Genomic DNA, 72089 nt, shown 5'->3' on the forward strand with positions numbered 1-72089 from the left:
TAAACTTTCCCCTTAACACTGCTTTGGCTGTGTCCCATATGTTCTGGTAGCTTATGTTCTCATTCTCATTTGTTTTCAGTAATTTTATGATTCCGTTTTAGATTTCTTCTCCAACCTACTGGTTGTTAAGCATTGAGCTGTTTAATTTCCAGGTGTTTGATTTGATTCTCTGTTTCTGTGTGTGATTTATTTTATGTTTCTGTGTGTGTGACCCAGCATGTGGTCTATCTTGGAAAATGTACCATGCGCATTGGAGAAGAATGTGTACTCAGCTTTTGGGGGCTGAAAAGCCCTGTATATAACTACTAGCCCCCTCTCTTCCATTTATTCCTTCAGAGCCAGTACTCCGGTTGATTTAAAGTTTCATTAACCTACCAAGCAGTGGCAAGGATGTGTTTAAGTCTCCGACTACTATTGTGTTGCTACCTAAGTCCTCTTTGAAGTTTTTTAGCAATTATACTAGGTAATTTGCTGACTCCTCATTGGTGCGTATATTTTTAGGAGTGTAATTTCTCCCTGATGTACAGATCCCTTGATTATTAAAATAGCCTTCATTGTCCCTTCTCACTCTGAATTCTATGTTGTCAGATTCTTGTATGGCTACCTCTGCTTCTTTGAGGAAGTTGTTTGCTTGAAGTTTTGCTTTTCTTGTTTTCTTTTTTCTTTTTATTGAATCACCGTGAGATACAGTTACAAAGCTTTCATGTTTGAGTTTTAGTCATATAATAATTGAACACCCATACTTTCACCAGTGTACATTTTTCAAACCCCAATGTCCCTAGTTTTCCTCCCCACATAACCCCTCCATCTGCCTCTCAAAGGATTGTTTTTCATCTTTTGACTTTGAGTTTGTGTTTGCTCTGACTGTTCAAATGTGTTCTTGTAGGGAGTTGGAGGTTGAATTTAATTTTTTAATTCATTTTGTCACTGTGTCTCTTAATTTGTGCATTTAGACAGTTGACATTGAGAGAGATTATTGTCATGGGGTTTTGTGCTTCTTTCTATAAAAGTTTGTTGTGTTTATGGGGTTTGTCTTGTCTTACAGTAGACCCTTCAGTCCTTTTCAGGTTGTTTTTGAGTCTATGAAATTTCTGAGCTGTTATTTATACATGAAGTTGTGTATTGTACCTTTGATTCTGAATGAGAGTCTATCCAGATAAATATTCTTGGTGAGGTGTTCATTTCATTGAGTGTTTTCACTATATCCCACCACTGTCTTCGGGCCCAGATAGTTTCATTTGATAAGTCTGTTGTAAATATAAGGGATTTTCCTTTGTATGTGATTTTCTTCTTTGACCTTTCTACTTGCAATACTGATTATCTACGGTATTTAATATAATCATTCTGATTATAATATGTCTTGAAGTCTTTTTATTAAGGTCTCTTTTAGCTGGTACACTTCAGGCTTTTTGGATCTGGATGTCTGCACTCTCCAGCTCTGGGAATTTCTCAATAATGATGTCTTAATTGTTACTACCTCATTGGGGTTGTCTCCCTGTCCTTCTGTTACTCCAATGATTCTTATGTTGCTCCTCTTGAATTTATCCCATACATCTCTTGCACACCCTTGAGCTATTTTGAGATCTTTCTCCATCTTCTGTTGTTGCCTGTGTGCTTTCTGTAGCTCATCTTCAAGCTCACTAATTCTGTCTTCAGCTATTGTCGTCCTACTGTTTAGGGCACAAACTGAGATTTTTTTCTTTCATATACTGAAATTTTTATTCGTGACACTTGTGTTTGTAGCTTTCTTATTTCTGCTCTCATTGCTTCTTATACTTTATTGGCTGTCTTTTCCACTGTTTATTATCCTCCTGTATTTATTGGATGTACATTCCACTGTTTCTTTGAGCTCATTAAGCATCCTTACCGTTTCATCTCTGATAGTGCTCAGGAGATCATATGTGATGCTGGGGACAGAACCTGGATCAGTCATGTGCAAGGCAAGCACTGACACACTGTACTATCACTCTGGCTCCAAGATGACACATTTTGATGTGACATCAGCATCTCAAAGACAACTGTTGCTGGGTAGAATGTCACCATGTTGGGCTGGATCAAACTCATGGACTCACTTTCCTGGAGCTTAAAAGGCAGGTGCTTTTACCACTGAGCTCTCCTTCGGCTCTTATTTATTACTTTCAACTGTACGAATAGACAAATTGGATATTTGGTGAACTGACTTCATTTGATCACTCGATCACTTGACATCCTGTTACTCATCAATTTGCTCGAGCGGGCACCAGTAATGTCTCCATTCATCCTGGTCGCATGCTAGTGTGGCCAAATGGCATCTGCTCATTCTAGGAACACAAAGAGCCTCAAACCAAATATTCAGGGTCTTGATGAAGAAGTCTGATAATCTTGTAGGTGGGAGGCCATGTGATCTTTTGACGTCCCATGGAATCCAGTCAGTAATGGCTCTAGTCCAGCAGTCATCTCCAAATCTTATTACATGTCCAGTCCATCTGATTTTCGATTCCTTGGCAAATGAGACAGCATCCCTGATTCTTGACCAGTCTATGGAAGTCAAAAATCTGGATTCTTTTTCTCATTTGAGTGAAGTGTGATACTTCAAGCATAGCTCTTTCGATTCCTCTTTGGGAGACCTGAATAGCGTTCTCATCCTGTTTGCGTAGGGCCCAGGTCTCTGAGGAATATGTTAATGCAGAAAGAATAGTGGAATCGAAGAGATGTGCCTGGAGCTGGAGGTCCTTTATCCTTTTAGGTATTTCTTTGATGTTTTTGAAGGCATTCCAAGCCACACTCTTCCTCCTGTGCAACTCAGGTGCCAAATCATTCATCATGTTGAGTTCTCAACCTAAGCACACATAACTGTTGCATTTGGAGATGTTCATTTCATTGAGAGCGAATGAAGAGTCAGGAACAAGACTGTTTCTCATAAATATTGTCTTCGTGAGATTCAGGTGTAGTCCAACCTTTCTACACTCACAATCAAAGTCGGCCAGCATTTGTGCTGCTTGGCTAATGTTTGGTTTTATTAGAATGATGTCATCAGTGAAGCAGAGGTGGTGTAGTTGGCGACTGTCTATCTTCACTCCCATTTCTTCCCATTCTAGTTGTTGCATGACGTTCTTGAGGGTGGCACTGAAGAGTTTCAGTGAAATGGTATCAACCTGATGAGCCCCTCTTTTGACATGGATGATCACTTCTTTGTAGAATAGTGAGATCTTGGTAGTGAATCTGTAATACAGCTCATGGAGGATTCTGATGTATTGAGTTTGAATGCCCTGTTTGTCTAGGGTTTCGATGACCACTTCCATTTTAACAGAATCAAAGGCCTTCTTTATTTATTTTTAAATTTTCTTTTTTAATTTTTATTAGTGAAACACCATGAGGTGCAGTTGTAGACTTACAAATTTTTGTGCTTGGGTTTCAGTTATACAATGATCAAGTACCCATCCCTTCACCAATGCCCATTGTCCACCACCACGGGTCCCAGTATCCCTCCCATCCCCCATCCCCCCAGCCCACCCTGACTCTGTGGCAGGGCATTCCCCTCTGTTATCTCTCTCCTTTTGAGTGTTGTGGTTTGCAAAAGAGGCATTGAGTGGCAATTATGTTTGGTCTATAGTCTACTTTCAGTATGCTTCTCCCGTTCTGGGAAGATCTTCCCAACACCCTTTATTTGGTGCTCCCTTCTCTATCTGAGTTCCCTTTTACCTTAGTATATGTGGCTGGATTCTAAGCCATGGAGCAAAATTCCTGGTACTAATCTCGGCCACTCTTGGGAGTTAGTCTCCTATTTGGTACTATATGTTCTCCAGATGAATGCATGGAAAGTATCATGTTAAGCGAAATGAGTCAGAAAGAGAGGGATAGACAAAGGCTTTCTTTTTTTAATTTATTTTTTTATTAATTTTTATTAGTGAGACACCATGAGGTATAGTTGTAGACTTATAAATTTTTGTGCTTGGGTTTTGATTATACAATGAACAAATACCCATCCCTCTACCAGTGCCCATTTCCCACCACCATGGATCCTAGTATCCCTCCCACCCCCATTTCCCCCATCCCACCCTGCATCTGTGGCAGGGCATTCCCTTTTGTTTTCTCTATCTCCTTTTGGGTGTTGTGGTCTGCAAAAGAGGTATTGAGTGGCAATCATGTTCGGTTCATAGTATACTTTCAACATGCTTCTCCCATCCTGGGAGGATCCTCCAAACATCCTTTATTTGGTGCTCTCTTCTCTATCTGAGCTGCCCTTTCCCCTAGCAGCCTGGCTGGCCTCTAATCCATGAAGTAATCCCCCTGGTACTTATCTCGGCTATTCTTGGGTATTAATCTCCTATTTTGTTACTTTATATTCCCCAGATGAATGCAGTCTTTTAATGTCTATCCCTTTCTTTCTGAATCATTTTGCTTAGCATGATACTTTCCATTTAGTACCACTTGTAGTGTAAATTTCATGACTTCATCTTTTCTAACAGCTACATGGTACTCCACTGTGTAGATGTACCAAAGTTTCTTTAACCAGTTATCTGTTCTTGGGCACTCAGGTTTTTTTCCAGATTCTGGCTATTGTAAAGAGTGCTGCAAAGAAAAAACAAGTGCAGATGTCACTTCGACTATACATTTTTGCCTCTCTGGGACATATTCCCAGGAATGGTATTGCTGGGTCAAATGGGAGCTCAATTTCTAATTTTTTGAGAATCGTCCATACTGTTTTCCAGAAGGACTGAACTAGTAGGCATTCCCACCAACAGTGAAGGAGTGTCCCTTTCCCGCCACATCCACGCCAGCATCAGTTGCTTTTGTGCTTTTGGATGTGGGCCACTCTCTGAGGTGTGAGATGGTATCTCATTGTGGTTTTGATCTGCATCTCCCTGATGATTAATGATGTAGAGCATTTTCTCATGTGCCTTTTTGCCATTCGGATATCTTCTTGAGAAAGTTTCTGTTCATTTCATTGCCCCATTTGTTTTATCATTTTTTTATTAGTGAAACACCATGGAGTACACTTATAGACTTATAAATTTTTGTGCTTGGGTTTCAGTTATACAATGATCAAATACCCATCCCTCCACCAGTGCCCATCCTCCCCCACCATGGGTCCTAGCATCCCTCCCACCCCCCATCCCCCACCCCCCGTCCCACCCTGCCGCTGTGGCATGGCATTCCCTCCTGTTCTCTCTCTTCTTTTGGGTACTGTGTTTTTCCAGAGAGGCATTGAGTGGCAATCATGTTTGGTCTATAGACTACTTTTAGCATGTCTCTCCCACCCTGGGAGGGTCTTCACAACACCCTTTATTTGGTGCTCTCTTCCCTCTGTGAGCTTCCTTCTCACCTAGCACATGTGGCTGGCCTTCAAGTCATGGAGCAAAATTCCTGGTACTAATCTGAGCCCTTCCTGGGTGTTAGTCTCCCGTTTTGTTGCTTTATGTTCCCCAGATGAATGCAATCTTTCTGTGTCTATCCCGCTCTTTCTGACTCATTTCGCTTAACATGATACTTTCCATGTAGGAACATTTGTATGTAAATTTCATAACTTCATCTTTTCTAACAGCTACATAGTACTCCATTGTGTAAATGTACCAAAGTTTCTTTAACCAGTCATCTGTTCTCGGGCACTCAGGTTTTTTCCAGATTCTGGCTATTGTAAAGAGTGCTGCAATGAACAAACAATTGCAGATGTCACTTCGACTATACCTTTTTGCCTCTCTGGGATATATTCCCAGGAGTGCTATAGCTGGGTCAAATGGGAGATCGAATTCTAATTTTTTGAGAATCGTCCATACTGTTTTCCAAAAGGGTTGGACCAGACTGCATTCCCACCAGCAGTGAAGGAGGGTCCCTTTCTCGCCACATCCGCGCCAGCACCTGTTGCTTTTGTTCTTGTGGATGTGGGCCAGTCTCTGTGGTGTGAAATGATATCTCATTGTTGTTTTTTATCTGCATCTCTCTGATGATTAGTGATGTAGAGCATTTTCTCATGTGCCTTTTTGCCATTCGGATTTCTTCTTTGCGAAAGTTTCTGTTCATTTCCTCGCCCCATTTTTTGATGGGGTTATATGTTTTCTTCTTGTGGAGTTCAACCAGTACTTTATATATCCTTGATATCAACCCCTTGTCAGATGTGTATTTGGTGAATATCCTTTCCCATTCTGTAGACTGTCTTTGTATTTAGGTTACTGTATTTTTTAAGGTGCAGAAGTTTCTTAGTTTAAGATAGTCCCATTTATCTATCGCTGCTTTCACTTGCTCAGCCAGTGGCATGACATCTTTGAAGATACCATTAGCTTCAATTTCATGGAGGGGTTTGCCAGCTTTGTCTTCAATGTACCTTATGGATTCCAGTCTGATGTTGAGGTCTTTAATCCATTTTGATCTTACTTTTGTACATGGCGTTACGCAGAGTTCTGAGCCCATTTTTTTGCATGTAGCCGTCCAGTTTTACCAACACAATTCTTTAATGAGCCTTTTTTTAACTCCACTTCACATTTCTTGCTCCTTTATCAAAGATTAGATGATCATATGATTGAGGGGAGATGTCAGTATATTCAACCCTGTTCCATTGTTCTGCATCTCTGCAAAGGCCTTCTTTAAATCAATGAACGTTAGACAGAGTGGCATCTTGAACTCCAGATAAACCTCAATGGGCCTGGTTAACTTCATTTGATATAACTACATATTCCCGATAAAGAAGAAAAAGTGATAGTGGTCAATTTGATGTTTGTTCGAGATGGTGAATTTGCATTCCAGAAAAAGTGAGGTAGAAAAAGTATTATTTTCTCTCATAATAAATGATTTTATTACAAATTATTCCTCTCCTAAAACAAATGTGGGAGAACCTGCCGATAGTTCAGCAAAACAGAGTTGGACAATGTGTCCCAGATACTTTGCAACTAGGATGAGACTGTGACTGGCCAAGGGATTGAGAACATAGTGACGTATGTTTAATCTAGTCTGTTTCATAAAACCTCCTCTGCCCAGCATTCCTGCTATTTCCTTTTATGCTGCCTGGGAGTAAAGGGTACCTAGAGGTGCTTATAGGAGTCATACAGTTGGGGATTGTCAGTCCATGATAAGCCACATAAAAGGGTGCCAGTTCCCAAGGAGAACCATAGAAGCAAGAAGTTTAATTGTGTGCCTGTGCTTAGTTGGCATAGATGTTAGTCTTCCTTAACTGAGAAAAAGGGAAATTCAGCCTTTTCCACTCACCTGCTTCCAGATGATCATTTTTAGTTTACTCTTTTAAAGTTTTTATAGCTCTTCTTTATAATAGTACTAGTGACAATTCCTTCACTAATAGTACTCTTGCAATTCCCAAAATCAGACCTTTACTTCCCATTTTTAAATATTTAAGAATATTTCAAAGTCATTTCTGTGCCATACGTTTTCTTATCCTACCAGCACATTAAATATTGCTTTCATCACTTCACATTGAGGTTCCAACTCTTCAAAGACTTCCTATCATCATAGGACAAAAATCCAAATTCTTCAGTAAAGAACTTATTTCCTGGGCCAAACTACTTTTCCAAACATGTCTCTTTAATCTCTAAGAGGATCCTCCCACATAGCCATGAATGCCAAACTCTTTCTCTCTACCACTAGCTTGTTCACACATTGATGTTTAACAGGAGTATTATTTTCCCTTTCTAACTACTTCAAGTTTGAGCTGTTATTTTAGCTTTCATCTCAAACTCAGTCTTTTCCATAAATCTTTAGACTCCCCTTTGCAAAGTTGATATTTCTACCCCGAATTTTAAAAAAATTTTTATTAGTGAAACACCATGAGGTACAGTTGTAGACTTACAAATTTTGTGCTTGGGTTTCAGTTATACAATGATCAAGTACCCATCCCTCCACCAGTTCTCATTTTCCACCACCACGGGTACCAGTATCCCTCCCATCCTCCATCCCCCTCATCCCATCCTGCCTCTGTGGCAGGACATTCCCTTTTGTTCTCTCTCTCTCTCTCCCTCTCTCTCTCTCTCTCCCTCTCTCTCTCTCTCTCCCTCTGGGTGTTGTGGTTTGCAAAAGAGGCATTGAGTGGCAATCGTGTTTGGTCTATAGTCTACTTTCAGTATGCTACTTCCATTCTGGGAGGATCCTCCAAATACCCTTTATTTTCATCACCCCATTTAAAAAAAATTTTATTAGTGAAACACCATGGCAGACTTCCACTATCGACACTACTTCCACTACCCAGCCGTCGCCACACTCCAGAACACTTTCCGGACCCACTAAATACCCATCTTCCGGAATTGTCGTACCATATTTGATAGGGTTCAAATATGGTAACACCTACAAGGGGGATTAGAGGTCACCCCAAAAGCCTCTATCCCTCTCGGAAAGACTGGCAAGATACCGAGAGTATTCTGCCCGCACGAAAGAGCCTGGCAAGCTATCCATTGTGTATTCGATATGCCAAAACCAGTAACTACAACTGGTCTCATTCACCTGACCCTGAAGGCTTCACCAACATGGCAGCACTGAGAAGGATGAGAAAGGAGAGGCCGACAAAAGCTCAAGGCCGACCTAGGCTGCCACAATGAAGGAAGACAAAAATGATCGTCTGTACTTTCAATGCACGTACGCTAGCATCAGATGCATCCATCGAGGACCTGATGGTACAAGCGTGAATGATCAAGTACGACATCATTGGTCTGACCGAGACAAGAAGGCACGAATCAAACCATGCCGTTTTCGACACTGGAGAAGAATTGTTCCTCGGAACATGCGATAAAAGAGGTGTTGGAGGCGTCGGTGTCCTTGTCAACACAAACTTGGCCAAGAGCATTGATTCATTCGAATGCCTAACAACCCCAATGGGACGTTTACATTTGAATAGATGTGGCTCACTGCCTGCAGTTTCTATCTTCGTTTTCTACTCACCAACATCTCATTATGATGAAAGAGAAATCGAGAAGTTCTACATGGAACTAGAGAAGTTCTATAAAGAAGACCACACCTTCTACAAGATCATTGTGGGTGATTTTAATGCCAAGATAGGACCGAGAAGATCAGCTGAAGAACTTCACATCGGGACCCATGGCCTAGAATGGAACGAACAGGGTGAGAGACTGTCTGAGTTCATCATGTCGACCAAGACCATCCATGGTAACTCACAGTTCCAGAAGGCAGAATCTAAACGATGGACGTGGGAGTCTCCCGGTGGACAATTCCACAATGAAATAGACGACATCATATTCAATCGACGATTTTGTCTGATGGATGTCGCTGTTGTCCCAAAATTTCGAACAGGATAGGACCACTGTCTCCTTCGTGCAAAATTCCACAAGCTAACATCCGAGCTCACAAAGCAGTGCAGAGATGTGATCAAGGAAGACATCAAAGAGAGAACAGAAGTACTGGTAGATGTGGCAGAAGCCGGGAAAAGTATTCGTAACACCCGCCTGTCCTTCGCCAACTACAAGACCAAGATGACTGCCCTCCGACGTCCTGATGGATCCATCACATCCTCCAGAACGGCAATGGAGAAGATTATCCATGACTTCTACTCAAATCTCTTCGATAGCCATGTCCACTTGCTGACATACCAAATTCCACAGGATGGATATGTCATTCCCAATGTTCTCCCTTCTGAAATCTGACACGCCATTTCGTCGGTAAAGAAACAAACAGCACCCGGCCCAGACAAGGTCAGACCTGAACACCTGAAGAACCTGCCGTCAGTACTCATCAATACACTGGCTCGGCTCTTCACTCGCTACCTGTCTGAATGCAAGGTTCCGTCCCAATGGAAACCCAGCAGGACAGTACTACTGTTCAAGAAGGGAGACATCCATGACATTGGCAATTATCGCCCGATCTGCCTATTGTCTGTCATCTACAAGTTGTTCACTCGAGTCATCCTAAATAGGATTGGCAGAACACTAGATGAAGGACAACCATGCGAGCAAGCTGGGTTCCGCAAAGGATTCAGCACCATCGACCATATCCACACGATAACCAAGCTCATTGAGGTTTCTCAGGAGTTCAAGATGCCGCTCTGTTTATCATTCATTGATTTAAAGAAGGCCTTTGATTCTGTTGAGACAGAAGCGGTCATTGAAGACCTAGCCAATCAGGGCATTCAAGCCCAATACATCAGGATCCTCCGTGAGCTGTATTGCGGATTCACTACCAGGATCTCACCATACTACAAAGAAGTGATCTTTGACGTCAAGAGAGGGGTGCAGCAGGGTGATACCATTTCACCGAAACTCTTCAGTGCCACACTCGAGAACATCATGTGACGACTGGAATGGGAAGGAATGGGAGTGAAGATAGATGGTTGGCAACTACACCACCTCCGCTTTGCTGATGACATTGTTTTAATAACACCAAACATCAGCCAAGCAGCACAAATGCTGGCCGACTTTGACTGTGAGTGTGGAAAGGTAGGACTACAGCTGAATCTTACGAAGACAATGTTTATGAGAAACAGCCTCGTTCCTGATGCCCCATTCACTCTCAACGGAATGACCATCTCCGATTGCAACAGCTATGTGTACCTAGGTCGAGAAGTCAACATGACAAATGACCTGGCACCCGAGCTGCGCAGGAGGAAGAGAGCGGCTTGAAATGCCTTTAAGAACGTCAAAGAAAGAGCTAAGAGGATGAAGAACCTCCGGCTCCGGGCACATCTCTTTGATTCCATGGTTCTTCCTGCATTAACATATGTCTCAGAGACCTGGGCCCTACGCAAACAAGATGAGAACGGTAATCAGGTCTCCCAAAGAAGAATAGAAAGAGCTATGCTTGAAATATCACATTTCACTCAAATGAGAGAAAGAATCCAGAGTTCTGACATCCGTGGACGATCAAGAATCAGGGACGCTGTCTCATTTGCCAAGGTGTCGAAAATCAGATGGGCTGGTCACGTAATGAGATTTAAAGATGACCGCTGGACTAGAGCTGTTACTGACTGGATTCCACGGGATGTCAAAAGACCGCGTGGCTGCCCACCTACCAGATGGTCAGACTTCTTTGTCAAGATCATGAATGATCGGTTTGAGGCTCTTCATGTTCCCGGAGCGAACAGATGCCATTGGGCTACACTAGCACGCGACAGGGACAAATGGAGACGTTACTCGCGCCCGCTCGAGCAAATCAATGACTAACAGGAAGTTAAGTGATTAAGTGAAACACCATGAGGTACAGTTGTAGACTTACAAATTTTTTGTGCTTGGGTTTCAGTTGTACAATGATCAAGTACCCATCCCTCCACCAGTGCCCATCCTCCACCACCACGGGCCCCAGCATCCCTCCCACCCCTATCCCCCCATACCACCCTGCATCTCTGGCAGGGCATTCCCTTTTGTTCTCTCTCTCTACTTTTGGGTTTTGTGGTTTGCAAGAGAGGCATTGAGTGGCAATAATGTTTGATCTATAGTCTATTTTCAGCATGCTTCTCCCAACCTGGGAGGATCCTCCCAACACCCTTTATTTGGTGCTCCCTTCTCTATCTGAGCTTCCTTTTCCCATAGCACGTGTGGCTGGCCTCCAAGTCATGGAGCAAAATTCTTGGTACTAATCTCGGCCACTCCTGGGTGTTAGTCTCTCATTTTTTTACTTTATGTTCCCCAGATGAATGCAATCTTTCGTCACCCCATTTTTGAAGGGGTTGGATGTTTTCTTCTTTGTATATCCTTGATATCAACCGCTTATCAGATGGGTATTAGACAAATATCCTTTCCCATTCTTTAGACTGTCTTTGTATTTTGGTCACTGTTTCTTTTGCGGTTCAGAAGCTTCTTAGTTTAAGATAGTCCCATTTGTCTATCTCTGTTTTCACTTGCTTGGCCAGTGGCATGTCATCTTTGAAGATACCTTTAGCTTCAATATCGTGAAGGTTTTTGTCAACCTTGTTTTCAATGTACCTTATGAATTCCGGTCTGATGTTGAGGCCTTTAATCCATTTTGATCTTACTTTTGTACATGGTGTTAGGCACCCCAATATTAGAGAAAGCAATGTGGCTAGATTTAGACATTTGTTTGAACCATTGTAAAGCTCTGTCAGTGCTTTGTTTATTCTTTGTTTTTGTTTTGTTTATTTTACTATTACTATCTCTGTAATCAGAGGTGGCAGTGTAATGCAGTACTGACTGAAGAGACATTAGAAATCCACTAAATATTTCTGTTCAAGGTTTTAATTTAGTGGCAAAAGGGCCCATATTTATTGCCTCCCATTTCCTGTCTATTGCTATAGCTCTGCTGTGTGGATTTCCACAGCTAGAATTGCTGCCTCCAACAAACAATGTGAGGCATGAACAGTTCTCATCAGTCTCATCGGTGGCAGATGGTTGGCCCATAATTAATAAGAGAAACACGACTTTAGCAATTGGAGTTTTTTGACTTCCATAAATGCCTTCCTAATTTTGCTTCAGAGCCTGAGTTATGTTGTTCTAGATATTAGTGCCAAACACAGTGGCTAAAATGTGAGTTTTGGCTTCAGAGTTTCCATTTTTTTTAATTGAAGAACTTGTTTTAACTTGAAGCAATTTAAAAATCATTTAAGAGCCTCTGGCGCTGAACTAGAGAGAATGGTTTGCAAAGTAACAGTTTGTTTTCCCTTTCATTTCCCATGCTTCTACCTGAGATCTAGATGCTTCTGCAACCTTTTTAAGAAAAGGAAGTTCTCAAGTCTCAAACTTATTGCATTGCTGCTGGCACCTGACACTGCTGCCCTCACAAGCCTGGTTAATGTCAGCAGCCATTGAACTGTCAGGGAAATAACGCAGGGGATACTATTGGACTCTAAGTAGACACATACAAGATATTCCTCCTTTCGGCTTATCCCCTCACTGGTTCAGACATCGCTGACTCCCTGCTATGTGGCTCCCCGAGAACCACCATATTCAGGAGAGGTTGAAAGCAAGTGACCGGTTACAAAGGAGGCTTCCAAGCCCATGGAACTCCTCTGAGGGGCTGTAATAGACTGGGTCAGGAGGTCTTTGATTCTCTCCCTGTATACTGTATAAGAGCTTTCTCCTCTGTCATTTCCTCTGCACTTTGGTAACACAGCAGGAAGCCTGCTATTAGAAACAAGGTTTACTACTGCCCTGCAAACATTTATTGAGTAGTATCTAAAAATGTGGTGTCAGGTTAGAGTAATGTGCTGTTCCAGGAAACTTTTGGGGGAAATTTTAGTGTTTCAGAAAATGGTCCTCTGAGAATTCTTCTGTTTCGGAAATGAGAAGTAATGGATTGAGTACACACACACACACACACACACACACGCACGCACGCACGCACGCACGCACGCACGCATGCACATTGTATGTATACCACCATTTCTTTCTTTCAAGAGAAATAGCTATTCCTAAGATAGATCATTCTTGGACTTCTCAAGTAAAGTGCCTCTGAGAGTAGACTTGCTTTGCTATTTGCCTGGAGACGTTTTCCTATATTTATGTTCAGTCAATGACAAGACACTCATTTAAATGTCCGAGAATTTGTTAGATGTTATTACCTACTCATTCTAACCTTAGCTTCTCTAATTCACATGGAAAAAATAGCCCAAGATGACTTCCTGTGTCCATCTCTTTTTTGTTGTTGTTTTGGGAGCCACAAATAGCAATGCTCAAGGCTTACTTCTGACTCTGCACTCAATGATCATTCCTAGAGGACTCAGGGGACCATATTGGGTGCTGGGGATCAAACCCAGTTTGGCCATGTGCAAGGTAAATAAATGATCTGTCAGCTGTACTATGGCTTTAATTCCTAAATTTCTTCTTAATGTGACCAACAGAGAAGATAATTCTTTCATCATTCTTACTGGCATGTTTAATGTGGGTTTTGATTATAGTTGGGCAATCCTTAGTTTCCTCTCCTGCAAGAGAGTGCTGCTTAGAGGGAGATGCTATTAATATGTGATCAGATGACATGATGATTACAGAGGAAGAAAAGACCAAGATTTAGTTATTGATGTTATTTGTTTCCTGTGTGATGTTAAGACTTTACCAATTGACATCTAGTTATTTCCTCAGTTTATTTTCAATACAATTTTTTTATTTGTAAGCCACTGTACTGGAAGAAATGTTGAACAGGGTGTGGAGGATGTATTTCTTTTTTTTTTCCCTTTATTTTATTTTATTTTTTTTAAGTTGTAGATTTACAATTTTTTGTGCTTTGGTTTCAATTATACAATGATCAGATACCCATCCCTCCACCAGTGCCCATTTTCCACCACCATGGATAATATCCCTCCCACCCCCATCCCCCCATCCCCCCTGTCTCTGTGGCAGGGCAATCCCCTGTGTTCTCTCTCTCCTTTTGGGTGTTGTGGTCTGCAAAAGAGGCATTGAGTGGCAAACATGTTCAGTCCATAGTCTACTTTCGACATGCATCTCCCCTCCTGGGAGGATCCTCCAAACATCCTTTATTTGGTGCTCCCTTCTCTATCTGAACTGCCCTTTCCTCTAGGATACCCGGCTGGCCTCTAAGTTATGGAGTAATCCTCCTGGTGCTGATCTCAGCTATTCTTGGGTATTAATCTCATACTTTGTTACTTTATATCCCCCAGATGAATGCAATCTTTCTATGTCTATCCCTCTCTTTCTGACTCATTTCGCTTAGCATGATACTTTCCATATTGTACCACTTGTATGTAAATTTCATGACTTCATCTTTTCTAAGAGCTACATAGTACTCCATTGTGTAGATGTACCAAAGATTCTTTAACCAGTCATCTGTTCTTGGGTATTCAGGTTTCTTCCAGTTTCTGGCTATTGCAAAGAGTCCTGCAATGAACAAACAAGTGCAGATGTCACTTCGACTATACATTTTTGCCTCTCTGGGATATATTCCCAGGAGTGGTATTGCTGGGTCAAATGGGAGCTCAATTTCTAATTTTTTGAGAATCGTCCATACTGTTTTCCAGAAGGGCTGAACCAGTGGACATTCCCACCAACAGTGAAGGAGTGTCCCTTTCTCACCACATCCACGCCAGCATCGGTTGTTTTTGTTCTTTTGAATGTGGGCCAGTCTCTGAGGTGTGAGATGGTATCTCATTGTGGTTTTGATCTGCATCTCCCTGATGATTAATGATGTAGAGCATTTTCTCATGTGCTTTTTTGCCATTCGCATTTCTTCTTTGAGAAAGTTTCTGTTCATTTCATTGCCCCATTTTTGGATGGGGTTGGATGTTTTCTTCTTGTGGAGTTTAACCAGTATTTTGTATATCCTGGATATCAACCCCTTGTCAGATGTGTATTCGGTGAATATCCTTTCCCATTCTGTAGACTGTCTTTGTATTTTGGTCACTGTTTCTTTGGAGGTGCAGAAGCTTCTTAGTTTAAGATAGTCCCATTTATCTATCTCTGTTTTCACTTGCTCGGCCAGTGGCGTGGCATCTTTGAAGATACCAGTAGCTTCAATGTCATGGAGGATTTTGCCAACTTTATCTTCAATGTACCTTATGGTTTCTGGTCTGATGTTGAGGTCTTTAGTCCATTTTGATCTTACTTTTGTACATGGTGTTAGGCAGAGTTCTGAGCCTATTTTTTTGCAGGTAGCCGTCCAGTGATACCAACACAATTTATTAAAGAGGCTTTCCTTACTCCACTTCACATTACTTGCACCTTTATCAAAGATTAGATGAGCATATGATTGAGGAGAGATGTCAGTGTATTCAACCCTGTTCCATTGGTCTGCAGTTCTGCCTTTGTTCCAGTACCATGCTGTTTTAATTATTACTGCTTTGTAGTACAGTTTGAAGTTCGGGAGGTTGATTCCTCCCATTTTCTTTTTCCCAAGAATTGCTTTAGCTATTCGTGGGGGCTTATTGTTCCATATAAATTTCAAGAGTGTCTGCTCCATTTCTTTGAAGAATGTCATGGGTATCCTTATAGGGATTGCATTGAATTTATACAATGCTTTCGGTAGTATTGCCATTTTGACAATGTTAAGTCTCCCGACCCATGAGCAGGGGATATCTTTCCATTTCCTCATGTCCTCTTTTATTTCCTGAAGTAGCGTTTTGTAGTTTTCTTTGTACAGGTCCTTTACTTCCTTAGTTAAGCTGATTCCTAGGTACTTGATTTTCTGGGGCACAATTGTGAATGGGATTGTTTTTTTCATGTTGCTTTCTTCTCTCTCACTGTTTGCGTATAGGAAAGCCATGGACTTTTGGGTATTGATTTTATAACCTGCAACTTTACTATACGAGTCTATTGTTTCTAGGAGTTTTTTGGTGGAGGTTATTGGGTTCTCTAAGTAGAGTATCATATCATCTGCGAATAGTGAGAGCTTGATTTTTCCTTTCCTACCTGAATGCCCTTAATATCTTTTTCCTGCCTAATCGCTATTGCAAGTACTTCCAGTACTATATTGAACAGCAGTGGAGAGAGTGGGCATCCCTGTCTCGTCCCTGATCTTAGAGGGAAGGCTCTCAGTTTTTCCCCATTGAGGATGATGCTTGCTGTAGGCTTGTGGTAGATGGCTTTAATTATGTTGAGGAAGGTCCCCTCTATACCCATTTTGGCTAGGGTTTTCATCATAAAGGGATGCTGGATCTTATCAAATGCTTTCTCTGCATCTATTGATATGATCATATGCTTTTTATCTTTTCTTTTGTTGATATGGTGGATTATGTTGATTGATTTCGAATGTTAAACCAGGAGGATGTATTTCTTGATGTAAAGAAAGACTTATGCTACTTGGAGTAAAACGAATGCCTCCCCCAAGCTTTGAGGAGCTTCTACCACTTCCTTGCTGAGTCCATCTTGATCACTCCATTACTAGCTATCCAAAGAAGTGCTACTTAATTCTACTTAAGTGCAATTATTTCTCTGTGTACTTCCTCCTGTTTCTCCTTTGCCCTCCTATTGGTCCCACTCTAGTCCATTCTCTTCCTTTATCCCTCTTCCTGTCTAATTCCACATTGCTGGAGAATTTTACCAATGTTTCCTTCAATGTATTTTATGGATTCTGGTCTAATCTCTAGATCTCTAATTCACTTTTTTTTACTTTTATGAAGAATATGAGGTGTGGTTATCATCTCATTCTTATTTAACATTTTTCCTAAAGACATTTGTTGAAGAGATTTTCTTTGACTTAATATATTGATTTTCTTTTAAAATTTTGGTAGCATTTATTTTAAAACTATCTGGTCCTGGATTTGAGGTATTTAGAAGGGTTTTTATTATCATTTAAATCTTGAAACTTGTGATAGATTTGTTAGGATTTTCTGCTACTTTTGGTTCCAGTGTTGGAATGGAATGTTGTATATTTCTAAGAATTTAACCATTTTTTTCTCACGTAAATTGCAGGTTGCCATATATAAAGATCACAATCAAGGAAGAGTTTGTAGTAATCTAATACTTTGTAGTTCTCTAGTACTCTCTCCTGATCTCCTCTTTGCATTTATGAAATATCTGGTAACTACTTTATAAATTAAAAATTAAAATTTCATTTGTGTTTTCTCTCTTTTCTTTGTGAGTTTTGTTACTGGTTTACTTAGTTTATCTTTTCCAAAGAACCCACTCTGATTATTATCATTTGGATAGTTTTTATTTCAGTTTATTAATTTCTGCTTTGCATTTTCTGATTTTCTTCTGTGTAGTGTGTCTTGTTTTTCCTTCTCCATTTTATAGATACCATCAGTATGAGTTTAGATTATTTATTTGTAATTTTTTTTCCTGGAGTAGACCTGTATTGCTGTGTATTTTCCTCTCAGTGCAGCCTATGCTGTACCCCACAGGTTCTGAAGCCCTGCTTCATTCATCTACAGACAATTTTTACTTCACCTTTGATTTTCTTATTAACTCAGTTAATTGTTTAATAGAATATTGATTATTTTCCACACTTCCTTTCCTCTCTTTCTTCTTTTAAGTGATTTCTAGATTATACCAGGAATATGTTTGGTGTGATTTTAATATTAATAAGTTTATTCTGACTTGTTTTGTGTATCACATATGGTCTACTATTACTAATGTTTGTTCACATTTGAAAGTAGTATCTGGAGCATTGGAGGTAGAATGATCTTTAAATAGCTGTTGAATTGTTCATATCTCTGTGTGTGTGTGTGTGTGTGTGTGTGTTGCTAGAGATGAACCAAAGTTTCATGCTTACGAGGCATACATTAGACTATTGAGTCATATTCCATCTAAATCCAAGATTATTTTGAGCTGAATATTTAAAAATTATTTTTGCAGCAATGGGAATCAAACTCAGGGCTTTATGCATGCAAGGAATGAGTTTTATTATGGACGCATATCATAGTCAACATTAAGAAAAAGTATCACGGTCATGGTTGTCCCATTGTTCATCGATTTGCTCGAGCAGGCCCAGTAACGTTTCTATCATGAGACTTGTTACTGTGTTTGACATATTGACTACGTCACTGGTAGCTTGCCAGGCTCTGCCGTGCTGGCAAGATACTCTCGGTAGCTTGCCGGGCTCTCTGAGAGGGGTGGAGGAATCGAACTCGAGTCCGCCATGTTGGCTGTGTGCAAGGCAAATGCCTTTCTACTGTGCTATTGCTCCAGCCCTAAACTCATGCCTTTATACTGTGTCATTAAAGGAGAGTAGCCAGGCGTACATTTTTTCATAATGTGTTATATCCTGTTAAATTCAGATTGATTTCAAGAGTTTTACACCCCATTATATGGTAATACAATATGCTGGATAAATGAAAACGACATTTTTCTTTGGTACATGGGGAAAATAATGCTATCTAACATGACCTGAGAATGAGAGTTGTATGTTGTCAACGTAGTGATGTGTCAGGCATTGATTCTAATAAGGAGTAAATATAAGAAATTTTAGGACATTTTCACCCTTAACACCAACCATAATTTAATTTTTGGGGAACCTTAGATCCTTTGGGGTCTATAAAATTGATAAATAAACAAATGAAACTGATTAGGATAGCCATAAAGTTTAGGGATAGAGCAGGGAGTCAATGCTGATTTAATTTAATATCCACTGTGCTTAAGAAATAACCAAGAAAAGAGCTTACAACATCCAACCCCCTTTTTTTCTGCTACAATCCTACCTTCAAATTGTCAGCTCCCATTTCTGCTCCCAAGCTCTATTTAAAAAGGACGGTTACCTTGATGATAGATTTTATAATCACTTTGAGAAAAAAAGAAAAACAGAAGAGAGAAGAAGAAATTTAGGAAAAATCTAATGTTGAAAGGGTTAAAAATATATCACAGCATTATATTTCTGTTTTTCGCTTATTATTAGTCTAAAGCCTTTGACTCACTGACTCAATCTTTTCCTCTCATGCAGAGCATTCATTTTGGAAAACTCTGGAGTCTGCTTCCCTGACCCTTGAGTCATAGCTACAGAGGACTGTTTCCCTAGTGCATTCTCACTACTGCAAGTACCCCTAACTCATCACCACAGCACCATAGATAGAACACCTCAGAACAAGTGTTAAATTGTAAAACAGAATTATGTGGCTACAGGTGGAAGGAACTTGCTTGAAAAGATGATACCTGAAAACAGGTAATTTTTACTGAGTCACCGTGAGATACTCAGGTACAAAATTGTTCATGATTGGGTTTCAGTCATACAATGTTCCAACACCCACTACTCCGCAATTGTATATTTCCCACCACCAGTGATCCCAGTTTCCTTCCCGCCACCTCTCAACCCCCTCTATGGCAGGCAACTCTCTCTCTCTCTCTCTCTCTCTCTCTCTCTCTCTCTCTCTCTCTCTCTCTCCACCCCTTAACTCTCTCTTTTGGAATTTACCATACAGATACTGGGAGGTTATCTTGTTTGTTTCTCTACCTACTTTCAGCAAGCAATTCTTATCCAGAGTGATCATTTTCAACTATTTTTGTTGGAAATACAGGTCTCCTTCTCTATCCCAACTGCCTTTCTCTACAAGCACTTGAAACAGGCTCCCAACTATGGGTCAACACTCCTGGCTCTTGTCCTTGAGTTTTAAGGCTCATATTATGTTTATTTACATTCGACAAGTGAGTGCATTCATTCTATATCTGTCCCTCTTCTTCTGACTAATTTCACTCAGCATGTTACTTTCCACGTACATCTATTTATAAACAAATTTTATGACTTCATTTTTTCTTAACAGCTGCAGAGTATTTAATTATGTAGATGTACCATAGTTTCCATAGTTTCCATTCCATTGTGTAAGATATACCATCTGATAAGGGATTAATATCCAAGATATATGATGTATTGGTAGAACTTTACAAGAAAAAAATCATCTAACCCCATCAAAAAATGAGGAGGACAAATGAACAGAAACTTTCTCAAAGAAAAAATACAGATTGTTAAAAAACACATGAAAAATGCCCCACATTGCTGATCATCAGGGAGATAAGAATCAAAACAGCAATCGTCTCACACCACAGATACTGGCACACATTCAAAAGGACAAGAAAAACCAGTGCTGGTGTAGATATAGGGAGGAAGAAACTCTTCTTATTTGTTGGTGGGAAAGCAGACTGGTCCAACCTTTTTGTAAAATAGCATGTTCATTCCTCAAAAAACTGGAAATTGAGCTTCCATGACCTAGCAATACCGCTTCTGGGAACATACTCGGAGGGCCGCAAAAGCACACTGTAAAAATGCTATCTGCAGTTCTATATTTATTGCAGCACTATTCACAATAGCCACAACAGCCAGAATCTGAAAACAATTCATGTTCCCAAGAACAGACGATGGTTAAAAAAACAGGTAATTTTTGATTGATATAAAATGTTTTGACATTCACTGCCTTTCATACTTTGCTGCCAGGTGTGGAGTCATACAAAGGTACAACAGTTGAAAATATCCAAATACAATCCACTCCTCTGTCCTTCCTTAGATAAGGCTCTGGGGTTTGTAATCTAGACATAGTGACTGTTCTTAGAGTTTGAAGTTAGGTGAAAGAATAATAAATGTTACAAGTATTTTGAATGAAACGCACATTGCCTCCAAAGTTAAGGTAAAGGCCCTCCCATTGATCGTCGATTTGCTCGAGCGGGCCCAGTAACGTCTCCATTGGAGACTTTGTTGTTACTGTGTTTGGCTTATCGAATACTCTCGGTAGCTTGCCGGGCTCTCTGAGAGGGGCAGAGGAATTGAACTCCAGTCGGCCATGTTGGCCACTTGTAAGGTGAACGCCCTACCCGCTGTGCTATCGCTCCAGCCCTATAAGAATAAAAATTCTGTGTTCTTCTTTTTTGAAAGGCAGAGGGTTAACCGCATCTATGGATGAAGCAGGAGTATGAAGGGAAGCAAAATGAGAGATTGAGGAAATCATACAGTTGACTTTCAGCGATTTCTAGTGCCATTGCTATTGCTTTCTGGTTCATTCTCAGGTCCAACTACAATTCACACTTTGGGATATATGAGAAACAATGCATTGCTTTAATCAATTTCCTTCTTCTATTGCATGGTATTCGATATGCCAAAAACAGTAACAACAATTAGTGAAAAAAGTATGGAACGCTTCATGAACTTGCATGTCATTCTTGCGCAGGCGCCATGCTAATCTTCTCTGTATCGGTCCAATTTTAGTATATGTGCTGCCAAAGCGAGCACAGTAGAAACTATTTTCGCCTTGACATAGTTACTCTCTCTGTACACTGAATGAACAAAAAATCATAAACAAAGCTTGCCACATTAAATGGAACTAGAAGTATATAGATTTGGTCTTTGGGGAAGCTGGCTTTGACTTGATTAATCAGTAAATAAAATGTCTCTGTTTGATTTTAGTTTTCTTATAAACTCAAAGCAAGACTTTTTAGAGCACACCATCTGTGTAAACAGAAATTATAGGTGAGGGGAAACAGAAGGAGTCTTTGCCTAATTTCTTGCAATTATGGCTCACCTAAAGGATGCATGGGCTATTTTTTTTTTGTATCTACACTTTGTTGAATGAAGATACAGTTTTAAAATGCTAGATTAGTTAGTACAAACCATTAACTAGGTAAGTGTGGGCAGAGGGCATATAAGGCAGAAATAGCTAAGTGTAGGTCCCAAGGCAGAGACGAATGTGAAATACTGTAATATTTGGACTGAAAATCATGAGGGGAGAGTGGGAGGAGAGACTGGAGAGGTAAAGAGGGGCCAGATTGTGCAGTTTTGAGACCATAGTATACATTTAGAAACTTATTGTAAAAGCTGTCTAAAGTTTAAAGATGATAAGATCAGATGTACATTTAAGAAAATGGATTGGAATGAATATAGGGAATTTTGTTAAAGCTCTTTGCATTAGTCAGTATGACTTGAACAGAGCTAGTGATAATGGTTAAATAAAGAAAGCAGGAGTAGTTTTGAAAGAGAATAGAAAGGTAGAATTAAATGATCTGGTGATTAATATTCCTAAGTAGAGAGGGATATTCAAACTAGGATGGGTTAACATGTGTTTAGCAAAAAAAAAGTTAGCATGTTCACATTTGCTTTATTATAAGTAGTGAAGACAAAGTATTGTAGATTAAATTTACCTTTGATCATGTTGAGCTTGAAACTCTTATGAAATATTTAAATGGAGAGATCTTATAAGCAAGTCTAGAGTTCAACAAACATCTTGGTACATTTTTTAAACTAATGTGTGTTATTATATATTTTCAATTTGAGATTTTTATATTTGACATTATCTAAAATTGTATGAAATTGGAATAGATGTCATGTTCTGAGTTGCTTCAAGTTCTAAAGTTCAATGTAAGAGGAAGCTAATAAAGGAAATTAAAAAAAGAAATAACCAGAGAACAGAAAGTTACCTTCCAGGAAAAATCTGGGGGCATACACTAGTATATTTTGTGAAATGCATTTCTAAATAAGTTATGAGAACTTTTGAGGAATCTCAACTCTATCTTAAAAGTATAGGGAAATGTGAATTAGCCACCGACCATCCACATAGATTACTTTTTTTTGAAGTATACAGTTAGCTTACTCCTATGATTGCTCGAAGGCTTCTCTGCAATCATATGGTATCTTTTTTTCAAAGGCTCTACTCAAAGCTTTGTCAAAGGTACATCACATGAAAATGTATAATTATTGAAATATTGAAAGTGCCAAATGGCAATTGGAGGAGGTTCTTAGTTTATGTATGGATTGTAAAGTGTATGCAGTAGGGCTCCCATCGTTGCCTAATGAGAAGGAGAGAAGACTTCATTTCAAGAATTAAGGTTCAAGAAATTCTATTTCTGGAGTCCATCTGGTCTCTAGAGAGCTCCAAGCACACATATGATATAACCTATTATAGAGACCCCATGCCCAACAGGAGTGAACTTCAAAGATTGTCTGTAATTCTAATGTATTTTTGAATATTTCTGTCATACAATAGAGTCAGTGTTAGAAACACTAAATGAGAAAAAAGGTAGATGAAATGATTATATTTCCCCTGCTTGGAGGCCTTTTCCCAACTGCGTATAATTTACATAGGTTGGCAAACTACAAAATTCTTTGTTCACAAATCAGAGTGCAATTACTTCTTAACATTGTGCGTTTTTGTTTCTTTATCCTCTTATTCATGTGAACAATATCATCCTTATTTCATTTTTCATAAATATGAAAGGAGAAAAAACTAAACTAAAGAATATGGGAAACTCTGTTCTTTCCCACTTATCCTACTGGTCTATCAGAAACACTTTTCTAAATGCTTTCTATTCTGAACATCGAGTTCTTTGTTAAAGTCCCAAGTCATCACTCACCATATAATCACGAAATAATCCTTCTGCAAAATATCAACATACAGTTATACAAATCCCCCAAAGATAAGCCAGTCATATCAGAATATACTAAATTTGGAATTAATCTAAAACAGGCTTTAAAACAAATTTTTCAGTCACCAAAGGACACAAATGAGGGTACAGAACTGTAGGAAGCACAAAACCTTTTCACTCCATCTCTGGACCATAACTCTGAATTGATGTCATAGAATTCCTTGGTATACAAGTTGATTCTGGTGTATGGTGTTCATTGTTTAAGGAAGGTGAATTCTCTAGATGAAAGGTGAGATAAGTGTTTTTCTGCACTCTTTTTTTTAAAAACATTTTACTATCGATTGCTGTGAGATAGATCCTTACAAAGCTGTTCATGAATAGGCTTCAGTCATACAGTGTTCCAACACCCATCCCTCCACCAGTATACCTTTCCTAGTACATTTTCCACAGTATACCTCCCATCACCACCACCTTCATCTTGTCACTATTGCAGGTACTTTCTCTCTTTCTCTTTCTCTCTCTCTCTCACTATTGCTCTTTTTCTCTCTCCTTTTGGATATTGTGGTTTGTGGTTTGTAATACATATACTGAATGGTTACCTGGTATATTCCTTTACCCGCTTTTAACAGTCAGTTCTTGTCCAGTGTGATCATTTCCAGCTATCATTGTTGTTGTGGTTCCTTTTCTATCTTACTTACCCTTTGCCCCCCACACACTTGTGGTTGATTTCAATCTTATGGACAGCTACATGCAAAAAAAAAATGGACTCAGACCACTGTCTAACACCATGCACAAAAGTCAGATCAAAATGGATTAAAGACCTCAACATCAGACCAGAATTAGTAAGGTACATGGAAGAAAGTGTACACAAAATCTTCCATTATATTGAAGCTAAAGCTTATCTTCAAAGATGAAATGCCACTGACCAAGCAAGTGGAAGTTGAGACAAACAAATAGCACTACATTAAACTCAGAAGCTTCTGAACCTCAAAAGAAACAGTGACCAAGATACAAAGACAGCCTGTTATCTATATTTTTGCAATATTTTGCAAAGTTACTTTTGTTATTTTGTGTATTTTATAATTACATGCACTTTTCAATATTCTATTTAATTTTTTGGATACTTTTAACAGAGTCACCATGAGATATACAGTTACAAAGTTGTTCATGAGTGAGTTTCAGTTATATAGCGTTTTTTGACGGGGTTAGATGTTTTCTTCTTGTAGAGTTCAACCAGTGCTTTGTATACCCTTGATATCAACCCTTTGTCGGATGGGTATTTGGTAAATATCCTTTCCCATTCTGTAGATTGTCTTTTATATTCTGGTCACTGTATCTTTTGAGGTGCAGAAGCTTCTTAATTTAAGATAGTCCCATTTGTTTATCTCTGTTTCCACGTGCTTGGTCAGTGGAGTTTCGTCTTTGAAGATACCGTTAACCTCAATATCGTGGAGGGTTTTGCCGACCTTGTCTTCAATGTATCTTATGGTTTTTGGCCTGATGTTGAGATCTTTAATCTATTTGATCTGACTTTTGTGCATGGTGTTAGGTCAAAGTCTAAGTCCATTTTTTGCATGTGGTTGTCCAGTTATACCAGCGAGAACCCTAATAAACTGTATCAGAAATGAAAAAGGGGATATCACAACAGAAACCAATGAAATTCAAAAGATCATCAGAGACTACTTTGAGAGTCTGTATGCCACAGAACAAGAGAACCTAGAAGAAATGGATAAATTTCTGGATTCCTATAATCTCCCAAGATTGAACCAAGAAGACTTGAGATACCTGAATAGACCCATCCATATCAAGGAAATTGAAGCGGCAATCAAAAGTCTTCCCAAAAACAAAAGCCCAGGCCCAGACAGATTCACTAGTGATTTCTTCCAAACATTTAAAGAAAACCTTTTGCCACTTCTCCTCAAGCTATTCCAGGAAATTGAAAAAACAGGAACTCTTCCAATCAGCTTCTCTGAGGCACATATCTCCCTAATACCAAAAGCAAACAAGGACACCACCAACAAAGAAATCTATAGGCCAATATCACTGATGAACACGATGTGAAGATTCACAACAAAACATTAACAAATATAATCTAACAACTCATCAAAAAGATTATATACCACGACCAAGTGGGATTCATCCCAGGGATGCAAGGAGGATTTAACATTCAGAAATAAATCAGCATAATCCATCATATCAACAAAGATAAAGATAAAAAAATATGATCATATATATAGAAAGTTTTTGACAAAATTCAGCACCCTTTTACGATGAAAACTCTCACCAAAATGGGTTTTGAAGGAACTTTCCTCAAGATAGTCAAAGCCATCTACGACAAACCCATGCATGGCAAGCATTATCTTCAATGTGGAAAAACTAAGGGCCTTTACTCTAAGATCAGGGACAAGACAAGGATGCCCATTATCACCATTTCTGTTTAGCATAGTACTGAAGGTACTTGCAATAGCAATTAGGCAAGAAAAAGACATTAAAGGCATCCATATAGTAAAGGAACATATCAAGCTCTCACTACTCGCAGATGATATGATACTATATCTCGAGAGTCCTAAATCCTCTACCAAGAAACTCTAGAAACAATAGACGTATACAGTAGTCGCAGGTTATAAAATCATTGCCCCAAAATCCAAAGCCTTTCTATGTGCAAATAATGAGAGAGAGGAAAGTGACATGAAAAAAATAATCCCGTTCACAATTGTGCCCCAGAAAATTAAATACCTCAGAATCAGCCTAACTGAAGAGGTAAAGGACCTCTACAATGAAAACTACAAAATGCTACTCCATGAAATAAAAGAGAACTTGAGAAAGTGGAAATATATCCTCTGCTCATGGATAGGAAGAATTAACATCGTCAAAATGGCAATACTCTCAAAAGCATTATACAGATTCAAGGCATTCAGATTTCTTCTTTGAGAAAGTTTCTGTTCATTTTGTCACACCATTTTTTTGATGAGATTTAATGTTTTTGTCTTGTACACTTCAACCAGTGCTTTGTATATCCTTAATATCAACCCGTTATCAGATGGGTATTTGTTGAATATACTTTCCCATTCTGTAGACTGTCTTTGTATTTTGGTTGCTGTCTTTGTATTTTGGTTGCTGTTTCTTTTGAGGCACAGAAGATTCTCAGTTTAAAGTAGTCCCATTTGTTCATCTCTGTTTTCACTTGCTTGGCCAGTGGCATGTCATCTTTGAAGACACCGTTAGCTTCAATGTCGTGGAGGGTTTTGCCAACCTTATGATCAAAATACCTTATGGATTCAGGTTTGATGTTGAGGTCTTTAATCCATATTCATCCTACTTTCGTACATGGTCTTAGGGAGAGATCTGAGCCCATTTGTTTCATGTAACTGTCCAGTTTTGCCTGCACAATTTGTTAAAGAGGCTTTACTTGCTCCAATTCACATTTCCTGCTACTTAATCAAAGATTAGCTGAACATATATTTGGGGGGTGTCTATTCGTGGGTGCTTATTTTTCCATATGAATTTCAGGAGTGGTTGCTCCATTTCCTTGAGAATGTCATGGATATCTTATAGGGATCGCATTGAACTTATTCAATGCTTTGGGGAGTATTGTCATTTTGACAATGTTAATTCTCTCAATCCATGAGCAGGGGATATCTTTCCATTTCCTCGTGTCCTCTTTTAGTTCCATTTTGTAGCATTTTGTAGGTCTTTTTTATATAGGAAATATACGTCCTCATTTAAACTGATTCCTAGGTACTTGATTTTCTGAGACACAATTGTGAATGAGATTGCTTTTTTTCATGTCACTTTCTTCTCTCGCATTATTTGCATATAGAAAAGTCATGGACCTTTGGGTATTGATTTTATAGCCTGCAACTTTACTATACAAGCCTATTGTTTCTAGGAGTTTTTTGATATTGGTTTTAAGACTCTCTAAGTATAGTATCATATCATCTGCGAATAGTGAGAGATTGATTTCTTCCGTTCCTCCCTGAATGCACTTACTATTGTTTTCTTGCCTAACCACTACTGCAAATACTTCCAGTACTATAATGAAAAGCAGTGGAGAGAGTGGGCATCCTTGTCTCATCCCTGATCTTAGAGACACGGCTCTTAGTATTTCCCCTTTGTGTATGATGCTTGTCGTAGGCTTGTAGTAGATGGCTTTGACTATATTGAAGAAGACCCTTCTATACCGATTTTGGCGAGGGTTTTCATCATAAATGGGTGCTGGATCTTGTCAAATGATTTCTCTGCATCTATTGATATGATTATATGGTTTTTATCTTTTCTTTTGTTGATATGATGGATTATGTTGATTGATTTCTGGATGTTAAAATATTCATCCTTGCATCCGCGGGATGAATCCCAGTTGGTCATGGTGTATGATCTTTTTTGATGTGTTGTTGAATTCTATTTGCTAGTATTTTGTTGAGAATCTTTGCATCTGTGTTCATAAGAGATATCAGGCTGTAGTTTTTTTTTCTTGTGGTGTCTTTGTTTCCTATTGGTATTGGAGCCTCATAGAAACTGTTTGGGAGAGTTTCTTTTTCTTTACTCTCCTGGTAAAGCTTGAGAAGAACTCGCCATAGGTACTCCTTAATGTTTGGAAAAAATCGCTAATGAATCCATCTGGACCTTGGCTTTTGTCTTTGGGAAGACTTTTGATTACAGTTTCAATTTCCTTGATATTATTAGGACTACTCAGGTATTCTAAGTGTTCTTGATTCAGCTTTGGGAAATTATAGGAATCAGGAATTTATCCATTTCTTCTAGGTTCTCTTGTCTCATGGCATACAGACTTTCAAAGTAATCTCTGATGATCTTTTGGATTTCTTTGGTTTCTGTTGTGATATCCCCCTTTTTATTTATGCTTGGTTTTATTAGGTTTCTCTCTCTCTCTTTATTTGTGAGTACTTCTAGTTGTTTATCAGTCTTGTTTATTTTCTCAAAGAACCAGCTCTTTGTTTCATTGATTGTTCGGATTATTTTTTGGGTTTTAATGTCGTTGGTTTCTGCTCTAAGTTTTATGATCTCTTTCATTCTTCTCGGTTTGGCTCCTTTTCTTGGTACTTTTCTAAGATCTTGAGCTGTGAAGTCAAGTTGTTTATGCGGGTCCTTTCTTCTTCCTGAGAAATTCTTGCAGAGGTATAAATTTTCCTCTTAACACGGCTTTAGCTGCATCCCACAGGTTCTGGTAGCTCCTATCTTCTTTCTCATTTGTTTCCAGGTATCTTTTCATTTCTTCCTGGTTTTCTTTCCTGACCCAGGCAATGTTCAACATTGAGTTGCTTAATTTCCAGGTGTTTGAGTGGGTGTTTTGTTTCTGTACATGATTAACTTCTATCTTCAGTGCATCGTGGTCTGAAAAGATAGTTGATACAATGTTTATCTTCCTGATACTGTTGAGGTATGCTTTGTGGCCCAGCACATGGTCTATTCTGGAAAATTTTCCATTTACACTGGAAAAAATGTGTATTCTTTTTTTGGGATGTAAAGTCCTGTTTCAATCTATTAGCCCTCTCTCTTCTATTTCTTTCTTTTTTAAAAAAATTTTTTATTAGTGAGACACCATGAGGTACAGTTGTAGACTTACAAATTTTTGTGCTTGGGTTTCATTCTTGCTTCGAGCCGTTATTTACTTGCTGAGCTTTAACCTTCTTGATCTATCCCGAGGAGATATGGCAGTGTTGAAGTTTCCAACTACTATTTTGTTGCTCACAATGTCCTTCTTATGGTCTGTTAGCAGTCGTTTTAGGTATTTGGCTGGTTTCTCAGTCAGTGCATATACGTTTAGGAGTGTGATTTCTTTCTGCTGTACTTATGCCTTGATTAATAAAAATGGCCTTCACTTCCTTTCTAATCTTTTTCAACCTGAAGTCTATGTTGTCTGCTGTGAATCGAAGGGGTGCTCCTTTATATGTGATTTCCTTCTTTAACTTTGCTACCTTCAGTATTGTGTTTCTATCCGTAGCATCCATCATTCTCACTATGATATGTATTGGACTGTTTTTGTTAGGGTCTCTTTTAGCTGGCACCCTTCGGGTTCCTTGAATCTTGATGTGTGCATTCTCCAGCTCTGAGAATTTTTCTGCAATGATTTCTTTAACTGAGGCTTTTTTCATTGGTATTGCTTCCCTTTCCTTCTGGTACTCCAATGATTCTAATGTTGTTCTTCCTGAAATCATCCCCTAGGACTCTGATTCTCCCTAGAGCTATTTTGAGGTCTCTTCCCATTGTTTCTTGCTGCCTGTAGGTTTCCTGCAGCTCATCTTCAAGCTCACTGATTCTGTCTTCAGCTGTAACCATTCTACATTTTAGGGCACACACTGAGTTTTTTTATTTCACCTACTGAGTCCTTTGTTAGTGACTCTTCTGTGTGTAGCTTTCCAATTTCTGCTTTCATTTCTTCCTGTATTTTCTCAATTGTTCAATTGATTGTTTCTTTCATGTCCTCCTTTAATTTACTGGTTATCTGTCCCACCATTTTATGAGTTCATTAAACATCTGCAGCAGTTCATCTCTGAATTATTTATAAGAGAGCTCACATTTGTGAGTAATGGCTATTGAGGCTTCTGTACTCTTTTCATTGTCCTCTCCTCGTTGTGGGGATTTGCGCTGTTTCTTCATGTTGTGGTGGTAGTATGAAGGCTGAGATGTGACACCAGATTGCTGGGTATGGGTTGAATAACTGTGGTCACAGGCCCCCAAATAGGCCACGCCCACTTCTGCAGAGGCCACACCACCTTGGCGGAGGCCACCCCCTCTGCAGCGCTTTAGTTGGGGAGCTGGGATCAGAAGGCTCAATACACTCAATACACTGGGAGGTGTGCTCAAAAGACAATGTGTGCTTCTCCAGAGTAGAGCGAGGAAGGGAGGCAAGGAGGGAGAGAGAGAGAGAGAGAGTGAGAAAGGAGAGAGAGAGAGATTGACAGATAGAGAGACAGAAATGGAGACGGGGGGGGGAGAGAGAGAGAGAGAGAGAGAGAGAGAGAGAGAGAGAGAGAGAGAGAGAGAGAGAGAGCTCTGGCTCCTGTACTCATCTCTGGTTCCTCAGGGCATGTGGGTAACAGACTTCTCAGCATGATTTATTGAAAAGTTTTTACTCTCCTTGTTGACAGGTGCTGATTTTTCTTTTTTTAATTGAATCAGCAGGAGATGAAGTAACAAAGATTTCATGTTTGAGTTTCAATCATACAATGATCAAATACCCATCCCTCGACCAGTGCACATTCTTAAGCACCAATTTCCCCAGTATTTCCCCCTCCCCTGTTTTCCAACTCTCCCTTTGCCTCTATGGCAGACAAATTTCCCCATACTCTCTCTCTACTTTGGGGCATTATGGTTTGCAATATAGGTACTGAGAGGTCATCATGTTTGAACCTTTATCTACTTTCAGCACACATCTCCCATCCCAAACAATTCCTCTAACCATCATTTATTTAGTGATCCTCTCTCTATTCTAGCTGCCTTCTCCTCAAGCTCATGAGACAGGTTTCAACTCTGGGGCAATAGTTCCTAGCCCTTGTGTGTGTCTACTGTCCTTAGGTGCTGAAATTTTTTAAAATATCATTTGATCATGTACATAAGAAGCTATTTCTGGGTACTGTGTTTGATTCCATTAGAGACTATGGTAGCTATTACTAGCCTTTTTTATTACTGTAAGCTCATGACTTAATTTTAAAATTAGAAAAGAATATTTTTTCTTTTTCTAAGGTTTGTTAGGGTTATTGGAATTTTCTTGAGATTTAACATGAATTTTAGGATGGGTTTGTATATTTCTGTCCTTGGGTGGACAGACATTTATGAGACAGTATCTATTATATAAACCACTATCTTTCCCACTTGAGTGTTTTTTTATTATGTCCTTTTTGCTTTACCCTGTCCTTCTCCTTTATGAGACTAAAGACCTTTTTCTATATCTACATTGTTTTTCCTATCTATTCCCTATGTGACTCTAGGCATGTTGGCATTACTTTGGTAGGGCAGTTACTACTGCTCAGTTGGATCATTGTCATTCTTTGAAAGTTTTTACTTTCTCTTTGTGCAGAAAATTTTAGGTTTCCGGCATCCCATATTTCTCTGTACAAAAGGATGATTACGAGAAAATTCACTTATGCTCTTGTAAATATGGCCCTCTGGCTAATGATGCTTCTGTGCAGCCCGTAGGAACACAGCTGGAAAACATAAAGATTCAGCTTTTTTCTGCCAACTAGATTTTAATGACCAAACCACAGAGGTTTAGTCTATTTAAATAAAATAGGACAAATAGAAGAAAAAACTCTAATATCCCTGCAAAAAAAGTGTGTGTGTGTGTGTGTGTGTGTGTGTGTGTATGTAGGAGGAATGAACAGCAACAAAGAACAATGCAATTTGAAATCTGCAGGACTGTAAAACCAATGTTATATTTGAGAGGGGAAAAGAAGTGGAAACATTTCTTAGATATGCACAGCAGATACTATTTGGAGTCTCAGTGCTTGACCCAATAAACTGTATTATTAAAATGTTGCAGGCCAAAATTTCTTCCTTCTTCCTTTTTCCTTTCAGAGATTTGGTTTGGTTTTAATTTTTCAGCTGTCTTCCAAAAGGAATTCCAACGTTTTTTGACAATTTTATCATTTCTGACTTAAGCCAGTTGCAAATCTCTTTGAAACAACTAGACCCAAGGGTGGCTCAGGCAGCTGCCTGAATTCCACGCAAATGTAAAAGTCTCTTCCATTTTAAGTGCTATACTTTTGTCATAATAGAATCCAGATGCTTAAACCATTCAAAGATTACCTTTTACAGTGTGAACAGAAGCATGAATGTAAGTGTTACGTTAAAATGTAGTTAGAGTCCAATTGTTATTAAGCTTTGTGGGTGTAGTTTCTGAGGAGAGTTGAAGCAGAAAAGCCCAAGGAAAAAGGTACAGAAAAAAGTCAAGTCTGGGAATGTCTTATCACACAATCACTGGAGAGAGTCATAATTAGATTAAGCTGCTACATATTACACATAATTAACAACAAAACAGACAAGGATACTCCTTTGGAGATGGGTGCAGAAACTCAGGAAGCAGGAGCCAGTCTTCCTTCTGGATGGAAGAGGATTCTCCATATGAGGCAAAACCAAGCCATGACATGACCATGCTCTGACACTTCTGCATTTTTTCTTCAATCCCAGTAGAACTGTGAGGTGAGCTTTGCATTGTTCCTGATTTCTATGTGTGATGTAGGTGAGATCTCAAAACCTTAGTTCATTTTCCGATGTCCTGCTGACCCAGTTTCACACTCCCTGCTTTCAACCATGTTAAGGAATGGCTCTGCCCCCCCCCACACACACACACAGCAATGTGTATGAAGTCTCAAGTGTCAGATTAAGTGACTCCTTGCAGCCATTGAAATTGCCTGATGGTTAAATTGTAGACTGATCTATGGTCTGCAGTGTGAAGGTTTGTCTGGCACAAACTGCCCCATAATTTTTGCCTTTCGGATAATGTTGAGACACTGTTCACCAAATATTAGGGAGCTGAGTGTGAAAGTGGTTATTGCTTTTAAAATTGTATTGAAAATTCCAGAAATTTTTTTTCAGTAGAAATGACATCTACACCTGTATAGTTCTAGCAGCGTTGTTCACAATAGCTAGAATCTGTAAACAACCTGAGTGCCTGAGAACAGATGACTGGTTAAAAAACCTTTGGTACATCTACAGGGGGCCAGGTGGTGGTTGTGACCCCCGCCTACTGGAATTTGGAGGATCTGGGTGGAGGATGCTCGACTCCAATCCGAGTAGGCTGGGACATATCGGCCCCGGAACCCGCGTGGATTTGTCCCTCTGCCAGTACCTTCAGGTGTGCGGGTTCCGGGGCCGAGATCTCCCAGCCTACTCGGATTGGAGTCGAGCATCCTCCACCCAGATCCTCCAAATTCCAGTAGGCGGGGGTCACACCCACCACCTGGCCCCCTGGCGCCGTGTAATCCCATCAACGGCCAAGACTCAGAGACTATAAAATCCAGCTCCCGGAACCGTACAGCTGCATTTGCGGCCACGCGACATCTTATCAGGACATCTTTTATGACATCTTATCATCTCATTCCTACTTTGGACAAACTTACAGGTTATCGAATGTAGCCTGCCCACAGGGCAGAGTCTGGCAAACTCCCCGTGGTGTACCAAATATGCCAAATACCAGTAACAATGATGGGTCTCATTCTCCTAAAGAGCCTTGAATATAATCTCAGGGTTAGGATGAAAGAGACATTACTGGGGCCTGCTCGAGGCAATCGATGAATAACAGGATGATGAAATGAAATGAAATAACATCTACACGATGGAATACTATGCAGCTGTTAGGAAAGATGAAGTCATGAAGTTTGGTTATAAGTGGATGGTCATGCAAAGTGAAATGAGTCAGAAAGAGAGGGACAGACATAGAATGACTGCAACTGCACTCGTTTGTGGAATATAAAATAACATAATATGACACTGACACCCAAGGATAGTTGAGACAAGGACCAGGCATATTGGTTCATGATTGGAAAGCTGCCTCATGAGTTGGGGGAGAAGGCATCTGGGATAGAGAAGGGATAACTAAGTCAATCATGGTTGGAGTGAGCGATCAGGATAGGAAATGTGTGCTGAATAGATAAAGGACCAAACGTGATAGCCTCTCAATATCCATATTGCAAACCATAATGCCAAGTCTGCCATAGAGGTAGGGGGAGGGTTGGGATGTGGGGGAAGATACTGGGGACATTGGTGGTGGAAAATGTGCACTGGTGGAGGGATGGGTGTTCAATCATTATATGACTGAAACTCAAACATGAAAGCTTTGTAACTATCTCACAGTGATTCAATAAAAATATTTTTTAATTCTAGAAAATTTTATCCTAGAAAAATACAAGCAAGAATCACTTCTATCAGTTTGCATTTTAGGGCATCATTAAAGAGCATTTTTTAATTAATGCACACAGTGTGTGAAATTCTTGAGTGTCTGAGAATTCTAGACACCATGTTAGACACCAGCCAAGATCAGAAAAGTAAGAAACGTCCAAAAAAAGATGAACTTTTTGATAGCTAAGATTTCCAGTACTTTACCTGGGAATCTAGGTTTTATAAGTTTGAAAAAGAAACATTTGGGCAATCTTTCTAAGTGTTTCTCTTATTCCAACATTTTGTTTTTTTTTCAAAGTAAAAATCAGAAACCGGTTGAATATGATGTGGTCTATTTCGTTGTGGAATCGTCCACCGGGAGACTCCCATGTCCAACGTTTAGATTCAGCCTTCTGGAACTGTGAGTTACCATGGATGGTCTTGGTCGATATGGTGAACTCAGACAGTCTCTCACCCTGTTTGTTCCATTCTAGACCATGGGTCCCGACGTGAAGTTCTTCAGCTGATCTTCTCTGTCCTATCTTGGCATTAAAATCACCCACAATGATCTTGTAGAAGGTATGTTCTTCTTTATAGAACTTCTCCAGCTCCATGTAGAACTTCTCAATTTCTCCTTCATCATAATTAGATATTGGTGCGTAGACAACGAAGATAGAAACTGCAGGCAGTGAGCCACATCTATTCAAATGTAAACGTCCCATTCGGGTTGTTAGGCATTCGAATGAATCAATCCTCGTGGCCAAGTTTGTGTTGACAAGGACACCGACTCCTCCAACACCTCTTTTATCGCATGTTCTGAGGATCAATTCTTCTCCAGTGTCGAAAACAGCATGATGAGATTGGTGCCTTCTTGTCTCGGTCAGACCAATGATGTCGTACTTGATCTTTCGCGCTTGTACCATCAGGTCCTCGATGGATGCATCTGATGCTAGCATACGTGCATTGAAAGTACAACCATCTCCGAATGCAACAGCTATGTGTACGTAGGTCGAGAAGTCAACATGACAAATGACTTGGCACCCGAGCTGCGCAGGAGGAAGAGAGCAGCTTGGAACGCCTTCAAGAGCGTCGAAGAAATAGCTAAGAGGACGAAGAACCTCCGGTTCTGGGCACATCTCTTTGATTCCACTGTTCTTTCTGCATATGCCTCAAAGACCTGGGCCCTACCCAAATAGGATGAGAATGCTATTCGGGTCTCCCAAAGAGGAATTGAAAGAGCTATGCTTGGAATATCACATTTCACTCAAGTGAGAGAAAGAATCTGGAGTTCCGACATCTGTCGACGATCAAGAATCAGGAACGCTGTCTCATTTGCCAAAGTGTCAAAAATCAGATGGTCTGGTCACGTAATGAGATTTAAAGATGACCACTGGACTAGAGCTGTTACCAAGTGGATTCCACGGGATGTCAAAAGACCACGTGGCTGCCCACCTACCAGATGGTCAGACTTCTTCATCAAGATCATGAACGATCGGTTTGAGGCTTTTCATGTTCCTAGAAAGAACAGACGCCATTGGGCTACACTAGCATGCGACAGGGACAAATGGAGATGTTACTGGCGCCCGCTCTAGCAAATCGATGATTAACGGGAAGTCAAGTGATCAAGTGATCAAGAAATCAGAACAGACCCTCTACATATAAGATTTTTGTTTAATCAATACAGAGTTTCTGTGTTCCCAAACCTTTAGGTCATTATCATGCAGAACTACCTGTATTTCTCTTTTTTTAAAAATATTTTACTGATTCACCATGAGAATCAATTATAACTCAAGCTTTCATGTTTGAGTTAAAATCACACAACGAATGAACACCTACTGTTCCACCAGTGCACATTCCCCACCACCAATATTCCTAGTGTAACTCCACTTTTCCCACCCTCCCACTGCCTAATATCCCCCATACTCCCTCTCTACTTTGGGGCATTATGGTTTGCAATGGCTGTATTTCTGCTAGGCGAATAGTCATTTTTTTTAAAAAAAAAAAGGACAGGAATTATATATTCAGTATATTTAACTGAAAATGGATTTGTGCTATCTGGGTAGGGGAGCGTTTGTCATTATTGCCCACTAACATTAATTTCTCTTGGATCCTCAGAGACTAGACCAGTGGAAACAGAAGTTGGATGTTCATGAAATGTAGATTTTCAGGAAAAGATTTTCAGGGTTCAGAGGCTGGAATAGGAGGAGCCTTGGAACATGGAAACACATGGACTTCCTCCTTATTGTTATCCTCGTTCTAGTCCATCCTCTGAGTCATTCTCCTCCTCTTCCTTCTTTTCTCCTCTTTCTCCTTCTTTCTCTTCTTGACCTTTCCTTCATCTTTTCCTCCTCCTCATTATTATTCTCATCAATTTCTTTGCACTTCTCTTCCTCTTCTTCTTCCTGATTATTTTTTATGTGTTAATTTACAAAGACACCAAACATAACTGAGAGAACACTGTGTTTTATTTAATAATGATTTTTTTCTCTTCAGAAAAGCAGAGGAAATTTTATATCCCTGATGCTTCCATGAATGTAAGCATCTTTTCATAGGATCATTTATGTACTATCTATTGATTTGTTTTGCCTAAGTAATACCAGAAACAAGTTCTTGCTGTAACCCAAAACCTGAGATGGAAGTAAGTAATTAGAATTCATGAAACCTGTTTCTTTTACATGGCAGTGAATTGTTACTTTAGGTAATGTGTAGTAATGTGTATCTCCAGCTCAGTATGTAAAGAAAGTTTGGGTCCCTTAGGCTCTACTTTCATTAATAAACATTTCACTATTTGTTCTAGGTATTTGGAAGTAAAAAATTAATGCCTACAGAATGTAGGAACTATACTTATGAAGATGCAGTCATGAATTGTTAAATGCTTGAGTTTGTTTTCTATGCAGGGCTATGAAATTGAAGATTGTATTGGAATTTTATTCTATACTTCTTATTGCTAGAAGTCAATAAGAAAGATCAGGAATCTAGAGTGGGAAATTATTATAGTACAAATTCACTTATTGTTCCTTGCCTGTTGTGAGGGCATTTCCGGGAAAGAGTGAGGGCTTCCTTCCTCAGTGCTGAATTCCATACTTTGAAACAGTTATGTCCTATAAACAGCCCAGATATATGAATTTTGAGAATTTGGAAGGGTGGGGCTGGAGTGCTACTTCAGGAATCAAAGTACTTACCTTGTGACCAACGCATAATGGAGACGTTACTGGGCCCACTTGAGCAAATCAGTGAACAACAGGAGGACAGTGACAGTGACAGAGAATCACCATGGGGTACACTTACAGACTTACAAACTTTCAAACTTGTGTTTCAGTCATACAATGATCGAGTACCCATCCCTCTACCAGCGCTTATTCTCTATCACCAATGATCCCAGTATCCCTCCCACCCAAAAGGAAAGAGAGAATTATAAGACTTTTTATTTTGTACCTTTTCCTGAAAGTGTATCTTACTGAGATTTTAATAATAGTTTCCTGATAATTTATAATGTTGAATATGAAAAGAAAGAAAATTCCTTCTTCCTTGAACTCTATGCTATCACACTTCTTCTTTGAAACACACCTTTTCACTTACTCAGAGTTGTATATTTAGCTTTAGAATCAAAGATGTTTACATTCTGACACAGTTGCCAATTGTCATCTCCAACCTTTTCCACCTTTGTTCTGCTCAGTAATGGGATTCTTTATGATGCTTCACATAGAATGGAACAGAAAGGTTTAATCTGTGAGATTCTACCATCTTTCTGCAGAAGAGACTGTTATTTCCTTCTCTTGTTTGGAGAGTCTGCATTTGGGCATGTGGATTGGGAGACAGGCAATAAGCAAATGTTGTTGGAAAAAGGGGGAGTAGAGAGAAAAGGTCTAGGTCACCTGACTAATGTTCCAGGACCAGAGGAATCATATCTATTAAACAAACAAACGTCCATGGAGTATGAGGAAGATGGGAAAGAACAAATGGAAAAGCGAGAAGATGAAAAGTGAATAAGGAGGTCAGAAAACTCTGAAGGCAGAATGGGAACTCACTCCAGTTGTAGGCAGCTGGGGAATGGGACAACCTAGTGGGTTCGGCTGGGGGTCACTGCTCTTAGATCTTCTTTAGTGTTCTTTAAGAGTTACAAGTGGAGGGCTGGAGTGATAGCACAGCAGGTAGGATGTTTGCCTTGCACATGGCAGACCAATCAAATGGAATGCGTTGATTCCTATCATTCCATATGTTCCCCTGAGCACCACCAGGAGTAATTCCTGAGTGCAGACCCAGGGGTAACTCCTGAGTATCACTGGCTGTGACCCAAAAAAGAAAAAAAAATAAAGAGTTACAAGTGGAGATAAAAATTTATGCTTTGGTATACCATTTTTCTTTGAACGTGACTCACGCCAGGACTGACCAATGAACCCTGCAGTTAACTTGGTATTGCTTATGCTTTTATTTTGCAGGAAATAGCTTTTTTGTTTTGCTGGAAAATAGTTTGCTTTCACTTCAGGGCAGGTTCAAATGTTATTTTTTTAGAGTAGTTCACATTACACCCTCTACCTTCCTGCTAGCAACCAATCCTTCCTAAGCAATTCAGAAGCAGCACTTTAAAAATTATATCAGTTATAGTATTAATATAGTCTGGTGCATGCTATATAGAAACACATTTGTCATCTTCCTCTGCCTGGGCTCAATCAGATTTCCTAGCATCTCCCAAAGCACCTTGCATGGTGCATCTGACCAGGATTCTTGTCCTGAATTGAATAAATCCAGATTCTGTCTGGTCTCAATCAATCCAAATATTTAAGTTTACACCATAGACTAGTCTTGATACACTAAAACAGACAAGGTTTAAAATATTTTATGTAACTAGAATATGGAGTGTTAATAAAATTCTACTCTAAAGTTTTTTTCTTTGTTTTATATACAAAGAGGAAATGGCTGATGCAACAATTTTAAGTCTGAGTTTTTTATTGTCTCTGTTTCATATACATCTGAGTCTGTTATTTGAGAAGGCTATTTGAAAGAAATAAAAAGAATATTTTAAAAATACTGTCCCATTTTATTTGGTTTCATTGTTTAGGGGATTTGTTTGCCCACCTCTGTTCAAAGTTAAATGAACATTCTCAAATCCTTTGGGGGTTTAAGTGGAATATAAATAAAGAAAGATGAAAAACATTCTGTGAACAAGATGGGAAAAAAACTTGTTTGGTGCCAGATTTGTGATAGCATAATGCAGTGATTCACCAGGTCATGGTAGTTGTTCTACCTAGTCTGCTTTTATTTTAATGATGTAAATACTTCCAAAGTATTCCTTGAATTCAACATGATTGATTAATTTAGTAGATGCTCAGGGACTCCTTCTGACTGGGCGTTCAGGGATCACTCCTGGTGGTACTCAGGGGACTAAGTGGTTTCAGCGATTTTTAAAATAAGTTTTATGATTGAAATCCTTGTCTTTTGGGATCACAGCATTGCCTGTGGTCTCTCCCTACTCCCAATTCTATTTCCCTAGTTGACAGAACCCTCTAGCATCCTCTTGAGCTCAAGTTCACTTTGTATGGAAATCCACCCCTGGCCCACATGACTCAGGGGCATAATTATTCAGGAGCAGGAATCTTCAGGTTCAGGAGTGAATCTAAATCAGAACCACTGTTAAGATTTGGCTTCAGCACAATTCAGAGATGTTTCTTCAGGCCAGGAAGAAGAAAAAACCTTTTGGAAGCGACCTGGGGCAGGTGTTCTTTAGTCCTATATTGAAAGATTAAATTATAAATACACACTATAGCCCTGGCTTTGATGTTTGAAATTACTTTTGGAAAATGCTGACCTGTGAAGGTTGCTGGAGTGGAACAAGACTCCAGGCTCTTGTCAACGTACTTGGACTGATGGCTACATCCTATATCACCAAACCTTAGCATTAAATTCCACCCTTGTCTGCTGTAGATGGGTGAGACTTTTCAGTATCTCTTTTATGGTGAAAAAACTGTATTTAGGATTAGCCAGCTATACTGTTTAGCTGATCACAGTTCTGTGACAATATCCATGGCATCATAGTCAGAAGCCAACGCAACATACGCCTTCTTTTGCACATCAGGTTTAATGAGGATGTTCACCTTGGCCACATCAATGTCATCGAGCTTCTCCAGAGCCAGTGTAATCTGTTATTCGTTGACCTTGACATTCACAGTGAACACGGTGAACATAGGTGTGTTGTTTTCCATCTTCTTCGTGGCTGAATTAGTGCTCAGAGGAAACTTCATAATGGCATCATGGTTAAGCTTGTTTCTCCCAGGGGTGCTCCTCTGAGGACATTTGAATTCTGACTATGATCCCTTGAATATTGTCACAAAACTGGGATCAGTTAATCAGTCCAGATGGCTAATTCTAATTGCAATGTTTTCACCATAAAAGAGACAACTGTAAACAAGAGAACAAGGGATACTGGCAAAATATATATCATTTTATTAGTTTACAATTAAAGTAGAAAGAATAAATACATGCAGGGAATAACAGAAAAATTGATAAAGTAACAGCTCAAGTGGATACCAGGGAAGAGGTAGGTCACTTCCAATGGTTCTGAGGCTTACTCTAAGCTCTGTGATTTGGGGTTGCTGCATTGCTTGGGGGACTACACATTGTAGGTTGATTCCATGCAAAGCAAGCACATTAATCCTTATGCCATCTCTCTGGCCCTCTAGTTGAGAGTCTTGACTATTTATCTATCTGAAAACTTAGTCCTGTGAAGTCTATTTATTCCATTTCAGACCAATATTTTTTTAATAAAAATGCCAAAACTCCAAAAACTATTATATTTTAAAAATACCTCAGGTTAAGAATCATAGAAGGATGTATGATTTATTATGGCATTAAAACAAACATGCATTGCAAAATTAAGCACAATTCTGTACTCAAGAGCAGTAAAAATTTTATCTAATGGGTAAAATATAAACTTAAAAACAACTCAAGTTTACTTAAAGATACATAACAAAAGAGAGACAAAGGCAATAGAACTGATTTGCACAATTGAGTTGGGGGTGAGGGAGGAGTATTGGGGTCTTTGGAGAGAAGGAGGTGATGTTGGAATTATATTCATGAGAAACCATTATCAACAGTATTGTAAAACACAGAATCTTGATAAAAATTTTTGAAAAGAAGTTTGCAAATTTAATTAAGTTGCTTTCATACATACGCAGTATCAAAGTCTTCATCAGGGGATGAAACATTACTATTGTTTCCTTCTTGTCCTGGAAGTGGGTGTATGAGTAACAAAAGATGGACAGCATCTCCACTTTAACTGAAGGAGCTGTGACAGGATATGGAGTTAACCTCAGTGTATGTATGAGCTCTTCAGTGTATTCACCTTTGGCAAATGAGATCTTTCCTCCATATTCAAGAGGTTCTTCACAGATGTTCCTTTTCTGGTGCCTTCTCTATATATGAATTATCCTTCCTGGATCACTAAGTCAATGATGGTTGGAGGGATTGTTCAAGATGGGAGATGTGTGCTAAAGTAGATAAAGGACAAACTTGATGGCCTCTCAGTATCTGTATTGCAAACCATAATGCCCAAAAGTCGAAAGTAAGAGGGGAATTGTCTGCCATAGAGGCAGGGAGAGATGTAGGATGGGGGAGGGGAAGGATACTAGGGATATTGGTGGTGAAAGAGATACACTGGCGGAGGGATAGGTGTTCGATCATTGTATGACTGAAACTAAAACATGAAACCTTTGCAATTGTACCTCATGGTGATTCAATAAAAGAATTTAAGAATATTAAGCTCTCAGACCCTGGGCCTCCCACCTTTGCCGAGCACCTTCCTGTTTGTCCCCAACACTGTGGCCAGTTTTCTCCCTCTCCCAGGTCAGTGAATAATCGACCCCAGGACACCAACTTCCATGTACACAGGCCCCAGGCGTCCTCTTGGACCCTGGACCATCCAAACTCCCCGAGCAACTTCATGTTCATCCCCAATGCCAGGGGTGGCTTTCTCCCTCTCCCAGGTACCCGTAGGGGCTGTGGCCTCTGCAGAAGTGGGCATGGTCTATGCAGAAGTGAGCGTGGCTTATTTGGGGGTTTACAGCCAAACAGGCAGCCCAAGTTATTTTACCAGTACTCAGCACTCTGGTATCACATCTCAGTCTCCATAATACCACAACAACATGAAGAACCAGCGCAGATCCCCACCATGAGAAGAGGATGATGGAAAGAGTCCAGAAGCCTCAAAAGGCGTTACTTGCAAATGTCAGCTCTCTGATAAAGAATTCAGAGATGAACTATTGAAGATGTTCAATTAACTCAAAGAAACGATGGGACAGATATCCAGTAAATTAAAGGAGGACATGAAAGAAACAATATATCAGACAGTTGAGAAAATACAGGAAGAAATGAAAGCAGAAACTGGAAAGCTACACCCAGAAGAGTCACTGGTAGGTGAAATAAAAAACTCAGGGTGCACCAAATAAAGGGTGTTGTGAGGATCCTCCCAGGATGAGAGAAGCATGCTGAAAGTAGACTATAGACCAAACATGATTGCCACTCAATGCCCCTTTTGCAAACCACAACACCCAAAAGGAGAGAGAGAACAGAGGGGAATGCCCTGCCACAGAGGCAGGGTGGGATGTGGGGGATGGGAGGTGGGAGGGATACTGGGACCCGTGGTGGTGGAAAATGGGCATTAGTGGAGAGATGGGTACTTGATCATTGTGAAACTGAAACCCAAGCACAAAAATTTGTAAGTCTACAACTGTACCTTACAGTGTTTCACTAACAAAAATTTAAAAAAGAAAAAGAAAAGAAAAAAAAAACTCAGTGTATGCCCTCAAGAGTAGAATGCCTACAGCTGAAGACAGAATCAGTGAGCTTGAAGATAAGCTGCAGGAAGCCTACAGGCAACAAGAAACAATGGGGAAGAGACCTAAAAATAGCTCTAGGGAGAATCAGAATCCTAGGGGATGATTTCAGGAGGAACAACATTAGAATCATTGGAGTACCAGAAGGACAGGGAAGCAATCCCAATGAAAAAGCCACAGTTAAAGAAATCATTGCTGAAAAATTCTCAGAGCTGGAGAACGCAGACATCAAGATTCAAGGAGTCCAAAGGGTGCCAGCTAAAAGAGACCCTAACAAATACAGTCCAATACATATCATAGTGAGAATGATGGATGCCACAGATAGACACAATACTGCAGGCAACAAAGTCAAAGAAGGAAATCACATATAAAGGAACTCCCCTTAGATTCACAGCAGACCTATCAGAGGAAATCCTCCAAGCCTGAAGGCAATGGTGGGATATAGTGAAAAAACTCAATGAAATGAATGCTGCACCAAGAATACTTTATCTGGGTAAACTCTCACTCAAATTTGAAGGAGCGGTACACTAATTTGTGAATAAACAACAGCTCAGGAACTTCATAGATTCAAAACCAAACCTAATAGAAGGGCAAAAGAGGCAACTGTAAGACAAGACAAACCCATAAATGCACAACAAACCCTTACAGAAATATGACACAAAACCCCATGTCAATAATCTCTCTCAATGTCGGTGGTCTAAATTTATCAATTAAGAGACACATAGTGGCAAAATGGATACAGAGACAGAACCCAACATTCTACTGCCTAAAATAAATGCATCTGAACAGTCAGAACAAACACAGATTTAAAGTCAAAGGATGGAAAACCATGCTGTAAGCCAACAATCTTCTCAAAAAAGCTGAGGTGGCCTTAGTAGTATCAGACAACATAGATTTCAGGTTGAAAAATATTAGAATGGAACAGGTAAGGTCATTTTTTGTTAATCAAGGCTTATGTACAGCAGGAAGAAATCACACTCCTAAATGTATAAGCACTCACTTAGGGACCAGTCAAATACCTACAACTGCTAACAGACCTTAAGAAGGATATTACGAGCAACAAAATAGTAGTTGGTTATTTAAACACTGCCATATCTCCTCAGGATCGATCAAGAAGATTAAAACTCAGCAAGTAAATAATGGCTCTGAAGGAAGAAATAGAAGAGAGAGTGCTAATAGATCTATACAAGACTTTATATCCCCCCAAAAGAATACACAATTCTTTTCCAGTGCACATGGAACATTTTCTAGAACAGACCATGTGCTGGGCCACAAGGCATACTTCAAGAGAATCAGGATGATAGACATTCTATCAACTAACTTTTCAGACCGTGATGCACAGAAGCTAGAAGTTAATCATGTATAGAAATAGAAAACCAAATCAAACACCTGGAAATTAAACAACTCAATGTTGAACAATGAGTGGATCAGGAAAGAAATTCAGGAAGAAATAAAAAGATACCTGAAAACAAATGAGAATGAAGACATGAGCAACCAGTACCTGTGGGATGCAACTAAAGTAGTGTTAAGGGGAAAATTTAAAGCTCTGCAAGCATTTCTCAGGAAGGAAGAAATGGCCCACATGAACAACTTGACTTCACAGCTCATAAGTTAGAAAAGAACCAAGATAAGGAGCCCAAACCAGGAAGAAGGAAAGATATCATAAAACTTAGAGCAGAAATCAACAACATGTTACTCCCCGCCCCCCCCAAATATCCAAAAGATCAATGAAACCAAGAGCTGGTTCTTTGAGAAAATAAACAAAATTGATAAACCACTAGCGAAACTCACAAAGAAAGAGAGAGAACTCTAATAAACCAAATCAGAAATGAAGGGGGGGGCAACACAATGGAAACCAAAGAAATTCAGAAGATCATCAGAGATTAATTTGAAAATCTGTATGCCACAAAACAAGAGAACCTAGAAGAAATGGATAAATTCCTGGATTCCTATAATTTCCCAAAGTTGAACCAAGAAGATCTGTAATTTCTGAATAGACCTATTAATATCAAGGAAATTGAAAGTGTAAACAAAATCCTTCCCTAAAACAAAAGCCCAGGTCCAGGTGAATTTACTAGTAAATTTCCCCAAACATTAAAGAAGACCTATTTCCAGATGGAGCTGGAGAAGTTCTATAAAGAAGACCACACCTTCTACAAGATCATTGTGGGTGATTTTATTGCCAAGATAGGACTGAGAAGATCAGCCGAAGAACTCCACATCGGGACTCATGGCGGCCTAGAATGGAACATACAGGGTGAGAGACTGTCTGAGTTCATCATGTCAACCAAGGCGATCCATGGTAACTCACAGTTCCAGAAGGATGAATCTAAACGTTTGACATGGGAATCTCCCCGTGGATGGTTCCACAATGAAATAGACCACATCATATTCAATCAACGGTTTTGCCTGACTGATGTTGCTGTTATCCCAAAATTCCAAATGGGATCGGACCACCATCTCCTTTGTGCAAAATTCTACTTCGCAGAGCGGGGAGAAAGGGCTGCAAAGTTTAAGAAGAGAACTCCCAGAACAACCACCAACTGGGAGCTCTTCGGAACTATTGCCACAACATGGGAAGATACCATTGTCAACAACATTGACGAGGAATACAATCGACTGGTTCAGCACCTCCATGATTGTGCAAGGAACGCCAAGAGAGAAAGAGCCACAAAAAAATATCTGTCTTCGAAAACTCTTGAACTTATTCACCAACGTGGTTTGGCGCATGCCTCAGGCAACCTCAAGCAAACCTCTGAGCTTGCAAAGCAGTGCGGAGATGCAATCAAAGAAGACCTGAAAGAGAGAAGAGCAGAAGTGCTGGTAGATGTGGCAGAAGCCAGGAAACGTATTCGTAACTCCCGCCTGTCCTTCGCCAACTACAAGAACAAGATGACTGACCTCCAATGTGAATCTATCACATCTTCCAGAAGGGCAATGAAGAAGATTATCGATGACTTCTACTCATATTACTTCGATAGCCATGTCCACCTGCCAACATAACAAATTCTTCAGGATGGATATGTCGTTCCCAATGTTATCCCTCCCAAAATCTGACACGCCATTTGTCGGTAAAGAAACAAACAGCACCCGGCCCAGATAAGGTCAGACCTGAACACCTGAAGAACCTGCCGTCAGTACTCATCAATACACTGGCTCGGCTCTTCACATGCTACCTGTCTGAATGCAAGTTTCCGTCCCAATGGAAAACCAGCAGGACTGTACTACTGTACAAGAAGGGAGACATCCACGACATTGGCAACTATCACCTGATCTGCCTATTGTCTGTCATTTACAAGCTGTTCACTCGCGTCATCCTGAATAGGATTTGCAGAACACTAGATGAAGGACAACCATGCAAGCAAGCCGGGTTCCACAAAGGATTCAGCACCATCGACCATATTCACACGATAACCAAGATCATTGAGGTTTCTCGGGAGTTCAAGATGCCGCTCTTTCTAACGTTCATTGATTTAAAGAAGGCCTTTGATTCTGTTGAGACAAGAAGACAAGCATTGAAGCCCTAGCGAATCAGGGCATTCAAACTCAATACATTAGGATCCTTCATGAATGGTATTACGGATTCACTACCAGGATCTCACCATTCTACAAAGAAGTAATCATTGATGTCAAGAGAGGGGTTCGGAAGGGTGATACCACCTAAACTCTTCAGTGCCACCCTCGAGAACATCATGCGATGACTGGAATGGGAAGAAACGAGAGTGAAGATAGATGGTCAGCAACTACACCACCTCTGCTTTGCTGATGACATTGTTTTAATAACACCAAACATTAGCCAAGCAGCACAAATGCTGGCCGACTTCGACCGTGAGTGTGGAAAGGTCAGACTATAGCTGAATCTTACGAAGACAATGTTTATGAGAAACAGCCTCGTTCCTGACGCTCCATTCACTCTCAATGGAACGACCATCTCTGAATGCAACAGTTATGTGTACCTAAGTCAAGAAGTCAACATGACAAATGACCTGGCACCTGATTTGCACAGGAGGAAGAGAGTGGCTTGGAACGCCTTCAAGAGCATTGAAGAAATAGCTAAGAGGATGAAGAACCTCAGGATCCTCTGGGCTCATCTCTTTGATTCCACTGTTCTTCCTGCATTAGCATATGCCTCAGAGACCTGGGCCCTATGCAAACAGGATGAGAACAGTATTCGGGTTTCCCAAAGAGAAATTTAAAGAGCCATGCTTGGAGTACCATTTTTCACTCAAATGAGAGAAAGAATCCAGAGTTCCGACCTCTGTTGATGATCAAGAATCAGAGATGCTGTATTATTTGCCAAGGCATCAAAAATCAGGTGGGCTGGTCATGTAATGAGATTTAGAGACGACCGCTGGACTAGAGCCATTACCAACTGGATTCCATGGAATGTCAAAAGACCACGTGGCCGCCCACCTACCAGGTGGTCAGACTTCTTCATCAAGATCATGACCGATCGGCTTGAGGCTCTTTGTGTTACTAGAACGAGCAGACGCCATTGGGCTACACTGGCACGTGACAAGGACAAATGGAGATGTTACTGGCGCCCACTCTAGCAAATCGAGGATTAACGGAAAGTCAAGTGATCAAGTGATATTGCCAGATCTTCTGAAGTTTTTTCAGGAAATTGAACACAGAAACTCTCTCAAACAGTTTCTATGAGGCTCATATCTCTCTAATACCAAAAGGAAACAAAGACATCACAAGAAAACAAAAATACAGGTTGATATCCCTGATGAACATGGATGTAAAGATTCTCAACAAAATACTAGCAAATAGAATTCAACAATGCTTCAAAAGATCATATACCACAAACAAGTGGGATTCATCCCGGGAATGCAAGTATGGTTTAACATTCAGAAATCAATCAACATAATCCATCATATCAACAAAACAAAAGATAAAAATCATATGATCATATCAATAGATGCAGAGAAAGCATTTGACAAGATCCAGCACGAGTTTATAATGAAAACCGTCTCCAGAATGGGTATAGGAGGGACTTTCCTCAATATAGTTAAAGCCGTCTACCACAAGCCTATGGCAAGTATTATACTCAATCAGGAAAAAATGAGAGCCTTCCCTCTAAGATAAGGGATGAGACAAGGATGCCCGCTTTCTCCATTTCTGTTAAATATAGTACTGGAAGTACGTGCAATAGCAGTTAGGAGAGAAAAAGATATTAAGGACATTCATGTAGAAAGGAAGAAATCAAGCTTTCACTATTTGCGGACAATATGATTCTATACTTAGAGAACCCTAAAACCTCTACCAAGAAACTCCTAGAAACAATAGACTTGTATAGTAATGTTTCAGGCTATGAAATCAATATCCAAAAATCATGGATTTCCTATATGCAAATAATGAGAGAGAAGAAAGTGACATGAAAAAATCAATCCCATTCACAATCGTGCCTCAGAAAATCAAGTACCTAGGAATCAGCTTAAATGAGGATGTATATGTCCTATATAAAAAACAAACAAACTACAAAATGCTACTTCAGGAACTAAAAGAGGACACGAGGAAATGGAAGGATATCCCCTGCTCATGGATCGGGAGGATTGACATTGTCAAAATGGCAATACTCCCCAAAGCATTGTGTAAATACAATGCAATTCCTATAAGGATACCCATGATTTCTTCAAAGAAATGGAGCAAACAGTCCTAAAATTCATATGGAACAATAAGCCCCCACGAATAGCTAAAGCAATTCTTGGGAAAAAGAAAATGGGAGGAATCAATATCCCCAATCTCAAACTCTACTACAAAGCAATAATAATTAAAACAGCATGGTACTGGAACAAAGGCAGAGCCGCAGAACAATGGAACAGGGTTGAATATACTTACACCTCATCCCCAAATATATGATCATCTAAACCTTGATAAGGGAGAAAGAAATGTGAAGTGGAGCAAGGAAAATCCCTTTAACAAATTTTGCTGGCAAAACTGGACAGCTACATGTAAAAAAAAAGGGTTCAGATCTCTACCTAACATCACATACAAAAGTAAGATGCAAATGGATTAAAGACCTCATCATCAGACGAGAATCCATAAGGTATTTTGATCTTAAGGTTGGCAAAACCCTCCACGACATTGAAGCTAATGGTATATTCAAAGATGAAATGACACTGGCCAAGCAAGTGAAAACAGAGATAGACAAATGGGACTATCTTAAACTAAGAAGCTTCTGCAACTCAAAAGAAACAGTGACCAAAATACAAAGACAGTCTACAGAATGGGAAAGGATATTCACCCAATACCCATCCGATAAGGGGTTGGTGTGAAGGATATACAAAGCACTGGTTGAATTCATCAAGAAGAAAACATCCAACCCCTTCAAAAATGGGGTGACGATATGAACAGAAACTTTCTCAAAGAAGAAATCCGAATGGCTCAAAGAAACATGAGGAAATGCTCTACATCACTAATCATCAGGGAGATGCAGATCAAAACAACAATGAGATGTCATCTCACACCACAGAGACTGGCCCACTTCCAAAAGAATAATAGCAACCGGTGTTGGCAAGGATGTGGAGAGAATGGACCCTCCTTCACTGCTGATGGTAATGCCAACGGGTATAGCCCTTTTGGAAGACAGTATGGACGATTCTCAAAAAATTAGAAATTGAGCTCCCTTTTGACCCAGCAATACCACTCTGGGAATATATCCCGGAGAAGCAAAAAAGTACAGTCAAAATTACATCTACATGTCTGTGTTCATTGCTACACTGTTCACAATAGTCAAAATCTGGAAAAAAATAAACAAGTACCCGAGAACAGACGACTGGTTAAAGAAACTTTGGTACATCTACAGAGTGGAGTATTATGCAGCTTTTAGAAAAGATAAAGTCATTAAATTTACATACAAGTGGTACTACATGGAAAGTACCATGCTAAGTGAAATGAGTCAGAAAGAGAGAGACAGACATAGAAAGACTGTACTCATCTGGGGAATATAAACTAACAGAATGGGAGATGAACACCCAAGAGTAGTTGAGATAATAGTTGAGACCCCTCCGAAGTCTATTCCATGGCTTGGAAGCCAGCAGCACATGCTGGGGGAAAAGGCAGCTCAGATAGAGAAGGTAACACCAAATAAAGGATGTTTGGAGGAATTTCTCGGAATGGAACATGCGTGCTGTAAATAGACTATAGACCGAACATGATGGCCACTCAATACCTCTATTGCAAACCACAACACCCTAAATGAAGGAGAGAAGAAAGGGGAATGCCTTGCCACATAGGCAGGGCGTGATGGGGGGCATGGGTTTTCAGGGTTGAGAGGGCTTCGGGGATCATTGGTCGTGGAGAATGGGCATGGTGGAGGAATGGGTACTCGATCATTGTAGAACTGAAACCCAAGCACAAAAATTTTTAAGTCTACAACTGTACCTCATGGTGTTTCACTATAAAAAGATTTTTTTAATTAAAAAAAAGAATTATTCTTCCTGCTTCCCGGTGTCCTGGTTAAGCCTGTGACTTGAGTTGACTAATGCGATATAAATAGAATTTGTATCAGTTGATTCTACTGCCACCTATAAGGGTAGCTATTCTGCTTCCACCATCATGCTTTCCCCTCTGCCATGAGTATGTGATGCAGTAGCTAGGGAATCTGGATCCTACAATGATGGGGAATCCAGGGAATAGAAACTGGTCCTGTTAATAAGAAATGCATCTTAGCAAGAAAGATGATATGATTTAGCATCCTTAGATTTCAAGGTAGTTTATGAAACAAAGAGTGAAAATTTCAAGCTGATCTATAAGGGGAATATGATTTTTCCAAAGTTTCCTTTTTTTTGTTACTGTGTTTGGCATATTGAATACGTCACAAGGAGCTTGCCAGGCTCTGCCGTGCGGGTGAGATACTCTCGGTAGCTTGCCGGGCTCTCCGAGAGGGGCGGAGGAATCGAACTCGGGTCGGCCATGTTGGCCGCTTGTAAGGCGAACGCCCTACCACTGTGCTTTCGCTCCAGCACAGCGGTAGGGCGTTTGCCTTGCACGCAGCCAACATGGCCGACCCGAGTTCGATTCCTCCACCCCTCTCGGAGAGCCCGGCAAGCTACCGAGAGTATTTGATATGCCAAACACAGTAACAACAAAGCCTCCAATGGAGACGTTACTGGGCCCGCTCGAGCAAATCGACGATCAACGGGAGGGCCTTCCTTTTTTTTGTTTTTTATTAGTTATATTTCTTCAAACTCAATTTTATTATCGGATTAATATTTTCTTAAAGAATGGCATCTAGTAGACATTTAGACATTTATTATCCTTTAAAGTTTGTATTATGTGAATGTGTGAAAATTTTCTTTCTTTCTGTAAGGTCAGTGATCTGTACTGCTATTCTTTTTATTAAACAAGATATGTGTGAGGGAAAAATTGGGTATTGGTTCCATCTATTACTTCCACTAGAAAAACATGATGTAGACTCAACCTGAAGCCAGAATATTGAGATGAGGCTATTTCAGTTGTGGGGTTGATAACTAGAATTGATAACTAGTGATAACTAGTGTAGTCAATTGACTTGATATATTTTTATTGACAACACACTCAACCTCTAGATACTTAAGTTGAAAGTTTTCCTCATGGATGGTCTTAATTACCAATAGCCAAAGTTTCATGGATTACTAGATCACAGTGGTGGTTCCCAGAGAAGCGCTCCAAAGATAACCATTTTCCAAGAACAGGAAAACTTTTTCAAGTTCCAGTTTCAAAGCTGTCTTGGGAGGTGCTGGCCCTGAATTTCATTTATCATGCTCACATCTGTGTTCCTGACGTGGTTGAGAGTCTTTCCTTTATGACTAAACATGAAAGGAATTTTGGTTTTGTAGAATATTGTCAGAAAAGAGAAGAGGGGGCCTATTTTGGCACCATTCCCAGATCTAAACTTTGGAGAGATATCCAGGGAAGAGCTGTTCTTAATTGACATTGACAGTCAACTGAAATAGGTCAACTCCTAGTGATCCCAGGCTGTTTATTCAAGGCCCAAGCAACTCAGGTTTTCCTCCCCCTCTGGCTAAAACCTTCCCTTGTGTCATTTTGCTTTATATTAATAATATACCAGAAAAGACAAAATTGTATGCTCAACTCTGCTATATAGATGAGGCCATAAATTAGCAAAGCGGACATTAAATCATGGACAGTTGACTATTATAGATTCATTTCACTCATCAAAGTATGTTTATTATTAAGAATTGGCTGAAAATCACTTACATAGAGACACTGCTGACCTCCAACATGTCCACCTAGTGTTCACTTACTCATTCTTTAAAACAAAATTCTGGGATCACCTTCCTACAAATCTGGACCAAATTCATAGAGGTTGATAGACCCTTCTCATGTGGTGTCTTAAGGCCTTATACATACGTTCACCTTATATTTACCATATAGCACTGTGATGTCATTATGCTATGACCAGATATATCATAGAGAACACATCTAGTCTATTAGATTTTCCACCAAACACACAGGAAAAAGTCCAAATATATTGGTCAATCAACTTTTGAATACAGAACATAGTTTAACTGAATTTTCTGACTTTTTACCTGTCAGATAAATATAATGATTTTGTATAGATACTGCTACATAGGCACCCTGCCAATTAGTGAAATTTATGAAAGCAACTAATATAATACTCTGATTCTTTTAGAAACCTAAAATTCAAAAATTCTGTATGTTTTATGTGACTCCAAGTAAAGAATTTTCCCAGGGGTGCTCAGGGGTGAATCCTAGTTCTGTACTTAGGGGTCATTCCTGGCTTGCTCAGGAGACCATATGTGGTGCCAGGGATCAAAATAGGGTCAAGCACAGGAACTAAAAGTTTCTTAACCCTTACCAAATCATCAACTTTCTATTGAAATTCTTATTTGAATAGTAAAAGATAGACTTTTCATGTTATTTTTCACAAGGGAAAGGAGTTATTCTTTTAGAAAAGTGATCTACTTGCTTTCTTTGTTTAAATTCCAGTTTGCATGTTTGCTAATTTAGCATACACTTATTGAATTTCTCCTCAGTGTCTGTGATATTATGAGGTCTACAGTTTTTTTTTGTCTTTTATCAAGCCTTTATTTTTAATTTTTTAATTTTTTATTTTTATTAGTGAGACATCATGAGGTACAGTTGTAGACTTACAAATTTTTGTGCCTGGGTTTCAATTATACAATGATCAAATACCCATCCCTCTACCAGTGCCCATTTCCCACCACCATGGATCCCAGCATCCCTCCCACCCCCATCCCCCCATCCCACCTTGCCTCTGTGGCAGGGCATTCCCTTTTGTTCTCTCTCTCTTATTGGGTGTTGTGGTTTGCAAAAGAGGCAATGGGTGACAATCATGTTTGGTCTATAGTCTACTTTCAGCAGGCTTCTCCCATCCTGGGAGGATCCTCCCAATATCTTTATTTGGTGTTCCCTACTCTGTCTGAGCTCCCTTTTCCCCTAGAATGCCCGGCTGGCCTCCAAGTCATAGAGTAAAATTCCTGGTACTAATCTCGGCCATTCTTGGGTGTTAGTCTCCTTTTTTGTTACTTTATGTTCCCCAGATGAATGCAATCTTTCTATGTCTATTCCTCACTTTCTGACTCATTTCGCTTAACATATTTATCATGTAATACCACTTGTATGTAAATTTCATGACTTCGTCTTTTCTAACAGCTACATAGTACTCCATTGTGTAGATGTACCAAAGTTTCTTTAACCAGTCATCTGTTCTCGGGCACTCAGGTTTTTTCCAGATTCTGGCTATTGTAAAGAGTGCTGCAATGAACAAACAATTGCAGATGTAACTTCGAGAGGTCTACAGTTTTTGAGGAAAAAAATTTTTTTAATTAATTATAAAGTTAGGATTACATGGCAAAAAATATCCATGGAAACAAGTCAAATTGTAACTAACGATGACTTGAAAGTTGTGATTACTCTAGAGTTGATCAGGGAGGGAATAACCTGAAGAAATTACATTTTATTTGACTCTGGAATGATACAAAGTCACCAACTATGGAAAGCCAAGGTCAGAGGCTAGAAAGCAAAAATGAAAAAGTGGGGTTAAAACCTATATTAGAGAATTAAAAGTAGGGGTGTTACTGCAAAGGGAGGTGTGACATCTGCATTTACCTTGGCCGGTCAGTGTGACTCTGAATAGAGAGCAGTTTAACAGCAGATGTAGAGAAATGGATCAGGGTCAGTTTAAGTGGGGCACTAGTAAGAACACAAGTTTCATCATGTATTTTAAGTGAAACACAAAATCACTTAATAGGAATAACATAAGTAGTCTGTTATCTAAAAAGTTCAACTTTTGATAAAGTATAAAATGAGTATATAGGGCATTTTTCACTAGAAACAAGAAACTCATGTTTCTTACAAGTATAATTTTCTAATAGCTATATTAACAAGCCAATGACAGAAGAAAATGATTTTTTCAAAATTTTTAAATTTTATGAAGTAGTTCACATTATTTGATTACATTTAATATTCAAACCCCAACCCCACCACCATTACACCTTCCCACCATCATATTTCAGACGTTTCTATCCCAAACCCCAATCCCTGTGCCAAAGCAGAACGGAAATAATATTTTTTTGCATTGTTTATTATGAAAATGCTACAAAAAAGTATCCTTAGAGGAAAAAGTATGAAGATTGGTTGCCTACTACTTTGAGCCCCATAAAATGTAGTGCAGTATACTCTTAAAGTATGGGTAAGGTGTGTCCTATGAAGTGTCACACAGCCATGAATGTGGTCATACGGTCCAGGAACAGGTTCACTCGCCGAACCTCACCCACGAGTGAATCCCCAGAAAACCCAGATATGCCGAACTTTTTCTAAGTTTTATTTATTGAATCACAGTGAGAACAGTCATAAAGCCTTTCAGTTTAAATATCGATCGGTCATACAGTGATCAAACACCCATCCCTTCACCAGTGAACATTTTCCACCAAGAACCCCAGTATACCCCCCTCCCAGCTCCCACCCCCCGTGGCTGTGTGTGGCAGATTTCCACTTTACTCTCTCTCTCTACGTAGAGCACATTCAATATTATGACAAAAGACTCAACATTATTATTATTTTGAATTTTCCCCAACATTCAGACCTGCCAAAAAGACATCATTAGAAAATTTGTTTTCTATTGCTGATTATGAAGAGCATATGATGTCGTGTGGCTGCAATAGCAGCCAGCCACGCGATTTTGGATTTCTGGTATTTTAGCAATAAGTCTAGAGGGATTATTGCCAAAGTCCCTGTGTTCCGAGTGGTATGTGTGCCTCTGGGATCATGGTTGTTCAGGAGCTGGAGGAGGCATTTGTGGATATCAACCTGGGGCCTTGTCAGGGCAGGGAGCAGGGCTGATTCCAACCACCCCCCCATCCCACGAGGCCCTACATGCCTCGTCAATGCAGTTCCATACCTGGCTGTCCATAAGGCTCCAAAAGATGGAGGCTACTATGCCGGCACCGCAAAGGGGGACAGGAGAAGGGAGAAACACTCTTCCCCTCCCATGGCGGCATAGCACCATAGGTAAATGCACAGTCCAGATGCATTTCAGTTGGCCATTATATTTTGCTCAGATTTTCCCACCACATTCAAGCCTGCCTTCCGGAGACAGACACTAGATAATTTATTTCCATGGCTCACTTTGCATATCAGGAAATGTCGGAAGAATAGTTCTGGTGCCCACATATGGGAGCCAGGCTTGTAGAAGCTCATGGTCACCAGGATTTCATTTGGAGGAGGTGGGGAGACAGCACCTATCCCATCTGAGACCTCCTGGTGATATCAGCTCAGTATGGGGCCCGAGAATTCTCCAGGAGTTATGGAGCCCAATGGCCAGTTTTCTTTGCTGTTGTGTGCTGAAAGATGGTGCTGGGGGCGGGTTGTGGGTGTGACTTCCGGGATCAGGTGCAGAACTATCTGGCCCAGCATGCCCATGCAGTTCATAAGAATAGTTCTGGTGCCCACATACGGGAGCCATGCTTGCCGGGATTCCATCTGGAGAAGGCGGTATGTGGGACTTTTGACTGAGAACTCTGGATTCAATGGGACTGGGAATGGATATTTTTAATGTGTTTTATTTAACCTTTGTCTCCCACTGTTTCAATGCAGAATCAAGATGAAAATTTATCAGCTGTAAATACTATTTTCAATAAAAAAGATGAATCTGAGATTATAAGGGTAAATAAAATAAGTAAAGCAGAATAAGACAAATATTGCATAATATCTCTGCATAGACTCTTAATAGTAATTTCAACCACCACCATCTTAGGATCATGCAGTATAAAGTCTAAAACACAGTGGCCAGGAACTGGAGGTGAGGGAACATACCCCAAATGGGGTCATTCATGCTGGGTTCTGCCAAGGCTTAATACTTCAACTAACCAGAACTTTCAACCTCAACCATAAGTGGACTTCTAAACTAAGTATGTATGATAAGCTCCTAACTTGCCAAGTACCTGAGAAAGAAAGGCTTTGTCTAAAACAACCTTTCTTTTTTTCTGCTAATGTCCTGTTCCTACATCCTTCCAATGCTAAAACCACCCATTCTGTACTACTCCTTCCAGTGCCTTTCTACCAGCTTGATGGGCTGCTACCCAATTCTTGACCTTTTCAGTAAATCCAGTTAAATTCCTAAACTTATTCTGATGAAGTAGTTTTTTAACAATATGAACTTTCAGCTACAAGGTGAGTAAGAAAGAACTGGGGCCATGAGATGGTTTGGCAATAAACGTGTCTGTCTCAAAAGTGTAAGTCTATTAGTTTGATACCTGATGCCACCCACTTGTGCCATCACGTTTCTAATAGCTGTTTGTAAATGGAAGCTTTACTTTCTGAGGCTGCTGGGGCTACAAAGGATTTCTGACTGTACCACTTCCAAATCTGTGCATGGGCCTCAAATAAAAGGTGCTCAGCAAGCACTACAATTAGAATGTGTGCCTGAGAACCAGCTAACTTACTTCTGCAGTGTGTGTGAGCTCTCAATCTGATGTCCAGTGCCTACAACTGAACTGAACCAGCATCGAAAACAAACATATGTCCAACCTTTGTCCACAATGGCACCAACAGAGGAGAGGGAAGGGAAGAGAAATAATGATTTTCCTTTAATAATTGAATAAAACTCAAAGATTTATGGTCAAATCCAGTAAGTGTAGATGACAGCATGTGGTGTCTAATAGAAATATGCAACAGAATTTAAGTGTTTTCACAGTTGGTCAATTGATTTGTTGACCAACTAGATGCAAAGTGGTGGGAATTATTTCACAATGTATAATAAATTTCAAATAAATTCAATCTCAATAAAATTGAATAGTGAAGAAAATGATGACATATTTTACATAACATTTTGGTATTATATATTCAAAATCTAATGTGTACATGGCACATTTCAAATGTTCAGTAACTACAAGGGGGCTGCTGGCTACTGTATTGAATAGAGCAAGTGTAGATGATAACTTTAGGAGATGAAGGAGAGCAAGAAGGGAACAGCACACCCTGGCCATAGTCCTGGGCAATGTCTTGGATAGTGGTGGTGCAGTGGATGTGTAATAAGTCGAAGACTGTAAGACATACACATTTTGGATAGAAAGTTGTCTGGAATATGATTCTGGTCACAAAGTAGTTGTGTGATCTTGGACAAATAGCAGCTTGAAGACTAAGTTGCCCCTCTTTCCAATAGGCCCCCTCTAGGCCTTCTTCCCCTCAGTAGCAAGAATGGGATAAAGTATTCCATAGAAAGCACTTATCAGAGTTCCTGGAGTCAGTTCAACACTTTAAAACATATATAAGTGCTGTAAATGAAAACGTCCAAAACCTCAGAGGACACTCAGAGTGTTTCTGCAGTAAGTTATTCAACAGTGGCTTGCAATGAGAAGGTCATGTAGAGTGGATCTGGTAGACATGATGAAATCAAGAACCCTAAGAGCTCCCAGGGTATACTCAACCTCAGGGGAGATGTAGGTAATGGCCCAGTAATTAGATTTGGATCAAATGAAAGGTGAGTGCAGGGAAACCATCAAAGATACACAATTGAAAATTGATATAGTTCTGGAGAAGTGTTTCACAATCTTTTTCTGACTATGGCCCTCATCTGACCTATTTTCTTTCTGTGACTCATTTGTGCTATAACTTGAAACCATGGTCTCCTGCCATGGCCCTCCATTTACACTATTTTCACCTCCAGTTCCCCCTGGGAATATCCTGGGGTATGTATGGCCCTAGCATAGAAATGTCGTAAATGTAAATTTACGTAAATTTTCAGAACTCTGAAAATCAATCTTATCATACAAGTAGTGAGAACTTTTGTTTTATTTGCATTATGGTGTCATTAAGGTGGCCTTTTAGGATGATCAAGCAGTTGTTTCAAATTCTAGAGAGAATGCACAGAGGAAACAGAAGACATAGAACACATCTGGAGGCTATTGGGACTGTCCAGGCATGAGACTACAGGGGTTGAGCTAGAGAGGTATCTGTGAGAAATAATCCAAAGAGGCATCTGGTTGCTACACTGGTATTTAAAATGTGATGGCACAAATTTCTTTTGGAAAATTATTCTATCTACATGATACCAAGATTTTTATTGCTTCTAGAAGTTAAAATCTATACAGATTGATGCCAATATTAAATACATGGGTAAAATAAAGAATTAAAAAATATTTATACAGCAACCAGGGGCTGGAGCGATAGCACAGCGGGTAGGGCGTTCGCCTTACACGCGGCCAACATGGCCGACCCGAGTTCAATTCCTCCGCCCCTCTCGGAGAGCCCGGCAAGCTACCGAGAGTATTCGATATGCCAGACACAGTAACAACAAAGTCTCCAATGGAGACTTTACTGGGCCCGCTCGAGCAAATCGACGATCAACGGGAGGGCCTTTACCTTTTACCTTTACAGCAACCTAAGGACATCAGTTAGCCATGCAAGTTCATATTCCAAATCATTGCATGTCAAATTTTTAGAGTATCAAAGCTTAAAAAACTGTATTCATTTTGGTTCTCTACACATTTATTTTAGAATATGGTGCAGTCATTGACTGTGGAGTAAGTTTCCTTGTAAACTGGTTTTGTGCGTGGATACTGACTTATTTTAAGGAAAGAGCTCAGTACTTGGATTAAGCATGCATCCTTTATTTTCTTGCTGCATGATCTTGGACACATGGCATCATATCTCTGAGTGTCAGAATAAGAAATTTAAGGTAAATTATATCGGAAACTGATTCAATTAATCTATCAAAACAAAGAAGAGAGAAATTTCAAGGGGATTAACATTTCTTTTGGGTGTCCCTCAGTCTGTTGCTGGTTTAAGAAAACTGGCCAAAATAGATGTATCAAACATGCATATTTATCTTAAAATAGGTACAGATTAACTGTTTTAGGAAGAAATTTACTTCTCAGAAATATAAAAGTTGACACTGAAAGATTGCTTTTGCCAAACTTGAATGTTTTTAAAGTCAGAGATCAGTGCCAAGCTCAATCCCTCTAAGACTCAAGATCTCTTTCCTCCTTTCTGTTGTTGCAAATAGTGAGAATAATAATTTCCTTTAATATCACCTTTCTTTTGGAGCCATTGCATGTTACTATTGGAAAAGTGACTTTGCCTATTTCTAAGAATTAAAACTTTGCTGAGAAAGCTCCCTAGACATTGATGTACAGTTACTGCACCCTGACATCAAATCAATGCTGATTCTGCACACATATTACATATATGTTGTTAAATTTGTGTGAAAGAATGGGGTACCTGTATTCCAAAGCTGTGCAGAAAGTTCTTATAAAGCTGGTTCCTGATTTCTTTGAGCTTACCACATAAAAACAGTACAATGCAACAAACACAGAGGTGCACATACTCTCTTACATATGAAGCTGTTGTAATGGTTGCTTTGAAAGAGGAGACTGTGTAAAATACATTCCCATTCCCAGTGCCCTGTAATTTCATTCAGATTCAGAATACACAAAAGCAAAGGAATGAGTCAAACCAATCTTAAGCTAAGATGTTAATTCTATTCTGACAATGTAGTGGTGATTACTTTACTTCAGGGAAAAGAATGTGGGGGTATGGAAACTGGAAAAAGAGATGATCAAAACAGACTTATGTGGTTATCTTAATATAAGATACGTGGATGGTGAAGTACAAAGTTTTACAACTGAGACTTAAGGAAAACAAAGAAACTACCTATGCCCTCGTTTTGTTTCTCTACACAGATGAGTGAGATTATTCAGTATTGCACTTCTACCTCTGGCTTATTTTGCTTAATATAAACCCTTCAGCTCCATCCACATAGTAGTGAACTGCATGGTCTTCACTTTTCTTAGGGCTACTCACACAGTTTTCTATTGTGTCTATATGCCACAACTTATTTTTTCATTCACTTATCATTGGACATTTGGGTTGCTTCGGTATCCAAGGTGTACTCAGCACTGTAATGAATATAAGTGTGCAAATAACTGTTTTAATTAATTACAAACCCTTGGCCTTGTATTCACAACAATATCACAACCATCCTGTTATTTGTCGATTGCCTCGAGCAGGCCCCAGTAACGTCTCCTTCATCCTAGCCCTGAGATTTTTTTAAAAAGTGCCATATTCAAGGCTCTTTCAGAGTTAGGAGAATGAGACCCTTCATTGTTACTGGTATTTGGCATATTGGGCATGCCACGGGGTGTTTGCCAGACTCTGCCATGTGGGCAGGTTACATTAGGTAGCCTGCCAGTTTGTTCAAAGTAGGAATGAGATGATAAGATGTCGCACGGCCGCAAATGCGGCCGCGCGCTTCTGGGAGCTGAGTGCAATAATCTCTGGATCCTGGCCGTTGTTGGGGTTACACGGCAGTTGGTGGGTGTAACTGTCTAGCTACTGGCAGGTCCAGTCCCAAACCGTGCAGGTTTGGAGATCTCAGCCCCGGGTCCCACACACCTGGATTCCTCTGCCAGTTCTTTTATGCATGAGGCTCATCCAAGTGTGTGGAGAGTGGTCCCAGCATGGCCTTGGCTGGGGCCTGGAGGTCTTCAGCTGTTGGGCCCTGGTGAGAACAGTCAGGCACAGGGTAGAATACTCTGCCTTGTATTACAAAACTAATTACCATACAGAAGGGAAATGGGTGTGGAGGAATGAAATTAAGACTAGATGGAACATGGGACAGTGATGTTAAGTCCTAGGCTTCTGGGTGATGGCAGGGTGCAGTAACTTTTCATCAATGTCATAAATGTTGTCAATGTTATGTTCACGTTATAATAAAAATAATAGCACTATAGCACTGTCCTCCTGTTGTTCATCGATTTGTTGGAGCGGGCCCAGTAACATCTCCATTGTGAGACTTGTTATTACTGTGTTTGGCATATCAAATACGTCACAGGTAGCTTGCCAGGCTTTGCCGGGTGGGCCACATACACTTGGTAGCTTGCCAAGTTCTCTGAGAGGGGCAAAGGAATTGAACTTGGGTCAGCCCAGTTGGCCACATGTAAGGCAAACACTCTACCTGCTGTGTTAATAATACAAATAATAATAAGGAAATAAAAGGAGTATAAGAGAAAGGAGAGTAAACAAAAGCAAGTTTTTAAGTTGTGAGAACAAAATGGTGATCACTAGAAGGGAAGGGAGACGTGGGGATGGGAAAATCAGGTAATAGGTTTAAGTTGCATTCTTGTGGATAGAAGTTAAACTTCTAGGGATTCATATGCAGCTTCTACAGATATCAAACTCTAATGCTGAATGCAGGATTGCTATAGGTTATAAAGCAATATTGCTGCATTAAGAACTTAGAAAAAAGGAGGAAATAAAATGTCTCCCCAGTGAGGCTCTTGCAGTAAAAGAAAAAAAACATATGAGAGATAAATCATAGCACCAGAGGTCTGGAAAAGGTCTGAAATCATGAGGGAATCTTTCTTCCTCAAGTGGCTCAAATCTCTTTGGTCTGAGTTTGAAAAAAAAAAGCAATGGCAGCCCACCAGATCTTTCTCAAACTAAGATAAGAGGACTGATGGAGTAAATTGGATCTGTGCTAGCTATAGCTGTTAGCATAGATCTAAATTTTTAATTTAAAATTAAATAGTTGTAATTTAATTTTAATCAGAACTAAAAGTATGACTCAATTCATTTGAAGATACACACAAATATACACATACATGCATACACACACATGCTCACACACACAAACTTTGCACGAGGCAAAGTTAAGCAACCATGAAAGAAATAGACACTTTTTCTGAGTAAAGCTCTTTAGTTTACCATGGAGTTATGTCCCAAAAAAACCATCAAAGGTTGAAAAAAATTTTTAGGGGATGTGTGCTATAAGCATGTGGCCATGTTTGCCCTCCAGCTCTGCTCACATGCTTCTTGCAATCCCAATGGGGCAGCCATTTTTTGATCTCTTACACCATTACCAAATGTTGATCTCCAGAACATCTCAGCTGAGTGTGTGAACACCAGAGCCAAATGTGCAGCACTCAATCATTTATCACTCCATCGTCACCAACAGTAAATGGAAGGGAAAGGGAAAGCATCTAATACACCAAATGTACTAAGAGTTGTAACTTAGTCTAGACTCCCCTGAACGTGTTCAGAACACTCACAGTATTGATAATTGGTCATAGCATGTTAGCATAAAACTTGCCATACACAATGAAATGAACAGAAACTTTCTCAAGGAAGAAATCCGAATGGCTAAAAGGCACATCAGAAAATGCTCTGCATCATTAATCATCAGGGAGATGCAGATCAAAACAACATTGAGATATCATTTCACACCACAGAGACTGGCTCACATCCACAAGAACAAAAGCAACCAGTGCTGGCGCGGATGTGGTGAGAAAGGGACCCTCCTTGAGTGCTGGTGGGAATGCCGACTGGTTCAGCCCTTTTGGAAAACAGTATGGACGATTCTCAAAAAATTAGAAATTGAGCCTCCATTTGACCCAGCAATACTACTACTGGAAATATATCCCAGAGAAGCGAAAAAGTATAGTCGAAGTAACATCTGCACTTGTTTGTTCATTGCAGCACTCTTTACAATAGCCAGAATCTGGAAAAAACCTGAGTGCCCAAGAACAGATGACTGGTTAAAGAAACTTTGGTACATTTATACAATGGAGTACTATAAGGCGGTTAGAAAAGATGAAGTCATAAAATTTACATACAAGTGGTATTACATGGAAAGTATCATGTTAAGCAAAATGAGTCAGAAAGAGAGGAATAGACATAGAAAGATTGCATTCATCTGGGGAACATAAAGTAACAAAAAAGGAGACTAACACCCAAGAATGGCCGAGATTAGTACCAGGAATTTTGCTCCATGGCTTGGAGGCCAGCCACACATGCTAGGGGAAAAGGCAGCTTAGATGGATAAGGGAGCACCAAATAAAGGGTGTTGGGAGGATCCTCCCAGGATGGGAAAAGCATGCTGAAAGTAGACTATAGACCAAACATGATTGCCTCTCAATGCCTCTTTTGAAAACCACAATACCCCAAAGGAGAGAGAGAACAGAGGGTAATTCCCTGCCACAGAGGCAGGGTGGGATGGGGGGGGATTGGGGGTGGGAGGAATACTGGGACCAGTGGTGGTGGGAAATGGGCACTGGTGGAGGGATGGGTATGTGACCATTGTATAATTGAAACCCAAGCACAAAATTTGTAAGTCTACAACTGTACCTCATGGTATCTCTCTAATTAAAAAAAAAAACTAGCCATACAATGGAACATTGGATGGCAAATGTACTGTGTTGAATGCTGTATTGGAAATGACAAACAATTGTTTGGATTCTCAGCATTAATGTACTGGAGGACTGCTGGACGCACTGAACTCCATTCCTGGCAGGATGATGGGGTGCTTAAGTGACAGGGTCAGCAATTAGATCCTGGGGTACTTGTGTGATTTCCCTACTGAGCAACCTTGTGACCATATAGACACAAGAAATTATTGTTTTGCATATTGTTAACCTGGAAAATGCTTATACTTGAAAATTTAGTTAGCTCTTTCCATTAAGTGTGTATAACTTTCCTATATTCTTAAAGTAAAATATCTAATTAACATCAACCATGTTTGGTTGCCTGTGCAGAAAGAGAAAGAACAATAGATTGTTCTTTTGTTCATTTAGAACAATGAGTCTTCATTATTGTACATTTTCCACAGCCAGAAAGATTGCATAGCACATCAGGCAGTTGTTTTGCACTGAGCCTAACCAAGGTTTGATCCTGGCACTGCTTATGTTACATCCCTGCCAGGAATAATTCCTAAGCACAGAAGCAGGAGTAAACCCTAAGCACCACTTGTCCAGGGGTAAAGCCCTCTTCCTCAAAAGATACTTCTCTTTCAAAAGCAAGATTTCGATAAACACCCCTAAGAAGATGTCTGTGAAATGTGGCAATGTTGTATTCTTGCACCACATTAACTTTCTTTTCTGGCCATCATGCTTGTGTAAATAGGCTTTACAGCCTTGTATGTGGGGATGAGGGGTCCATAGATTTAATTTTATTATACTTGATATGAATCTGTGCAGAAAGTATCCACTTGTTTTTCCATTCTGATCCTGAAATACATCCCATAGGACACAAGTTTGCACATGAATGAACATGTTAACCAAATTCTTTTAACTTTCATATATTTAACAAATATACTTGAAAATGCATGGCCTGCGGCTTTGCTGGAAGTTAAGAAAGAGCAAAAATAATTGTGATCTTGTCTCCTATAATAAATTAGATTTTACTATGGGGACAGTTGTTTGTTAAATGACTTACAATAATGTCTCTGAAAACCAATTGCCACAACTGTTTTGAAGGCAAGCCCCACAGTGCCAGAAATATGAAGAGACAAATGGCAAACTCCAAGCATAAATGCCATAATCAATGAATTCTGTATGAGTACAAAGAAGGGATAACTGAAATCTATCACCAAGAAAGCCTTGCAATGCTAGTCTTCCATTCTCAAAGCTCACTGAGTTTGGAAGGGCTTGTAGTTAAATTTTCAAGATTCTAACTCAATTTTGGTATGGCTTGCACTACCCCTGTTGCTATGCAAAGTTCTTTCTGCTGGCTCCAGTCCATCATCAACACAGTTCTCTTCGAATTTCTTACATGTGGAGAGACAGGTTGACATTCCTGGCTGAATTTTCCCAGGTTATTATTTGGGGTCGCTTTGATTGCTATGAAAGTCCTGATTGAGATTTCTCTGGCCTTGGGCAAACATTGGTGGTGGATGAGGCGGGAAGGCATTTGGTGAAGTTGCTCTGTAAGGGACCCACATACTTACTTTTCTGTGCATTTGAAAACAGGATGTCATGTCCAGTTCCAGTCTTGTGGCATTCCATTCCATATCCAGCCCTCTTAAGTGCTATGTGCAGAATTTGAAATAAAGCCGTCTTTGACCACTGGGCCACAGAAACAACCATGTTATTTCCAGGTGTATCAGGTAATAGAAAATTTTAGCCTTGCATTTTTTCTTTACAATCAGTTTATATTCCTTCAGTGACATTTTCATGACTTTTGTGTCTGTCTGTCGTTTTTTTTTCCCTCCTGCATAAGTGCACGGGATGTTATTTGTTATGCACTTCGTGTTTATTTTAAGAAACTGGATCATTAAATCCACATCCCATGTTTTAGCAAATGACCTTCAAGTATAAAATGAGGTGAGGGTTGTTATTTTTACGAAGAAAGAAAAGCTTTGTGAAAGACCAGAGAGGGGGGATTTTGTATCTGCTTTTGCATTGTTCACCAGAAAACTGCTTGTCTGATCTTGAAAGTAATAGCTATTTTATGCTCTATAAGCTCTCAAGTGCCTAAATAATGAGGCTGATGTAACACCAGGAACAGTCACAAGGGGATAAATCTCCTAATGTAAGAAAACACAGTGCGCTTTGTCTATCCTGTAAGAGTTTAAGATGTTGCTTATGCTTGGAGGTATTTGCTGTGCTGCTGAGATAAGCCATCATCGTGGGACACCCCTGCACCCCTGATAAAATTAGTGATTTGCTGGATATGTGCATAGAAGCTCAGCAAATCTCCTTCTTATATTAGTTGCCAGGAGTTCGTTTCCCATTTTTCATTTTCTGCAGTATGTTGGAAAGTTTCTGAAGCTGGAAATCCCTGGCTTGCTGACTTATTTTGTAATATTGTCTGAGCTTTGAGTATTATTTCAGACCATTTTGTTACATGCTGCTGATAGTGTCAGTAAGATTCTCGTCTTGTAATTACTGGTAAGAATCGGGGTAGTTCCCTCTGGCACAGCTTCCAGTCCCTGTTGGCATGCTCCTTCATGGAGCTTCCCTGTCCACTAGGGACAGTGTCAGATGGCGTAGCTCCCTGACCCTTTCATTCAGAGCACAAACTATTTGGTTACTGTTGTCATGTGCAACTGACACTTGCAGTTCTCTTGAGCAACTGAAATATGCTATATTCTAGCTGTGGTTTTGCAATAAAGGTTTCTTAAGATCCCCTTTCATCTCCTTCTGAAAGATTATTTTATTCCCTGTCAATTCATATACACAGGCTAAACTGACAGAAGGCCATTTTAAAATGGAAAGTAGCACACCAAATCAGCATTATGCAAAACCAGTTGTGTTCTATCTCCTACCCCTCCCAGGCCTTTCTCATGAACAGAATTCGAGCTTATTTGGTTTACTCTTTGCACATTTTTCACTGCCCCCCTTGTGAATGGGAAGTCTGAATTCTTGGCAGGTGCTGGGGACAAGGCAAGCATGTTGTTCCCAATAGAGAAACAGCTGCATCCCTTTGGTTACACAATGAGATGTTTCTTCTTAAAGCAACCCTGAAGAATCCCTCATCTCTGCGAATCCATGTTAAAATGCAGACTCTAGGATAAAGCTCTTGTGTTTGCGCTCTGGCATGCATGCAGACATGTGTGAATGCCTGCTAAGGAAACTTGCCATTGCTTTGATGCCATGAAGTGTCCTGAAAGAGAATGAAGACATGTAAGAGACCATGCAATGAGACATGAGCAGAGTGAGCCAGCTTGAGAGTATAGAGGGAGAGAGAAGGTGAAGCTCAAGAGAGAAAAGGCACTGTGCAATTGTTGCCAACATTTTCCATTCTCCCTCCTACCTATTTTTCCTAACACTGGCTCTAAACAATGGGAGGATCTATAGAAATAGACACAGGCCGGGGATATGGGGCAGAGAGGCAACACACACACATGCCCAAGGCAGCATGTTTGAGCAAAAAGCTCTGTGGTTTCTCCTACTGTGTTCATTCTCCTGAGTGAAGGAATGCTCAGTCCCTTTGTTCTTTCTTCTCAGGACTCTGGGTGATGATATTAAGTGTATGTGAATTGTAAGGGGCCTAGAAGTCACATAATTATGATATCAATTTGTTTACTTGCTATGTTTGGTGTCCCTCGGAAACAGAATCTGGGCCATGGGCGGGAAGTTTATTAGGGAGAGCCCAGAGAATAGCACCTGTGAAGAGAGAGGCTCGGGGTCAGGGTGGGGCAGTGCTATGTGACCCGGGTATCAGCCAACTCATTCCCTGGGAAGCTTGGGAAACCATTCACTGTAAGCACTTGGGGTGAGATGCTAAGGCTTTAGGTCTGCACATTAGCCAGTTGTGGAGGCAGCTTGTGTCCAGAAAGGGACTTGACCTTGGCAAAGTTTTAGTTAAAGAAGTTCCAGAGAGGGACTAAGCCAGGAGCTGGCAGCACCTGAACTGGGAGAGTAAATGCTCCCATGCTAGAAGAAAAGTTTGGGTGGTGTCCACTATACATCACAAGTAGAGAGTGGTAGCTGTCTGTGCAAAGCTCATAGGGATGTTGGTTACTGTAGACAAGCAGATTCAGAGGAGACTAAGGATAGTAGTACTTAGAGAGTGCTTATGCATCAGGCAGAAAGGAAGAGCTAGTTTGGAAACTGGAAAATGTGGAGGGAGCTGAAAACAAAAGGAGGCACATCTTCAAAGACAGACCAAAAGATGTGGAATGAATGTTTGAAAAAGTCATATTCAGAAAGAGACACAATGAAATAACCTTTTAAAAAAGATAATATCTTGCCATTTGAAACAACAGAAGTAAATTTGAGGGGATTATGCTCAGACAGAGAAAGAGAAACACAGTATGCTATATCCTGTAGGAAAGACAACAGCAGAAAATCTGCCAAACAGAAACAGGTTGAGAATAAAATGTTGGTCAGAGGCAGGAGGTGTCTGGAATGGGAATTTTGAGGAATGAGGGTCAAGTGTATGGTGATGAATGAAAATAACTGTGGAAAACTAGTCTAGCTTAAACTATCACTATCACTGTCCTTCCTTGTTCATCCATTTGCTTGAGTGGGCCCAGTAACATCTCCGTTTTGAGACTTCTTGTTACTGTGTTTGGCATATCGAATACGTCACAGGTATCTTGTCAGGCTTTGCCCAGTGGACAAGATAATCTCAGTAGCTTGCCGGGCTCTCAGAGAGGGGCAGAGGAATTGAATCAGGTCGGTTGGGTTGGTGCAAGGCAAATGCCCTAGCTGTCCTGTGATAGCTTAAACTAATGTTTATTTATAGGCACTGGAAACCTATATAGTATTTAAATCAATACTATTTCAATAAAATTTTGTTTTAAAGATGAGAGAATCTAGGAGATTAATTTTAATTAGAAAATTCCAGTAAATGGGAAAATGTGGTAAGCCTGATCTGTGCTGACATTTTATAAATAGTCCAAAAGGAGAATGTTTCTTTGGGCATAATGATAATAAGCTTATCTAAGTTATTTGAGGTAGAAGGACAATGCTATGTATAGACTCCTTTTAGATATTTAGTTATTTTCATTAATTCTCACAACTTTAAAGTAAAGTAAAGGCCCTCCCGTTGATCATCGATTTGCTCGAGCGGGCCCAGTAACGTCTCCATTGGAGACTTTGTTGTTACTGTGTCTGGCATATCGAATACGTCACAGGGAGCTTGCCAGGCTCTGCCGTGTGGGCAAGATACTCTCGGTATCTTGCCGGGCTCTCTGAGAGGGGCCGAGGAATTGAACTAGGGTCGGCCATGTTGGCTGCATGCTGACATATATTTTATATGCAATATAATGCATCTATTTTAGGTACACAGTTCACTGAGTTTTGACAAATGAATAACTTAGTAACCACCGCCTGAGATACTTTTTTTTTGTCCCCCATGCCCTCTTACAATCAATCTTTCTCTTATTATAGACTTGCCCTGATGTCATTATAATTTCTTATTCATGAGATCACCTAATGTATATCCTTTTGTTTCTGGGTTTGTGAAATTTTTTTTTCCAATGGATTGTTGCTGTTATATATAAACTTTTGTATACTCTCACCTATTGTGTGGTCTGGGCTAAATTTATTTATTCTGGTGGCTATTTATTTGTTTGTTTTGTGGATGTCTTTGGATTTTCAATATGCATGATCATGTCTTCTTACAGTTAATAAAGTTTTCTTTTTTCCCCAAAATGAATTTTCTTTTACATCTTTATTATACTATACATTATATCTCAGTATAATGTGGAGTAGAAGTTGGTAAGAGAATCATCTTTGTCACTTTTAAAGTGAGATATTTATTATCAAATATAATATTCTCTGGAAATTTTTATCCCCATGTCTAGTTGTCTAAGAAATGTTTCTATAACATGAATGTGTGCTGTTTAATATGAATGTTAGGATCAAATATGAGTACCTTAATGTTATTTCAGGTACAATAAATAGACATTATCGTCTTTATCCCATGTATATTAGTAAAACATATGCAAATTTCACTTTGAAATACATTTGGTAAAGTAGTGGCAATTATTAATTTCACCAAAACTCTACCTTAAGTATGTGTTTTTCTAATTTTATTTATTTTTAATTTTGGAATACTTTGGGTTTACAGGAAAATGGCAGAAATTGTACAGCATTCCCATATACTCAACACTAAGTTTACTTACTGATTTTATTTATTAGTATAATGAATATAATTTGTACTATATCATGTATAGGTATATATGTATATAGAACACTCAGTTTTTCTGAAAAATATACATGGGAAATCTGAAAGAACTTCTTATAAATAGAAGTCTACAGCATATAATAACCTTTCTAGAATGGCTTCTAAAAGTATTTCATTATATGAATGTACTGTAGTTTGTTTGTTAATTTACCCATCAGAGGATGTTCTGATTGATTTTGCTTTTCAGTGACTATAAATAAAACTTAAGTTAACATTGGCTACAGTTTTTTAAGTAGATATAAGTTTTCAAATCAATTAAGTATATGCCTAGGAACAGGAATTCTGGATGTTGTGAAAAAATTACAGCCAACTTAGTAAGAAACTGTTCAATTATCTTCTCTTTATTCTCATTAAGAGTGAACTTAATTTTCCGTTACTACACACAATTAATAAATATAGCTTAATTGTGTGTAGAGATACCTCCAGCTGTTTTTACTTGCATTAATCTACTAACATATGATGTTCAACAGTTTTTAAGGACTTTTAAATTTTTAAAAGTTTAAAGAGTTCTTCAAAAGAGAATTCTTGAGAATTATTGTTGTAAACACTTTTAGCATTATCCTATAAATTTACATGTGTCTTTGAATTTTCTTATTCATTCAGTTAAACATAGTTTTTGTTATCTTTGTCATTATTTGATATATATGTACATATATATCTTATTTAATGAGAAGTCAGTTAAAATATTTTTGTTATTAATTTAGATCGCATGTTTTCTTGTTGTTGACCTTCAATTAAAAGAACATGTAATAACAGATTTAATACAAATACTGATATGAGAATTGAGCTAAGATATTAATATTATGAAAATTAAAATAAAATATTGCCATTAAATTTTGGAGGGTAGAAATATGCTATTGCATTTCTAAATACATTTTAATTACGATAATAGGAAATACATTTATTATTTTAGAATAAATAAATTTGTTATTTCTCTTGCGATTTCATATAAAGTACATATTGATGGAAAAATTCAAGTAAACAAAGCCTGTTGTAGTTTTTGGTAATTTTTAAAAGCTTAAAGAGTTCTTCAAAAGAGAATTCTTGAGAATTATTGTTGTAAACACTTTTAGCATCATCCTATAAATTTCCACGTGTCTTTGAATTTTCTTATTCATTCAGTTAAACATAGTTTTTGTTATCTTTGTCCTCCTGCTAATATTTCGAAGTGTGCAGTTTAATTTTTAAACATCAGGGATTTCCAGATATCTTTCTGGTTTTGATTTTTAATTTAATACCGTTGTGGTCAGAAAGCATACTCTGGTTTCAATCCTTTAAAATTTATTGAGACATATTTTATTGCCCAACATATGGTCGATCTTGGTGAAAGTCCCAAATGCTCATGTAAGAAGTAAAATTCTGCAGTACTGTGTTTACCTTCTACACATATTATCGAGTGACCCTTTTATCATTTTGTAATGTCTTTCTTTATCTCTGGTGATGTTCATTGCTCTAATGAATACTTTTCCTAAAATAATATAACCAGTTTAATTGGGCCTTTACATTTCTTTGTTAAATGTGACCTTCTCTGACTTTAATAATATCTAATCCAGTCTGTATTTATATATCTGAAGACATAATTGGTATATTTGCTTTCTATTTATCGCAGCCATTTGTTTCTTTTGTCTTCTTCTCCAGGACTGCTTATTAACTAACAAGTCTTTATATTTTTGTATTTTAGTGGTGACTGAGTATTGTGTGGTCCAAAGCAGTAGCGCCTAGCCATCAGTGGTTCAGTTCCTTTGTCCATTCTTAGCCACAGGGCCTCATTCCAAGCATTCTCTATCCCAGTGTGACTAAGGATAACCATATTGGGTAGCACAGACATAGAAAACATCCATTATTGCCACAAATTCTGCTGTTGGATTTATCATATGCACTTTTAGCTTCTTACAGCCCACTTCTTTCTTTTTTCCTCTTCTTT

At 39.5% G+C, this 72089-nt stretch overlaps 1 non-coding gene across 1 annotated transcript; it reads right to left on the reverse strand.

Moving 5' to 3' along the window:
- Window positions 1-21367: 21367 nt before the first annotated feature.
- LOC130020232 (U6 spliceosomal RNA) lies at window positions 21368-21474 on the reverse strand. Its single transcript, XR_008791987.1, has one exon. It is a non-coding gene; the product is annotated as a U6 spliceosomal RNA (small nuclear RNA).
- Between the last annotated feature and the right edge of the window lie 50615 nt (window positions 21475-72089).

The sequence above is a fragment of the Sorex fumeus genome, unplaced genomic scaffold (assembly GCF_029834395.1).
Source record: "Sorex fumeus unplaced genomic scaffold, SorFum_2.1 ptg000010l, whole genome shotgun sequence".
Classification (NCBI taxonomy): domain Eukaryota; kingdom Metazoa; phylum Chordata; class Mammalia; order Eulipotyphla; family Soricidae; genus Sorex; species Sorex fumeus.